At 45.8% G+C, this 72,089-nt stretch overlaps 1 protein-coding gene across 1 annotated transcript; it reads right to left on the reverse strand.

The window, feature by feature from the left end:
* Nucleotides 1–11,330: 11,330 nt before the first annotated feature.
* On the reverse strand, nucleotides 11,331–58,789 carry TMBIM6 (transmembrane BAX inhibitor motif containing 6). The gene is made up of 10 exons (XM_063952754.1): nucleotides 58,587–58,789; nucleotides 27,074–27,165; nucleotides 24,614–24,722; nucleotides 23,636–23,756; nucleotides 22,450–22,498; nucleotides 21,114–21,211; nucleotides 20,505–20,584; nucleotides 19,541–19,641; nucleotides 19,337–19,412; nucleotides 11,331–12,886 (listed from the first exon to the last, which is right to left on the reverse strand). The coding sequence occupies exons 2-10, from the start codon at nucleotides 27,127–27,129 to the stop codon at nucleotides 12,863–12,865; spliced, it is 714 nt and encodes a 237-aa protein (XP_063808824.1). The 5' UTR covers nucleotides 27,130–27,165; nucleotides 58,587–58,789; the 3' UTR covers nucleotides 11,331–12,862.
* Nucleotides 58,790–72,089: the final 13,300 nt, after the last annotated feature.

A 72,089-nucleotide genomic window follows, 5' to 3' on the forward strand; every position in this document is an offset into this window, starting at 1 on the left:
ACTGTGTGCTGTGTATCGCTTTTTTCAGGCAGAGAACGGATTATAAATAAAAGTGGTGGTCACTGGTCACTATCAGCAAAACGCTGCACTGTACACTACTGAGTACTCCTAATGCTCCCCAAAATTAGTAAATCAAGTGTCTCTCTAATCTATTCTAATTCTAAACGGAGAGGACGCCAGCCACGTCCTCTCCCTATCAATCTCAATGCACGTGTGAAAATGGCGGCGACGCGCGGCTCCTTATATAGAATCCGAGTCTCGCGATAGAATCCGAGCCTCGCGAGAATCCGACAGCGTCATGATGACGTTCGGGCGCGCTCGGGTTAACCGAGCAAGGCGGGAAGATCCGAGTCGCTCGGACCCGTGAAAAAAAACATGAAGTTCTGGCGGGTTCGGATTCAGAGAAACCGAACCCGCTCATCTCTAGTATAAATGATTGTCGCTTTAAATAAAAAGCAGAAAACTCTCATAAAATTTCTCACTTTCTGATTCTCACACCATATTACATGCCCTCCTATGTGTTGTGGTCACAGCAAAAAAAATAAAAAAGCCCAGAAAGCGCTTGCACGTGGCCAATTAAATAAGAACTCACTGTTTTCCTTTGAATAGTGTTGCCGTTTTAAATTTCCTGCTTAACCACACTGAGAAGATGCTTGTTTTGAAAGCCGACGCTGATTAAATGTAGCCTTGGCCCATGAACCCAATAACATGAAACGTTTGACCACAGGCATTAAAAGTACCAACATGCAACACAAGCCGCACTCTTGCCCAGGAACAAATCTTCCCATCTGATATGATGTGACAGACAACGTGGTGTTGTTACATATTGCGTTGTGGATCATGCAGTGTGTACGGCAATGTGATATATCATCAAATCGCATCACCCCGTCGCTGGGCTGGCAGAACACTTGATTTAAAGTCCAATTATTTTTCCTGCTTGCAGACACATGAATCCATGCAATAGCCCTACAGAAACTGGCATTAGCATAAGAGGGTAAATCTGTCTTCCGCACCTATCCGCAAACACCGCCACTTTGCGTCTGACTACGAATCACCCATACTGTATGTTATCCACAATAAAGAGTTACACAGGAACTTGTTTTGATCCAGAGTAATGAAACAATTCAGCTCCTTTTTGATGGGCTCGATAATCATGAAAACAAAGAACAGGTATAAAAAGTGTTTGACTTCACATTATAGGTGCCAGAATGGATATGATGTGCCGACAGTCACAACTGTCATCATATTGTCAGCCACATAATGTTGAGCGCAACATGCCGACTTGGTTATGTTAGGTAAAGAATAGTAACAGTGTTGCACTATAACTTGAAACCAGATGGTAAAGCATCATGTGCGGGATGTAATAAAGTCCCAGATTGCCGAAGGTGCGGGATGTCAGCCGATCTTGGACATTTTTTTAAAGGGCCAATAACTTACAAGGCAATGTTTTACCTTGTAAGTGACTGGCCCTTTAAAAAAAAGTTGGAGATTGGCCGGTATCCCGCACCTTCGGCAACCTGGGTTAAACATTATATTATAATATTTAATATTTAATATTAAATCATAGAATAGAAAACACACAGGGATGACTGTTGAATTACTCAAAAGGATACTCAAAAAATGCATCATCTAATTGATAATGTCGATATTATCTTAAACCATAAAGCTATACCTCTTAATACACTTTTACCATGGAGCCGCTGCGGCCGCTAGACTTAATACACACGCTACGTACCTTGTACGGACTTAGCGTACAAACGCCGCGCTGAGGGTACAAAGTACACACAGCGCGCACACACTCTTGATATATTTTAAACCTTATTAGAAATGCGATGCAATGATATTATTACACTCTAAACCTTATGCAGCAAAGCACTGCAGTGATGTTACACTTTAAACCTTATGCAGCGCTGACGTACACACCTTATCAATATACTCTTAAACCTTATACAGTTAGGTAATGTAATATGCTTTAAACCCTAGCAGGGAAAAGAGGACACAACACCGATTTGTAGTTTAAACACTGGGCTCCGACACCTCAGCGTATATATCTGGAAGGGGATAACAATACAACTTATACACTACAAAATACAACAGAGTAAATGGCTACAGTCAATGTACATACGTGAGAATATTCGCTTGCGCAACCTGGTCCAGTCCTCCGCTCATCAGGTAGATAGCGTTAAGAGTCTTCTGACCGGCCAGGCAGCAACAGGCTTTTTATACACTACTTCCATAAACAATACAATGGATACTGTAATCCCTTTGTCCATTGGACACAGAGATGCATCTTTACATTACAGGAGAGGTCATAGGTTGATTTGAAAAGGTGGGCGATGTCTTTCCCAACTGCTCTTGTGGGTGGTCTCCTCTGGATTCCCGCCGCATACATAATATGCAGTAAATACAGTTTATATCTATATTCTACTTCTGCACATAACTATACGCAGGAACATGCGATCTTCCTCTAACCAACACCAGAATGTTACCCTTAAAATACCCTACAGCTGGATACTAGACATCACCTTATAACCTTAGTCTGTCCCTTCCTATCATGCAAAGGCGAATCCCTTAGTCCTGGAATCATTTAAACTGTCGATACTTGCTGAAGTGGTGCAGGGGAGCTATGTGTAAAATGTGCACTATTTGGGTTAAATATGTAATGTTCTGATAACCCTCTATGCGCTCACAAACTCCGCTGTAAATACTCACACTGCGCGCAGGACCGCGGGAGCGATCATACGCAAATTGCGGATATGTGCACGCACAGCGGAACAAGTGCACGCGCAGCGGGCATGTGTGGTTAGTACGTGCTGTGTGTACTACAATATTTTTCGACTTTGACATAATACACCAACTTCACCAATTGCAAAGTATACAAAAAACATGCTTAGTAAACAGGACTTAAATGGATTTGTGACAGTGAGATGGGAATTAAATATTTTTATACCAGGCTTGAAGAGAGAAGACCTTAGGCTACCTGAACCAGAAAAATTCTGAGAAGGGAGATAAGGCAGACAAGCCATTGGCCCATAAACATAGGAGTATACTTTCTATTAAGATAATAGAGGAGCTATTATACATAAGCCAGCAAAAGTAACATTGCTATAAAAGTTTTAAAAAATGAAGGAAAAAAAATGACACAATTCTCCTAATACCTCAAACCCCATCTTAACATTAAATAAAATAATTCAATAGATTCCAGTTGGGAGTGGCTCAGGCCTATGCTAGTTCGGTCCATGGTAGAGCATTTGGGTAGGCAGAGATCTTCTGAAAAAGTAGATGATGCAATACAAGAGCAGGAAAAAGCTCAGGCACAGGTGGAATCACAGTTCCCAATTACAGCATAAAACTGTTAAATTATTATTATCCTTTATTTATATGGCGCCACAAGGGATCTGCAGCGCCCATTACACAGTACATAATAAAATGAGCAAACAAGAAAACAGCTCAAAAATGCATCCTGCTTCCCCATTTCTATAATTTATTTAACATAATGAAAGGTAAGCCGCTGTTGCCTCAAGCTCTACAGCCGTGTTTTCCTACGTCGGTGCTCAAGGCACACTAACAGTCCGAGCAATAGTATTATTTATGTTTGAGCACAGACAGTTAAATCAAAATAACTGAGGTACTTATTAAGTCACCTGTTCTCAAGGTATGCCTTTCCTTCAAACCTCGACTGTTAATGTGCCTTTAAGACCATGGTTGAGAAACACTGCTCTAAAGGCTAGAATTACAAGGATTGGTAAGAATCCAGATTTATGTACCATTTATAGTAGATTAATAATAATAAAGGTCAATAACAAATCAGTATTTATATTTTATCCTTCATATAAGGGCTGGGCGGACATGGGAACCTAAAAAAAATCATCACTTGCCACTCACACAATGCAAATCATGGAATTATTTATTTTACAGAGCCAGGATTGGCAGCCAAACTAGGTTTATTTTTACCACTGTCCCACTAAGTGAAGCTAAGCAGTTCTAAAATGATTTCTAAATAATGCAAAGCACATAAGCAAATGTCAACATCCATAACTTTATAGGTTAAAGAGCTTATAAGAACTGGTTCTATTTTAAATGAAGTTGGCTGTGGACAGAAATTAACCCTGCACTTTATTATGCAACCTTATCTATTTGTGAAAAACCAATGACATTGTGAGACAACTGCCTCAAATCCTGATTTATATTCATTATGTATTAGTCATACTTAATTCTTGGGAGGCTCTCCTGGAATCTCAGGAGAGAGCCAGCCTCCTGCATGCAGCCCACTTCCTAAGTTAAATGGGCACCTAGGGTTTGAAAATATATTGAATCACATCTCTGTGGCCTCAACCCCCACTGTCCAATGCTGCAGCTTTGAACAGCAGAGGGCAGGGGTTACACCCCTCTCCCCAAGCCATAGTCTCCCAGAGTTGTTGTAAAAATGGCAATAAAATTAAATGAAAGCCAGGTGTATTTTGCATTAATCTTGTCATTTTAAATCATGTGGCTAGAACAGAAAACTATTTTAATCAATATCGCTCATTTTCCCCCTTCTGAGCGATAGTGACTAAAATATTGCACAGTGTGTATGCTGCAAACAGCGGCTGATACGCCTTCCCTGGGATAGTTAACGACCCCCTTCTGTCAGCCGTACATGCAGGTCAATTTTGGCTATGTCGGCCAACACTGCATGTACGGGCTGGCCGCGGCGTGACATCACTGAGCGGTATCGCTCAGTATGTATATACGTCAGGTGGCCCGGGAACACACTGTAAGATATCGCTCATGGAGCGTATCGCACAGTGTGTACCCACCTTTAGTAAATATAGCCCCAATTCTAATTCTTTAGTGTTCTCTCTAGGATACTTCTTTATGCTTAGATGATTTGTAGAAACGTTAAACATTATATATATGGTCCATATTTCCCAAACTCTGTGCTTAAAACACTCTAAAAGTCCTGTTTTAAAATGACATCCATACTTAATCACAGGTGATGTAAGGAACGTCCAATATTAGATTGAAATGGACATGATTCAAATTTGTATTATTCTGATTGATGTACCAATGTATTATACCAGTTAAATGTCTTTGCATGTCAAACGGTAGAAAGTTAATTGATCTGCTGTTATTTCATTATAGCCACAGAACTCCAGACAAGATGCTAATCGGCTCTAAGATCCAGAGTATGGGACAGGAATATGTGAATAAATACCGCAGGGGTCCACCCTGCGACCTACTAGACACACACTGGAAATCCAGGTGTGATACTTTCGCCTTTCTTAATGTAAGAACGATTCAGGATATTTAAACTAGAGATGAGCGCCTGAAATTTTTCGGGTTTTGTGTTTTGGTTTTGGGTTCGGTTCCGCGGCCGTGTTTTGGGTTCGAACGCGTTTTGGCAAAACCTCACCGAATTTTTTTTGTCGGATTCGGGTGTGTTTTGGATTCGGGTGTTTTTTTCAAAAAACACTAAAAAACAGCTTAAATCATAGAATTTGGGGGTCATTTTGATCCCAAAGTATTATTAACCTCAAAAACCATAATTTACACTCATTTTCAGTCTATTCTGAATACCTCACACCTCACAATATTATTTTTAGTCCTAAAATTTGCACCGAGGTCGCTGTGTGAGTAAGATAAGCGACCCTAGTGGCCGACACAAACACCGGGCCCATCTAGGAGTGGCACTGCAGTGTCACGCAGGATGTCCCTTCCAAAAAACCCTCCCCAAACAGCACATGACGCAAAGAAAAAAAGAGGCGCAATGAGGTAGCTGTGTGAGTAAGATTAGCGACCCTAGTGGCCGACACAAACACCGGGCCCATCTAGGAGTGGCACTGCAGTGTCACGCAGGATGGCCCTTCCAAAAAACCCTCCCCAAACAGCACATGACGCAAAGAAAAAAAGAGGCGCAATGAGGTAGCTGTGTGAGTAAGATTAGCGACCCTAGTGGCCGACACAAACACCGGGCCCATCTAGGAGTGGCACTGCAGTGTCACGCAGGATGTCCCTTCCAAAAAACCCTCCCCAAACAGCACATGACGCAAAGAAAAAAAAAGGCGCAATGAGGTAGCCGACTGTGTGAGTAAGATTAGCGACCCTAGTGGCCGACACAAACACCGGGCCCATTTAGGAGTGGCACTGCAGTGTCACGCAGGATGTCCCTTCCAAAAAACCCTCTCCAATCAGCACATGATGCAAAGAAAAAGGTTAGGTGGTATACAATTATGGACGGACTGCCTGCCGAGTGCAGACACAGAGGTAGCCACAGCCGTGAACTACCGTACTGTACTGTGTCTGCTGCTAATATAGACTGGTTGATAAAGAGATGTCTATGTAACTATGTATGTATAAAGAAGAAAGAAAAAAAAACCACGGTTAGGTGGTATACAATTATGGACGGACTGCCTGCCGAGTGCAGACACAGAGGTAGCCACAGCCGTGAACTACCGTACTGTACTGTGTCTGCTGCTAATATAGACTGGTTGATAAAGAGATGTCTATGTAACTATGTATGTATAAAGAAGAAAGAAAAAAAAAACCACGGTTAGGTGGTATACAATTATGGACGGACTGCCTGCCGAGTGCAGACACAGAGGTAGCCACAGCCGTGAACTACCGTACTGTACTGTGTCTGCTGCTAATATAGACTGGTTGATAAAGAGATGTCTATGTAACTATGTATGTATAAAGAAGAAAGAAAAAAAAACCACGGTTAGGTGGTATACAATTATGGACGGACTGCCTGCCGAGTGCAGACACAGAGGTAGCCACAGCCGTGAACTACCGTACTGTACTGTGTCTGCTGCTAATATAGACTGGTTGATAAAGAGATGTCGTAGTAGTATGTATGTATAAAGAAGAAAAAAAAACCACGGTTAGGTGGTATACAATTATGGACGAGTGCAGACACAGAGGTAGCCACAGCCGTGAACTACCGTACTGTGTCTGCTGCGACTGGATGATAAATGATATAAAAAATATATATATATCACTACTGCAGCCGGACAGGTATATATTATATATTATATAATGACGGACCTGCTGGACACTGTCTGTTAGCAGAATGAGTTTTATTTTTATAGAATAAAAAAAACAACAACACACAAGTGAAGTCACACGACGAGTGTTTAACTTTTTCAGGCAATCACAATATAAGTATACTACTAACTATACTGGTGGTCAGTGTGGTCAGGTCACTGGTCAGTCACACTGGCAGTGGCACTCCTGCAGCAAAAGTGTGCACTGTTTAATTTTAATATAATATTATGTACTCCTGGCTCCTGCTATAACCTATAACTGACTGGCACTGCAGTGCTCCCCAGTCTCCCCCACAATTATAAGCTGTGTGAGCTGAGCAGTCAGACAGATATATAATATATATAGATGATGCAGCACACTGGGCTGAGCCTGAGCAGTGCACACAGATATGGTATGTGACTGAGTCACTGTGTGTATCGCTTTTTTCAGGCAGAGAACGGATATATTAAATAAACTGCACTGTCTGGTGGTCACTCACTAGTAAACTCTCTGCACTCTCTACACTTCTACAGTACTCCTCCTAGTCCTAAGCTCCAGTAAATCTCTCTCTCTTATAATCTAAATGGAGAGGACGCCAGCCACGTCCTCTCCCTATCAATCTCAATGCACGTGTGAAAATGGCGGCGACGCGCGGCTCCTTATATAGAATCCGAGTCTCGCGAGAATCCGACAGCGTCATGACGTTCGGGCGCGCTCGGGTTAACCGAGCAAGGCGGGAAGATCCGAGTCGCTCGGACCCGTGAAAAAAAACATGAAGTTCGGGCGGGTTCGGATTCAGAGAAACCGAACCCGCTCATCTCTAATTTAAACAGGCCTCATACTACAGTTGTAAACCTTAGCCCAGAGCTTCAAACAATTAAAAGATAAAGCTATCCGCCCCTGCTAAGAAACCCCACAGTGCAATCTGAGACTTTTTACACTTTGGTTGGATTAAAGTACTCCCAAGAGGGTGGGGGCTGGGTGGAGCTGCAGCATATGTTTAAATATGAGAAACTCTAGCTGCAAAACGTTCATTGGGGGTCATTCAGAGTTGATCGCTCGCTAGCTGCTTTGAGCAGCAATGCAAACACTAGGCCGCTGCCCTCTGGGAGTGTATCTTTGCTTAGCAGAATTGCTCAAAAATCTTTTCCTGCAGTTTCTGAGTAGCTCCAGACCTACTCCTAGATTGCGATCACTGCAGACTGTTTAGTACCTGCTTTGACGTCACAAACACTCTCTGCGTTTCTCCAGCCACTCCTGCGTTTTTTAGCACACTCCCGGAAAATGGTCAGTTTCCACCCAGAAACACCCACTTCCTGTCAATCACTCACCGATCAGCAGAGCGACTGAAAAACTTTGCTCGCCCGTGTAAAATTGCTTAGTCTTGTGTGAAATTACTTGGCACGTGTGCCCTGCGGCCCATACGCATGCGCAGAATAGCCGATTTTTATCCTGATCGCTATGCTGCGAAAAACGTCAGCAAGCGATCAACTCGGAATGACCCCCATTATCGTGAATGGGTCTAGATGATCATAATGAAACATACCTACCAGAAGAGACTTCACCTCAATCAGCGTTCAGCCCTGCCTAGGTGATAAGAATTTTGTACCTTTTTTCCCCTATTTTAATTTCTTGAGATTGTGATTACGTGTGTGACTATTTAAACTATTATATTCTTGTAACTTTCTTTTTTTCTGTAACAATAAACTTTGAAGTTTTGACTTGGATTAAATATCGAATCCTAGTTCTTGCTGTCTGTATTTTTACACCCAAACCTTAAGAAGCTGATGTTACCTTATTTTTACGTATTAATAAATTTGTGTACAAGGGGAGAGCAGAAGCTTGCACAAGGCGTGGTCCCTCAAAAGTAATTTAGCCGGACTGGCACAGCGACTGGTACTTCTGCTGGAGGCAGTTCGTGTCGATTTACCACACGCGCTAAAGTAATCTGTAAAGTGTCACGGGCAGCGTTCTCAGATTGGAATATCTGAAGAATCACTGCGCCAGAATCGTGACAGGTGACTTCATTAGTACCTTAATAATTATGATTTAACCATATGTGCTAAAGCATGGTTATACTTAAAACCTGGACTATTAGGGTGCCTTGAAGATCGACCTTTTAGTCGACCATAGGCAAAAATCCGGCACTCCAGCTGCTGTGGAACTACACATCCCATTACTGTTAGGGCATGCTGGGATGTATAGTTTCATAGCAGCTTTGGTGCCAAACATTGCTCTGATACACCCATATGTATCAGAGCAAAAATGGATTATAGCAGAACTCACAGATTACAATCCTGCATGTAAACTTTTTCCATACACAGCTGTATTTAGGCGTTTTATTTCACGGAAAGTGAAAAAAAAACACCAGTGCTTCCATGATAAAAAGAACACTTCTTCACATAGTGCACTCTCCTTTAAAACATGTAAAACAAATAGGGAATTATGCTGCTGACACAATGGCATTTGGGGTAATATAGCAGCTGATGGCCTGAAAAATAATAGCAATATCAATTTAGAATCTGGAAAGTGGAACATTCTTGGGCATGTTAGTACTGTAAATGGGGTGTAGTATGGTATGCCGGCGGCCGGGCTCCCGGCATACCGGCGCCGGGAGCCCGACCGCCAGCATACTGACAGCATGGCGAGCACAAATGAGCCCCTTGCGGGCACGGATATTTTATTCTCCCTCCAGGGAATAGTGTACCCACACGAGGGAGAAAAAGTGTCGGTATGTCGGGAGTCCAGCGCCGGTATACTGTGCGCCGGGATCCCGACAGTCGGCATACTGAAGACCACCCCTGTAAATGCAGTCCAAGGACGATCATTGTCAGTCAGTGTTAGTGGTAATTATCTGTATTAACAGGCCCCAGTTATGTTGGAAGTGAGCTACATGTAAGGCCATATTGGGCAAAGATTATGTTGCAAGCACCAATGTATATTTTATGTATGCAGTACAAGGTCAACACATTTGTGTTTACTTTTCAATAATAAACTAAATACTTAATGCAAAAAAATTTGCCTAAATAACTAAGCCTGCCCCAGCCTCTGGCATACATAGGTGTGCGATAGATAATTAAGCCCCAGCTGTGTTGGTATATATTTGCCTTTATGTAACGGAAGTCCAGATTTGCTCACAACAATACTCCCATTACTGACCCCGATTCAGCAGTAAGGCTGAACAGCATATCAAATATGGAGTTCCACTGCTAAAATAGCATTGCTCTAACCCAGTGGAATAAATTAAAGTGTTATTTTTGTTTCTAGCTGTTAACGCAAACATAGGTGTCCTTGAAATTGTGACGATACAGAACACTAATTCACACCAGTAATTCTCAGGGTTCACCTCCAGACACTCATGAGACAGACCTTGAGGGAGGTGAATCAGAGAAATATATAGTCAAGGGCTGTCAGGTTACATATTCCGATACGACATTAACATGTGACACTTCTAAAAAAAATAAAAAAAAAATACCGTTACCTGGAAGAATTAACTGCTTAAAATATACTAAATTGAATTGTAGCAAGCACACAGGAACACCCGCCCCCCCTACATAGATCACAAATCATATTCTGAAGTACTGTACAGGGAATAGGCGATGATTCACAACAATCCATACCCCAGTGGGGCAGACAGTCTAAATTCCCTACAATACACACAAGCTATGGGACCATTTTGCTAGAAGTGAAAGCTCATGATTGCAGGGGACATTGATAATGAAAGTGTATGCATCAGCAGCTCAGTGCTTACTACTGTAAGTTCGGGATCCAGTCTGAAGATCGACAGTGTCTAGGTCGACAATGTTTAGGTCGACAGTCACTAGGTCGACATGGATAGAAGGTCGACAGGGTTTCTAGGTCGACAGGTCTAAAGGTCGACATGAGTTTTTCACATTTTTTTGGGGGGGGGATTTTTTTCATACTTAACGATCCACGTGGACTACGATTGGAATGGTAAAGTGTGCCGAGCGAAGCGAAGGCACCATGCCCGAAGAATGGCGAGCGAAGCGAGCCATGCGAGGGGACGCGGTGCACTAATTTGGGATCCCGGTCACTCTACGACCAAAACGACACCAAAAAAAAAAAAAAAATCCTCATGTCGACCTTTAGACCTAGCACATGTCGACCTAGAAACCCTGTCGACCTTCCATCCATGTCGACCTAGTGACTGTCGATCTATAGTGGTCGACCTAAACATTGTCGACCTAGATACTGTCGATAAAACGAACCACACCCGTAAGTTCATGTGTACCAGTATCAAATCCTCTGCTGAAAGCAACATGAGAGCTAGACATTGTAACAGTACTTTACTCAAACAGGACACAAACATTTTTGTCATTTTTATTTTTAGTACTTTAAGAACTTGTACAAAGTAATTCATATTTTTGTATTTCAATCAAAAAGTTTCACTGTGTTGACAGTCAATTATGTCTGGATTCAGAAAATCACTGCACAAAAATTAAAAGTTATGAAAAACATTTTATACATTTTAACATAGAATTTTCTTTTTTATCCTCAAGGTAATTCATCTTGGCACTGTTTCTAAAGCATCTTGCCGTATCCCTAAAAGCATGCAGGGGGAGGGTAAAGAGAAAGTAGGGACAGCAGAGGACATTAACACTTTAATCCAACCTCTTACGCAAAAGTCTTAGAAATTCAAACTGCTTATTAACAAGTTAGAAAAGACGGGGAAGTGGGATCAACCAGGTACTACTGAAAGCTAAGCAGGAAGGATCCGATTCATGGAAACAAAGAAGGATTTATTTTTTTTATTTTACTTTTTTTTTTTTTAAACTATAACTAGATTATAGACACAACAGGTGAAGAATTTACAGCTGCAGAAGACTTTACAATATATTTTTACTCTTATAAAGCAAAGAAATAGTCTTTATTCAAATGCGAAAAATAAGTCTATAAATAATTAAGTTTATCAATACTTTTTGTTCAGGGGTTTAATTCAGGTGTGGCTTCTCCCTCGTGAAGCATGTACACACATCTTCAGATCTTCAACATTAGGTACTTCCTCCTGGCAAACTGACAATGCCAGGGTGCAAATTACATCAAGGGGGCGAGGCTTTATAAGTCTATAGTGCTAACAGGTATCAAGTACAGGTACTTAATCACACTGCGCATTCCTTAATGGGAATGGCAACTGTATTATTGAGTAAACCCAAGACTTGGCAGAAAGCGGGGATATAGACAATGGTCTTAGGAGCCAGGTATGAGCAATTATGTTTTAATTAGGCACATACATAGGGAGACGAGTCCTTCATTTGTCCATTCATCTTTGAGGAAGCACCAAGTTCTCAGTTTAAGGAATGTTAGTGAGAGTGGTGATGCACAGCTAGTACAGCGACAGGTGTCAGATATTTCTCAGATAATAGACGACTCCTAAAATTCAAAATGGATTCCTTAAACATCTGTGGCACTGCTGGGAAAGTAATCTTATCTGCCTGAACTGGTAAAAGGTTTAGGATAATTGTAGTGGAGGAATAGAATCCCACTCTCTCCAACTCATGTGTACTCAGTATGCCAAAAGTTAGACTGAACTTTAGGTAAAGCAGTGATGCACAAATTCTGACACAAACCGCTTACATTTTCAGGGTAGGGACTTGTGCAGTCATGACGGATGATGTGAACATTTTAGAAGTTTGTGCATCACAGCAATAAAAAGGAAATGAAGCTATGAAACCCTTTCATGTAATCAGCAAACACTGGGATGAAGAGGAAAATATACAAAAAATAAAAAATAAATTCCCCAAGAGTTTAATCATACCATGGAACACAAAAGCCAATTAAAAGGGAGAGAAAAAAAGGGAAATTGGAAACAAATATCAACTCCTGGATGTGGTCTGCTTTACTTTCGCTCTTTTTTCTTATCCTAAAAAGATAAAATTAAAAAAAATGAATAAACAAACACACAAATCATCATACACAGGGTGCTTTATTTTGTCTAACAAAGAAACACGCTCTAAATACAAAAAATAGATTGTTAATGCGTTCCAAAATACTGGATTTAAGAGCATACCATATTTGACTTAAAAGGGGGAGGGGGTTATAGTATCATAATTTGTTATATACAATCTATAGCAGATTGTAGCCAACATTACCTATATCTAATGGATGTCGTTTAAAGTGCAATGGCACCGATTTAAGGAATATGATGTGGAGGTTGAAGCTGAATGTGGATAGAAGACAGTACATGATCCCCTTCTCACTGAAAGAGTATCTTGAAAGTTTTATTTACAAAAGTACACTAATAATGCCTAGGAGGCATTTTATATCAACCATTCGTCATAATGAAGGTTGCGTTTATTATTATGCCTAATCTAGAGACCTAGTCAGCACATAAGACAGAAGTTTATGACCTCAGCATGGCCATCACTGAAATTCCAATATTGTTACTATTAAAAATCTCACAAAAACAAAACCATCCTCCCCATTTGCAAGGAAGAAAAGGAGTCAAAATGGTTTCACAAGGTTTAGGGTACAGAACACTACTGCCATCCATTTTAATTGTTGCTTATGCAGACACACACACAAACACATTATATATAAATATACATACACAGGGTGTTAAAAAATAAGAATTTACTTACCGATAATTCTATTTCTCGGAGTCCGTAGTGGATGCTGGGGTTCCTGAAAGGACCATGGGGAATAGCGGCTCCGCAGGAGACAGGGCACAAAAAAGTAAAGCTTTTACCAGATCAGGTGGTGTGCACTGGCTCCTCCCCCTATGACCCTCCTCCAGACTCCAGTTAGGTACTGTGCCCGGACGAGCGTACACAATAAGGGAGGCAATTTGAATCCCGGGTAAGACTCATACCAGCCACACCAATCACACCGTACAACTTGTGATCTAAACCCAGTTAACAGTATGATAACAGAAAGAGCCTCTTAAAGATGGCTCCTTAACAATATAACCCGAATTTGTTAACAATAACTATGTACAGTATTGCAGATAATCCGCACTTGGGATGGGCGCCCAGCATCCACTACGGACTCCGAGAAATAGAATTATCGGTAAGTAAATTCTTATTTTCTCTATCGTCCTAAGTGGATGCTGGGGTTCCTGAAAGGACCATGGGGATTATACCAAAGCTCCCAAACGGGCGGGAGAGTGCGGATGACTCTGCAGCACCGAATGAGAGAATTCCAAGTCCTCTTTTGCCAGGGTATCAAATTTGTAGAATTTTACAAACGTGTTTTCCCCCGACCACGTAGCTGCTCGGCAGAATTGTAATGCCGAGACCCCTCGGGCAGCCGCCCAAGATGAGCCCACCTTCCTTGTGGAATGGGCCTTAACAGATTTAGGCTGTGGCAGGCCTGCCACAGAATGAGCAAGTTGAATTGTGTTACAAATCCAACGAGCAATCGTCTGCTTAGAAGCAGGGGCACCCAACTTGTTGGGTGCATATAGTATCAACAGCGAGTCAGATTTTCTGACTTCAGCCGTCCTTGAAATGTATATTTTTAAGGCTCTGACAACGTCCAACAACTTGGAGTCCTCCAAGTCGCCAGTGGCCGCAGGCACCACAATAGGTTGGTTCAGGTGAAACGCTGATACCACCTTAGGGAGAAAATGCGGACGAGTCCTCAGTTCTGCCCTATCCGAATGGAAGATTAGATAAGGGCTTTTATAAGATAAAGCCGCCAATTCAGATACTCTCCTGGCGGAAGCCAGGGCCAGTAACATAGTCACTTTCCATGTGAGATATTTAAAATCCACCTTTTTCAATGGTTCAAACCAATGGGATTTGAGGAAATCTAAAACTACTTTTAGATCCCACGGTGCCACCGGAGGCACCACAGGAGGCTGTATATGCAGTACTCCTTTAACAAAAGTCTGTACCTCAGGAACTGAGGCCAATTCTTTTTGGAAGAATATTGACAGGGCCGAAATTTGAACCTTAATAGATCTCAATTTGAGACCCATAGACAATCCTGATTGTAGGAAATGTAGGAAACGACCCAGTTGAAATTCCTCCGTCGGAACACTCCGATCCTCGCACCACGCGACATATTTTCGCCAAATGCGGTGATAATGTTTCGCGGTGACTTCCTTCCTTGCCTTAATCAAGGTAGGAATGACTTCTTCTGGAATGCCTTTCCCTTTTAGGATCTGGCGTTCAACCGCCATGCCGTCAAACGCAGCCGCGGTAAGTCTTGAAAGAGACAGGGACCCTGTTGTAGCAGGTCCCTTCTCCGAAGTAGAGGGCACGGGTCGTCCGTGACCAACTCTTGAAGTTCCGGGTACCAAGTCCTTCTTGGCCAATCCGGAGCCACTAGTATTGTTCTTACTCCTCCTCACCGTATAATCTTCAATACCTTTGGTATGAGAGGCAGAGGAGGAAACACATATACTGATTTGTACACCCAAGGTGTTACCAGTGCGTCCACAGCTATTGCCTGTGGATCTCTTGACCTGGCGCAATACTTGTCCAGTTTCTTGTTGAGGCGAGACGCCATCATGTCTACCATTGGTCTTTCCCAACAGTTTATTAGCATGTGGAAGACTTCTGGATGAAGACCCCCCTCTCCCGGGTGAATATCGTGTCTGCTGAGGAAGTCTGCTTCCCAGTTGTCCACGCCCGGGAAGAACACTGCTGACAGTGCTATTACGTGATTCTCCGCCCAGCGAAGAATCTTGGCAGCTTCTGCCATTGCACTCCTGCTTCTTGTGCCGCCCTGTCTGTTTACATGGGCGACCGCCGTGATGTTGTCCGACTGAATCAACACCGGTTTTCCTTGCAGGAGTGGTTCCGCCTGGCTTAGAGCATTTTAGATTGCTCTTAGTACCAGAATGTTTATGTGAAGAGACTTTTCCAGGTTCGTCCATACCCCCTGGAAGTTTCTTCCTTGTGTGACTGCTCCCCAACCTCTCAGGCTGGCGTCCGTGGTCACCAGGATCAAATCCTGTATGCCGAATCTGCGGCCCTCCAATAGATGAGCCTTTTGCAACCACCACAGAAGATATACCCTTGTCCTTGGCGACAGGGTTATTCGCAGGTGCATCTGAGGATGCGACCCTGACCATTTGTCCAACAGATCCCTTTGGAAAATTCTTGCATGGAATCTGCCGAATGGAATTGCTTCGTAAAAAGCCACCATTTTTCCCAGGACTCTTGTGCATTGATGTACAGACACCTTTCCTGGTTTTAGGAGGTTCCTGACAGGTCGGATAACTCCTTGGCTTTTTCCTCGGGAAGAAAAACCTTTTTCTGAACCGTGTCCAGAGTCATCCCTAGGAACAGCAGACGTATCGTCGGAAAACAGCTGCGATTCTTGGAATATTTAGAATCCAGTCGTGCCGTCGAAGAACTACTTTAGATAGTGCTCTTCCGACCTCCAACTGTTCTCTGGAACTTGCCCTTTTTAGGTCGTGCAAGTAAGGGATAATTTAGATGCCTTTTTTCTTTGAAGAAACATCTATTTCGGCCATTACCTTGGTAAAAAGGCCCGGGGTGCCGTGGATAATTCAAACGGCATCGTCTGAAACTGATATTGACAGTTCTGTACCACGAACCAGAGGTACCCTTGATGAGAAGGACAAAATTTGGACATGGAGGTAATCCTTGATGTCCAGGGACACCATATAGTCCCCTTTTTTCCGGTTCGCTATCACTGCTCTGAGTGACTTTATCTCGATTTGAACCTTTTATGTAAGTGTTCAAAACATTTTAGATTTAGACTATGTGTCACCAAGCCGTCTGGCTTCAGTACCACAATATAGTGTGGAAAAATAATACCCTTTTCCTTGTCGTAGGAGGGGTACTTTGATTATCACCTGCTGGATATACAGCTTGTGAATTGTTTCCAATGCTGCCTCCCTGTCGGAGGGAGCCGTTGGTAAAGCAGACTTCAGGAACCTGCGAGGAGAAGATGTCTCGACTCTCCAATCTTTACCCCTGGGATAATACTCGTACGATCTAGGGGTCAACTTGCGAGTGATCCCACTGCGCCCTGAGACTCTTGAGACTACCCCCCCACCTTGAGTCCGCTTGCACGGCCCCAGCGTCATGCTGAGGACTTGGCAGACGCGGTGGAGGGCTTCTTTTCCTGGGAAAGGGCTGCCTGCTGCAGTCTACTTCCCTTACCTCTATGTCTGGGCAGATATGACTGGCCTTTTGCCTGCATGCCCTCATGGGAAAGGAAAGATTGAGGCTGAAAAGACGGTGTCTTTTTTAGCTGAGATGTAACTTGGGGTAAAAAAGGTTGGATTTCCCAGCTGTTGCTGTGGTCCCCAGGTCCGATGGACCGACCCCCAAATAACTCCTTCCCTTTATACAGCAATACTTCCATCTGCCGTATGGGATCTGTATCACCTGACCACTGTCGTGTCCCTGACATCTTCTGGGAGATATGGACAACGCACTTATCTTGATGCCAGAGAGCAAATATCCCTCTGTGCATCTCACATACATATATATAGAATGCATCCTATTAAATGCTCTACATGAATAAAATATTTTCAGTCAGGGAATCCGACCAAGCCAACCCAGCACTGCATCTCCAGGCTGATGGCGATCGCTGGTCGCAGTATAACCACCGTATGTGTGTATATACTTTTTAGGATATTTTTCCAGCTTCCTATCAGCTGGCTCCTTGAGGGCGGCCGTATCTGGAGACGGTAACGCCACTTGATAAGCGTGTGAGCGCCTTATCACCCTAAGGGGTGTTTCCCAACGTACTCTAATTTCTGGCAGGAAAGGGTATAACGCCAATATTTGCTATCGGGGTAACCCTACGCATCATCACACACTTCATTTTATTTTATCTGATTCAGGAAAAACTACAGGTAGTTTTTTCACTCCCACATAATACCCTTTCTTGTGGTACTTGTAGTATCAGAAACACGTAACACCTCCTTCATTGCCCTTAACGTGTGGCCCTAATGAGAAATACGTTTGTTTATTCACCGTCGACACTGTATTCAGTGTCCGTGTCTGTGTCTGTGTCGACCGACTGAGGTAAATGGGCGTTTTTAAAACCCCTGACGGTGTTTCTGAGACGCCTGGACCGGTCCTAATAGATTGTCGGCCGTCTCATGTCGTCAACCGACCTTGCAGCGTGTTGACATTCTCACGTAATTCTCTAAATAAGCCATCCATTCCGGTGTCGACTCCCTAGAGAGTGACATCACCATTACAGGCAATTTCTCCGCCTCCTCACCAACATCGTCCTCATACATGTCGACACACACGTACCGACACACAGCACACACACCGGGAATGCTCTGACAGAGGACAGGACCCACTAGCCCTTTGGGGAGACAGAGGGAGAGTCTGCCAGCACACACCAAAAACGCTATAATTATATAGGGACAACCTTATATAAGTGTTTCTCCCTTATAGCATCTTTTATATATATACAATATCGCCAAAATCAGTGCCCCCCCTCTCTGTTTTAACCCTGTTTCTGTAGTGCAGTGCAGGGGAGAGCCTGGGAGCCTTCTCTCCAGCTTTTCTGTGAGAGAAAATGGCGCTGTGTGCTGAGGAGATAGGCCCCGCCCCTTTTTCGGCGGGCTCGTCTCCCGCTATTTTTGAAGTTAGGCAGGGGTTAAATATCTCCATATAGCCTCTGTGGGCTATATGTGAGGTATTTTTTGCCTCTAATAAGGTTTTTATTTGCCTCTCAGAGCGCCCCCCCCAGCGCTCTGCACCCTCAGTGACTGTTGTGTGAAGTGTGCTGAGAGGAAAATGGCGCACAGCTGCAGTGCTGTGCGCTACCTTTATGAAGACTCAGGAGTCTTCAGCCGCCGATTTTGGACCTCTTCTCTCTTCAGCGTCTGCAAGGGGGCCGGCGGCGCGGCTCCGGTGACCATCCAGGCTGTACCTGTGATCGTCCCTCTGGAGCTAGTGTCCAGTAGCCAAGCAGCAAATCCACTCTGCACGCAGGTGAGTTCACTACTTCTCCCCTAAGTCCCTCGTTGCAGTGATCCTGTTGCCAGCAGGACTCACTGTAAAGTAAAAAACCTAAGCTAAACTTTCTCTAAGCAGCTCTTTAGGAGAGCCACCTAGATTGCACCCTTCTCGTTCGGGCACAAAATCTAACTGGAGTCTGGAGGAGGGTCATAGGGGGAGGAGCCAGTGCACACCACCTGATCTGGTAAAAGCTTTACTTTTTTGTGCCCTGTCTCCTGCGGAGCCGCTATTCCCCATGGTCCTTTCAGGAACCCCAGCATCCACTTAGGACGATAGAGAAAGGTTGTTGTTTTTTTAACACCCCCCACACACATACACACTTAATAGAACAAAGGCATTCAAATACGTAAAAGTCATTTGAAAAGGTTTACACAAAAGCATTGTTGTATGTATATAAAATATACCTTCTCATTCATAGCCAAGATTATCATGAGCTTCCTAAAGATGGTGATGAAATCCAGAAACAGGTCTACACAATGCCTACAATAAGACACCAAAAAAAAAAGTTAAATCATTTTGAAAGGATAATCTAAACTACTTTAGGCACTATCACCTCTGCTAAAATGTATTTAGCAAAACTTTGGCCAAGAATAAGTCCCATAACTTACCACACATAATCCTTGTCCCCATTCTCAGCTTTTTCAATAATAAGCTGGGTGTCAAACAATACAAAGCCACACATGACCAGCAGGCCAAGGTACAGATTTGTCTGCAAGATAAATATAAGATTGTATTCAAAGTCAATGTCCAGACTGCATACTTTTCTAGTCATAGCGCACTGGATCTTGATTAAGAAAATGAAGACAGCAACATAACCTTTAATTGCATATAAGGAACAATTCACATAGACCCAAAAAAAAGTGCTACCTGTGAGATCAATAAGTGAGAAGATGTCCATCACTGAACGCAATGGTTTTTCCTTCTATACTGTACTCCCAATCATAACCGATGAATGCTTAGCCAGGCGCAGGATCTTGCTATTAAACCCCTTTCACATCTTCAATGCCGGGTCCCACCTGGGAATTGGAAATGGGTCCTTCCCGGGTGGGATCCGGCATTGGACCCTAAAAGCAAGCTTCTCGACCCGGCAATATGCCAGGTCGGGTTGGCATAGCGGCGGGAGGCGGAACCGGGGGGCAGTGCTGGTAAATAAGCTCATCTCCGCGCCGCCTCTCCCTATGTAGTGAACGGGTCACATCAACCCAGAAACCGGTTTACACTACCGACCCGGTATTCAACCCAGGAATAACCCTTCTTATAACCCGGGTTGAATTACGGAGTCAGGCGACCCAGGAATTCTCCATGGCCCCTTTCACATCGCACAGTGACCCGTGTCGACCTGGCAATATACTGGGTTATTTGTGCGATGTGAAAGGGGTATGATTCAGCTATGGACCTATACTGCTAAACCACTATTTATTTATTAAGTCTGTTTTATATAGTGCAGCAAATGCACTTTATAGTTGGAAACTACAATGATAAAACAAAACAGGGTGATAACGGTCAGAGGTAGGAAGGCCCTGCTCGCAAGCCTACGATCTATAGATATAATCTTTCACCACAGTAACTTACTTTAGAGAGAAATTCAGATCCAGCAAACATGTTTATCAGTGAAGAGAAAACAAGGACGCTCAGGACAGTTGACAGCAAACCTGTGGAAAAAACATAATATTTACAGGATAAATAAATAAATATATATATATATATATATATATATATATATATATATATATATATATATATATATATATATATATACACACACACACATACACAAACACAGCCAGCATATTACTGTGACACACTAATACTTAAATGTTTAATCATGTTCATCAGTCCCAAATATGGTGGTGCCATCAATGTCACATTCCTGTCTGTCATATACACACACACACACACACACACACACACACACACACACACACACACACACACACACACACACACACACACTAGGGGCAGTTAGTGTAAATAAGAAGCCATTTACATACCAGGTAGCTTACAGACTATAGAACAATATTAGCCAACAAGAGGAAACCAGCTCAAATATAGGGAGATGCAAACCTATCAGCAGGTAAGACTCAAGCCTAAGTCCCCAGCACTACATGACAGCAATGTTAACTAGTGTGTCCCCCTGTAAAGATTATGACGTAGTGACACAGAGTTATGGATAGCACTCACCTCCCAGGAGAAGGAAACTACGTCTTTGTGCATAAAGGGCACTGAGCGAGAAGCAGGCGAAGATCAATGCTGTACCCAGGAAAGCAGTAGGGATGATGCTGTGTGGAAGTCAGCGGAAGATTCATCAGATACAATTGGGAGATACAGTTGAAGTTTAAATAAGAAAATGAGCCTAGAACATATAGCTGACAGACAGATTATTAGGAGAGTTTCCCAACCACGGTCCTCAAGGTACAATAATACGGCTTTCAGATCGCAAATGCCGGATCCCACCCGGTAAGAGAAACGTGTCCTTACCGGGTAGGATCCGGCTTTTGCTCTGCTTTGCTGGCTTTCCGACCCGGCAATATACCGGGTCGGTTGCCATAGCAGCAGGGGGGCGCAGCAGCAGAAGGGGTGGAGGCGGCGCTGGGAGATAAGCTCATCTCTTGCGCCGCCTCTCCCTATGCTGTGAATGGGAGCCATGTCGCATCGAAACGGCTCCTATTCACACTGTGCCTGACCCGGTATTCAACCCGATAATAACCCTTCTTTTTAACCGGGTTGAATTACTGGGTCAGGCAACCCGCTAATTCGGCCAAAGTGCTTTCACATCGCACACTGACCCGTTTCGACACGGCAATATGCAGTGTCGATACCGGGTTATTTGTGCGACGTGAAAGGGGTATAACAGTCAAAAGTTTTAAGTGGAACCGCACTAGTGCACAGGTGATTTAGGGCCTTATTCAGGTTTGTTAGCAAACCAAAAAAAGCACACAACTGGGCAAAATCATGTGCAGTGCAGGTGGGGCAGATGTAACATGTGCAGAGAGATTAGATTAGGGTGGAGTGTTTTCAAACTTAAATCTAAATTGCAGTGTAAAAATAAAGCAGACAGTATTTACCTTGCACAGAAACAAAATAATCCACCCAAATCTAAATCTCTCTGCACATGTTACATCTGCCCCACCTGCAGTGCACATGGTTTTGCCCATTAGCTTGCTTTTTTGGTTTGCTAACAAACATGAATAACTCCCTTAATTAGTATTTCAGTGATTTAGCTTTAACAATCTGTGCTCAAGCATGGATGTCACTGAAACCTGCAATGTTAGGTGTCCCTTGAGGATGGAGGTTAGGAAACACTGCTTTGGGATATTTTTTTTTATTTTTTTTAATTTAGCACCTGCTCTTCTCCATCATCTTCTTTATGCGATATTATGTACGTTAGTTTATTCTGGTTTCCAGCATTTGCAACTATGTTATTTTCTGGACAATTATTTTGGAGCTCACACACTGTACAGCTATATACACATCGGCAGAGCTCTAGATAAAAAAAAAAAACTGGATATGCAAATACCTGGGGTTAACAGCAATGCAGAAATTCAAAGCAGGACCCAATCCAACACCTGGAGGACAAACAAAGTCGTATTATTTTTATTTTTTACATGTGAAGGTCATTGGAATGTAGTAAGTAAACATTCTTAAAATCACAAGCTACTGACAAATGCTAAAATATTGCAAGCAAAACTTTGCACTATATGGTTCTTGTTACGAAAAATCATTACTACTCTGTTATATTTATATAATACTTGTACTTCTTCAATGAAAATTAGATATCTGGATAAAGGTGAATGCACTGAACACACCTACATTCTTAGCAAATAGAATCTAAAACTTGTGCAGTAAGCCAGTAATAACTTACAGCTGCACTACAATGCAAGGCTTCCCCTACTATAGAAAAGCCGGGTTGGGTATGATTTTTTCGTGGTCGGAATGATGGCAGTCAGAATCCCAGCACTATTTGTAATGCCGACACCAGCATTCCAAATAGGGACTTCAGCCCAGGGTTTGCGCCATGTAGCTGTTTTTTTTCCCCTTGGCTTAATGATTTGTCAGGTGGAAATCCAGGCCTTTGGAAACTGTGAAGGTGGACGTGAGCGGGAAGACCAATGAAAAGCTGCAGCTAATGACAATGGGGTTTCTCATTGGTCCGCTCTTTCACATACCCAGCCTCAGTCATATTTAAGTGGTGAACAATGTTAAACACTTTAGTTTATAACACAGCTGTAAAAGCTACAATAATGGAGAACGCTATTTTGTGGGCTGAAATAATTTAATTGAGAATGCAATTTAAATGCTCACTAGGAGCATCAAATAGATCACTGATCTCTAATGAATAAATAGGATGCATTCTCAGGAGTAAAGCTTCAGCCTACATAATAGCCGTCTCTGTAATCCTCTAAGTACATAGTTTTATTTTGTGAGAGAGGATGTTTTAAATAATACAGAATTTGAGCTGTCATATCACAGTTTCCTACAAGGAAGTTACAGGTAAACTTACTACCTTTCTGTAAAGTAAAACTCAATACAGATTAACTATATGAATGTAGATATGAGAGCATTTCGTTTTCTCTCATTACTAAGAATAACAGATCCAGTTACCCAGTCTTATGTCACGGTGTTGAGCAGCAATCCAGTCCACAAGCTCTGGTGCTTCTACATCTTATAAATAATTGTGTTGGTTTAGATTTAAAAAAACTTACCACAGAAAAAGGCAAAACCAACCAAGATTCCCAGGCGCTTCTTTTCATTCTCATAGCTGTGAGGGGTGAACATGAGCCAGAGCATCATGGCCAGTGAGCCTAGAAAGGACAAGAAGCTGCCCTGTTTTGGAAGACACAGAGATTAATTGCAAAGACTGAATAATAGCACACAGATCGAAAGTGCGCAACTGTATTTATGGGGGGACATGTACTAAGCAGTGATAAAAGTGGAGAAGTGAGCCAGTGTAGAAGTTGCCCAGGGCAACCAATCAGCTGCTCTGTATACTTTTATAGTATGCAAATTATAAATGTTACCTCAATGGTGATTGGTTGCCATGGGCAACTTCTCCACTTTTATCACTGCTTAGTACATATCCACCTATATTCTGTAACATGATCATAAAACTTGGCAGCCACAAAGCATTATAAATATTGGTCTGCATGTAACCATAAGGAATTATACAGCTTAACTGACAAGTATATCATATCACCACCACGTTGCCATCCAGTATCAGAGGGATAATAAAGTACTGGTGGGTGGTTATGTCTTACTTCAGTAAAATTACACTTCCAAACACGTCACCTATGAGCCCTCCTCCCCCAGATGTGCAGGGCTTCAGTCAGATGCTGCTTCACTCACAGCCTGCCATGACAGCAGACTAGTGTATGATTACAGGACTCCATAAGCGGAGCTGCCTCCATTCTCCAACACCTATTCTACACCCTAGTAGTGGTGGATAGTTCAGATTGGCAGATGCTGATGGAGCTACATAGGTGAGCCAGAGACTGGTGGAAGATTGGAGAAGTGCTGCTCTGTGGGTAGGTCTGCTCAGCAAAGGGAGCGGTCATTTAAATAAAAGGACTATAAGTGAATGTTTGCTTGTTAATAATAATAATAATAATAATAATAATAATAATGACATCCAACTTGCACAACCCTGTATGTGATACATCCTAAACGTAATCAAAATGACTTACCTGCAGAAATTTAAGGGCCACATTAACATAAGCGCCAGCAGCAGCTACCAGCATACAGAAAGCAAAGCTGGTGTACACCCGTTTCAAGTGCTGCTGTGTGGATGGGGAACTGAAACATAAAAAGACACCAAATAAAATTACTATAGAGGAGATTACTGCCCACGGAGAATAAACTAAACAACTTGCCAAATGCAGGGGACCCCACTGTGATTAATCAGGGTTTGTTCAATCATTACATATAAACAAGGAAGGGGTGGTATGGGAGTTCATTCTCCATGATGTGTCACCGCAATGTCATATACATGACTTGGAAGTGTCTGCGCTGATGCCATTAGTGTAAAAAGGCCAATAATATAAGCCATAGATTACTCATATCTAGGAAAGACATAGCGGTCAATACAACTAGAAGTGACTGAAGCGAAATACACTCGCATCGAAATCACGCTCTTGATAGGTGATAGCTGAATGTAGATGGCCAGTGAGCCCCCCTCACCTCTACACGGGCCGGATCTGTAACCAACATACTGGGTGGAATTCATTTGTTTGAAAAGTCGGTTGGGTGTCTGTTTTTTCCTATCTAATAGACAGGAAAAAACAGACACCCAACCGACTTTTCAAACAATTGAATACCCCCCACTGAGACTAGAATGCGTATTTCTAATTACAAGCACTAAAGCATATAAAGTCCACTGTTTAAATATTGTTACCAAATAACCTTTAAATATATATTTGAGCACACATCTGTCAGTCCATTGATAAAATGTGATATGAATGTCCTTATGTCTGTGTCCAAGGGACCTTCCAATATCTAGCACTCATATTCATGACAGCAATGTCCTCCGCAGCTTTATACCTGTACTACGTTTGTACGGACCCTGTCATCCTTGGTATCAGCTTCTGTAAATGTTTCAATGTATACACTGCCTACACCAGCCAACCAGGGACATCCAAAATTACAGGTAATAAAGAATGATCATCAGTCACTAAAACCATGCTAGAAAAAAAATCACTTTACTGTTTGTAATCTACCATATTTGTACAATTAGGACAGCCTAAGACAGAAACATACTAAGAAAAACTTACTATGTGCGTATTTTATAGGAGGGGTGGGGAGAAAGAATATAAAACACATAAAATACTAGAAGGGCACATTATATTCTTAAAAGGATTCTCTTACAAGCACCAAAACTACTGGAATTTGGCAGCCGTTTTTCTTGTTTTTACGTAACAGCCTATAGCGAAGTGCGCAGCTATACAGTACAATGTAACAATGTGTCTCTCAAAAGCAGACTACAAATGGGCAAACAGTACCAGGGAACAGTGTGTTTTAAACAGTACCAGGGAACAGTGTGTTTTAAACAGTACCAGGGAACAGTGTGTTTTAATTTATTCTGTCACTTTACAGTGTAAAAAAAAAAAAAAATATCCAAATGACCACAATCTGCTAGCAAGGAGAAAAACTAAAACAAACTAGCTGGCAGATGGCTTCCATTACATGGGTAGAAGGCCATTGTCCGATGTCCTGAACAGCCAATCCCTCCACAGAAATCAGAGCACATCTTTACAACTTCTGCTCAAATACCAATCTAGACCACAATGATTCAATCTAATCGCAATGCGTTTCCAGATAGAATACTTTATATACTTACAACTGAACAGTAAAATAATAGATATAGGTCACTCTATAGAATTGTACACAGCTCAAATGTACTTTAGATAATATTTTCTAAATAAGGGCAAAGTGTAACACACAGTGGCCTGCCGTAAGTATAAGAATACAATGCATATCACAGCATATATCTGATAGCTAACCGGAAACTACTAACTATTGAGCATATTGGCAGATGCAGTTGTACTGTGAGTGCAGATAACACACTATCAATAGACGTGCACAGTCATCTCAGACACATTAACAGGCCACAGTAATAGCAATTTTTACAGTGTATAACAGGATTGTCTTCAGTTTCATCAGCTTTAAATCGTCCAGCAATAACCAGAGCTGACAGACGACAGGACTTCATACACTATTTACAAAACAATATTTACATCCCCCAACTAATGCAATACCCTTTACTGAAAGCTAAAAACCTACCGCTACCAATACCAGTCAATAATAAACTGAGACGTATCTATGTAGGAAGAAAATGAAAGTTCTCCAGAACAGAGTAACAGGCTGCATGTAACAGAGACAAACTGAAACCTTTGGAAACTCCACCCTTCTACCCCCCTACATATTTGGAATGTCACAAGACTAATAAATAAGATAAGCAATACACTATGCACACATCATGCTATTACACCCTGTAGTAAGAGGAATTATGAAATACCAAAAGTTTAATTTCCAATTCACGGATTTTTGTTAAATACCATGAAAGCTCTTTCTTGAGGAGCCACAATAAAATAAAACATGAATACAAAAACAAACCAACCAAGCAGCCACAAATGGTACAACATGCTTACATATGTGAAAACTTCAAAAGAGCATTGAAGTTGATATTCCGGTCAAGAAAATCCATGTCGGAAAGGTCTTTAGATGCCTTCTACACAAATACCTGCGGAGAAACAAAGAAACAAGCTCATAAACAAATTTCTACGCTTCAATGACAAAACAATGATTTAGCGTCACATGAAAAATGATCGGTGTGTTTTCTTAAACAAGACTGAAGGGAGAGCAGCTATTACACACCTGTCCTGATAAGGTTACTTCTTCGCAATAATCATGCTGAGGTTTCCACTCAGTGACTTACACACTTCAGGTACCCCTTGGGACCTCTTGGTCTAGATGGTGCAATTATTGCAGTCTGTTACAAGGAAATCGCAGGCTTGGGCCTTTTCCATAGAGAATGTAAACTGCTCGCTGTATGTAAAGTCCTGCCCCTCATTAATGGAGATAATGTTTTCCCTTGATTTCCAATGATTGCACTTACACATAGCTGAGGAATGAAATGGATATGAAAGAACCCCCCCCCCCCCCCCCCCCCCCCCTCCTCGTCTAGCACAGACATGCTAGATGTATTTACAAGCAGAGAAAAACAGTGATTGCTAAATGCACACCTCCCGACCCAGCTTAAAAATCTGGCAGCATAAAGTATTAGCTTGCTGTGGGGGTTCCTCTTTCTGTGATGTAATGAAGTCTCAGCTATGGAGCAGCCACAAATCACCATGCCCAGCCAGTATTCTGATGCAGTACATGCCATTTTCTAGTGCTGTCACATGAGCAGATGAAACAGGGTACAAGATTTTTATTTGTGGAGATTACCACATAAGGCACTATGTAAAGATCAATTCATCTAAAAAGTGAAAGGTCCTCCTTAAAACCCTGTATCAGACATCTTTGAAGGTCATCTCCTGTTACAATTAACAGAACGTCTTACTAGATGAGGTTTCCAGAGATGCTGAGGAATCAGAATAAAGTGGATACACCTGCACTGTAAAAGACCAACGCAGAAATTGTTTTTTTAATGTGCCACAAGAATAATGAAACTATCATGGAGACCTTTCAGACATGGGAGGAGAATGCAATAACCTAATAAGAAAAAGAAAATGAATCTAAGGGGGTTATTCAGGTCGCAACGCGCCACCCCCGCCGCAGGTAGGGGTGATTGACTGGTAGAGGTATTTGTGAGGCGGTGCGGGGGAAACTGGGAAGGGGGGGGGGGGGGGAAGAGAGAAGAGAGGTCGCAGCCACTGGGCAGGACATTCAGCATGCAGGGCGGACCCAAGCAAAAGAAAGGATAACTTTTTAGCAGAATCTGCAATCCAACCTGAACAACTCCCTAAGTGCCTAATTCATGTCTGTAAAGAACTGCATGCAGTTAAAAAGCAAATGCAGCAGGAGACATCTGTAGGAGATGGAGGTCTCTTGAATGCATTTGCGAGATCAGAGCGCTGCGTCACCATTGGTCATGATGTTTTCAGGCATCGGTCAGCCTGCGTAAGCTAAAGCTTACTCGGGCTGACCATTAGACCCAGACACCCAGATCCAGCAAGTCTGCATCCGATAACACATCCTGGACCAGTAATGCCTACAAAATAGGAATGATACGCTGCCCCTGCTCCGTCCCCCAAACGCTGCGGCTGACAGAGGGCTGTGAGGGATATCACAAGACCCGTTCTGCACATGCGCAGCTTCACAACTATAGGATTTGTACAGTACATACGGAAAGTATTCACAGCGCTTCACTTTTTTCACATTTTGTTATGTTACAGCCTTATTACAAAAATGGTTTACATTCATTTTTCCCCTGAAACGTCTACAAACAATACCCCATAATTACAACATTAACTTTATTTTATTTTTGCAAATGTATTAAAAAAAATAAGAATTTACTTACCGATAATTCTATTTCTCGGAGTCCGTAGTGGATGCTGGGGTTCCTGAAAGGACCATGGGGAATAGCGGCTCCGCAGGAGACAGGGCACAAAAGTAAAGCTTTTACAGGTCAGGTGGTGTGTACTGGCTCCTCCCCCTATGACCCTCCTCCAGACTCCAGTTAGGTACTGTGCCCGGACGAGCGTACACAATAAGGGAGGATTTTGAATCCCGGGTAAGACTCATACCAGCCACACCAATCACACCGTACAACTTGTGATCTAAACCCAGTTAACAGTATGATAACAGAGGAGCCTCTGAAAGATGGCTTCCTAAACAATAACCCGAATTAGTTAACAATAACTATGTACAAGTATTGCAGATAATCCGCACTTGGGATGGGCGCCCAGCATCCACTACGGACTCCGAGAAATAGAATTATCGGTAAGTAAATTCTTATTTTCTCTATCGTCCTAAGTGGATGCTGGGGTTCCTGAAAGGACCATGGGGATTATACCAAAGCTCCCAAACGGGCGGGAGAGTGCGGATGACTCTGCAGCACCGAATGAGAGAACTCCAGGTCCTCCTTTGCCAGGGTATCAAATTTGTAAAAATTTACAAACGTGTTCTCCCCTGACCACGTAGCTGCTCGGCAGAGTTGTAATGCCGAGACCCCTCGGGCAGCCGCCCAAGATGAGCCCACCTTCCTTGCGGAATGGGCCTTAACAGATTTAGGCTGTAGCAGGCCTGCCACAGAATGTACAAGTTGAATTTTGTTACAAATCCAACGAGCAATCGACTGCTTAGAAGCAGGTGCACCCAACTTGTTGGGTGCATACAGTATAAACAGCGAGTCAGATTTTCTGACTCCAGCCGTCCTTTAAATGTATATTTTTAAGGCTCTGACAACGTCCAACAACTTGGAGTCCTTCAAGTCGTCTGTAGCCGCAGGCACTACAATAGGCTGGTTCAGGTGAAACGCTGATACCACCTTAGGGAGAAAATGCGGACGCGTCCGCAGCTCTGCCCTATGTCGAATGGAAAATTAAATAAGGGCTTTTATAAGACAAAGCCGCCAGTTCAGATACTCTCCCGGCCGAAGCCAGGGCCAGTAACATAGTCACTTTCCATGTGAGATATTTCAAATCCACATTCTTTAGTGGTTCAAACCAATTGGATTTGAGGAAATCTAAAACTACATTTAGATCCCACGGTGCCACCTTAGGCACCACAGGAGGCTGTATATGCAGTACTCCTTTGATAAAAATCTGGACCTCAGGGACTGAGGCCAATTCTTTTTGGAAGAATATCGATAGGGCCGAAATTTGAACCTTAATAGATCCCAATTTGAGACCCATAGACAATCCTGATTGCAGGAAATGTAGGAAAACGACCCAGTTGAAATTCCTCCATCGGAGCACTCCGCTGCTCGCACCACGCAACATATTTTCGCCAAATACGGCGATAATGCTTCGCGGTGACTTCCTTCCTTGCCTTTATCAAGGTAGGAATGACTTCTTCTGGAATGCCTTTTCCTTTTAGGATCTGGCATTCAAACGCCATGCCGTCAAACGCAGCCGCGGTAAGTCTTGAAAAAGACAAGGACCCTGCTGAAGCAGGTCCCTTCTCAGAAGTAGAGGCCACGGATCGTCCGTGACCATCTCTTGAAGTTCCGGGTACCAAGTCCTTCTTGGCCAATCCGGAGCCACTAGTCTTACTCCTCTTTGCCGTATAATCCTCAATACCTTTGGTATGAGAGGCAGAGGAGGAAACACATATACCGACTGGTACACCCAAGGTGTTACCAGCGCGTCCACAGCTATTGCCTGCGGATCTCTTGACCTGGCGCAATACCTGTCCAGTGTTTTGTTGAGGCGAGACGCCATCATGTCCACCATTGGTTTTACCCAACGGTTTAATAGCATGTGGAAAACTTCTGGATGAAGTCCCCACTCTCCCGGGTGAAGGTCGTGTCTGCTGAGGAAGTCTGCTTCCCAGTTGTCCACGCCCGGGATGAATACTGCTGACAGTGCTATCACGTGATTCTCCGCCCAGCGAAGGATCCTGGCAGCTTCTGCCATTGCCCTCCTGCTTCTTGTGCCGCCCTGTCTGTTTACATGGGCGACTGCCGTGATGTTGTCCGACTGGATCAACACCGGTCTTCCTTGAAGCAGAGGTTCCGCCTGGCTTAGAGCATTGTAGATTGCTCTTAGTTCCAGAATGCTTATGTGAAGAGACTTTTTCAGGCTCGACCACACTCCCTGGAAATTTCTTCCCTGTGTGACTGCTCCCCAGCCTCTCAGGCTGGCATCCGTGGTCACCAGGATCCAATCCTGCATGCCGAATCTGCGGCCCTCCAATAGATGAGCCTCCTGCAACCACCACAGAAGGGATACCCTTGTCCTCGGCGACAGGGTTATCCGCAGGTGCATCTGAAGATGCGACCCTGACCATTTGTCCAACAGATCCCTTTGCATGGAATCTGCCGAAAGGGATTGCTTCGTAAGAAGCTACCATTTTTTCCCAGGACTCTTGTGCATTGATGTACAGACACCTTTCCTGGTTTTAGGAGGTTCCTGACCAGGTCAGATAACTCCTTGGCTTTTTCTTCGGGAAGAAAAACCTTTTTCTGAACTGTGTCCAGAATCATCCCCAGGAACAGCAGACGAGTTGTCGGCATTAATTGGGATTTTGGAATATTCAGAATCCATCCGTGCTGCTTTAGTACCTCTTGAGATAGTGCTAAACCCATCTCTAGCTGTTCTCTGGACCTTGCCCTTATTAGGAGATCGTCCAAGTATGGGATAATTAATACGCCTTTTCTTCGAAGAAGAAATATTATCTCGGCCATTACCTTTGTAAAGACCCGAGGTGCCGTGGACAAACCAAACGGCAGCGTCTGAAACTGATAGTGACAGTTTTGTACAACGAACCTGAGGTACCCCTGGTGTGAGGGGTAATTGGAACGTGGAGATACGCATCCTTGATGTCCAAGGATACCATAAAGTCCCCTTCTTCCAGGTTCGCTATCACTGCTCTGAGTGACTCCATCTTGAACTTGAACTTCTTTATGTACAGGTTCAAGGACTTCAGATTTAGAATAGGCCTTACCGAGCCATCCGGCTTCGGTACCACAAAAAGAGTGGAATAATACCCCTTCCCTTGTTGTAGAAGAGGTACCTTGACTATCACCTGCTGAGAATACAGCTTGTGAATGGCTTCCAAAACCGTCTCCCTTTCTGAGGGGGACGTTGGTAAAGCAGACTTCAGGAAACGGCGAGGTGGCTCTGTCTCTAATTTCAACCTGTACCCCTGAGATATTATCTGCAGGATCCAGGGATTTACCTGCGAGTGAGCCCACTGCGCGCTGTAATTCTTGAGACGACCGCCTACCGCCCCCGAGTCCGCTTGCGAAGCCCCAGCGTCATGCTGAGGCTTTTGTAGAAGCCGGGGAGGGCTTCTGTTCCTGGGAAGGAGCTGCCTGTTGCTGTCTCTTCCCTCGTCCTCTGCCTCGTGGCAGATATGAATAGCCCTTTGCTCTCTTATTTTTAAAGGAACGAAAGGGCTGCGGTTGAAAGGTCGGTGCCTTTTTCTGTTGGGGAGTGACTTGAGGTAGAAAGGTGGATTTCCCGGCCGTAGCCGTGGCCACCAAATCCGATAGACCGACCCCAAATAACTCCTCTACGCATCGCCTGTCCACTGTCGTGTCCATAAAGCTCTTCTGGCCGAAATGGACATAGCACTTACCCGTGATGCCAGTGTGCAGATATCTCTCTGTGCATCACGCATATAAAGAAATGCATCCTTTATTTGTTCTAACGACAGTAAAATATTGTCCCTGTCCAGGGTATCAATATTTTCGATCAGGGACTCTGACCAAACTACCCCAGCACTGCACATCCAGGCAGTCGCAATAGCTGGTCGTAGTATAACACCTGCATGTGTGTATATACCTTTTTGGATATTTTCCATCCTCCTATCTGATGGATCTTTAAGTGCGGCCGTCTCAGGAGAGGGTAACGCCACTTGTTTTGATAAGCGTGTTAGCGCTTTGTCCACCCTAGGAGGTGTTTCCCAGCGCTCCCTAACCTCTGGCGGGAAAGGGTATAAAGCCAATAACTTCTTTGAAATTAGCAGTTTTTTATCGGGGCACCCCACGCTTCATCACACACGTCATTTAATTCTTCTGATTCGGTAAAAACTACTGGTAGTTTTTTCACACCCCACATAATACCCTGTTTAGTGGTACCTGTAGTATCAGCTAAATGTAACATCTCCTTTATTGCCAAAATCATATAACGTGTGGCCCTACTGGAAAATACGGTTGATTCGTCACCTTCACCACCGGAATCAGTGCCTGTGTCTGGGTCTGTGTCGACCGACTGAGGCAAGGGGCGTTTTACAGCCCCTGACGGTGTTTGAGGCGCCTGGACAGGCACTAATTGAGTGTCCGGCCGCCTCATGTCGGCAAACGACTGCTTAAGCGAGTTGACGCTATCCCGTAATTCCACAAATAAAGGCATCCATTCTGGTGTCGACCCCCTAGGAGGTGACATCCTCATATTTGGCAATTGCTCCGCCTCCACACCAATAACGTCCTCATACATGTCGACACACACGTACCGACACACAGCAGACACACAGGGAATGCTCTATACGAAGACAGGACCCACTAGCCCTTTGGGGAGACAGAGGGAGAGTCTGCCAGCACACACCAAAAAGCGCTATATATGACAGGGATAGCCTTATGATTAAGTGCTCCCTTATAGCTGCTTTTATATTAATATATTGCCATTTATTTTGCCCCCCCTCTCTGTTATACCCTGTTTCTGTAGTGCAGTGCAGGGGAGAGACCTGGGAGCCTTCCTGACCAGCGGAGCTGTGACAGAAAATGGCGCCGTGTGCTGAGGAGATAGGCCCCGCCCCTTTTTCGGCGGGCTCGTCTCCCGCTATTTAGTACATTTAGGCAGGGGTAAATATCTCCATATAGCCTCTGGGGCTATATGTGAGGTATTTTTAGCCTTTTTAAAGGTTTTCATTTGCCTCCCAGGGCGCCCCCCCCCCAGCGCCCTGCACCCTCAGTGACTGCCGTGTGAAGTGTGCTGAGAGGAAAATGGCGCACAGCTGCAGTGCTGTGCGCTACCTTAAGAAGACTGCAGGAGTCTTCAGCCGCCGATTCTGGACCTCTTCTTGCTTCAGCATCTGTGAGGGGGCCGGCGGCGTGGCTCCGGTGACCATCCAGGCTGTACCTGTGATCGTCCCTCTGGAGCTTCATGTCCAGTAGCCAAGAAGCCAATCCATCCTGCACGCAGGTGAGTTCACTTCTTCTCCCCTCTGTCCCTCGTTGCAGTGATCCTGTTGCCAGCAGGAATCACTGTAAAATAAAAAACCTAAGCTAAACTCTCTAAGCAGCTCTTTATGAGAGCCACCTAGAATTGCACCCTTCTCGGCCGGGCACAAAAATCTAACTGGAGTCTGGAGGAGGGTCATAGGGGGAGGAGCCAGTACACACCACCTGACCTGTAAAAGCTTTACTTTTGTGCCCTGTCTCCTGCGGAGCCGCTATTCCCCATGGTCCTTTCAGGAACCCCAGCATCCACTTAGGACGATAGAGAAATAATCACATGTACATAAGTATTCACAGCCTTTGCTCAATACTTCGTTGATGCACCTTTGGCAGCAATTACAGCCTCTAGTCTTTTTGAATATGATGCCACAAGCTTGGCACACCTCTCTTTGGGCAGTTTCACCCATTCCTCTTTACAGCACCTCTCAAGCTCCATCAGGTTGGATGGGAAGCATCGGTGCACAACCATTTTCAGATCACTCCAGAGATGTTCAATCGGATTCAAGTCTGGGCTCTGGCTGAGCCACTCAAGGACATTCACACAGTTGTCCTGAAGCCACTCCTTTGATATCTTGGCTGTGTGCTTAGGGTCATTGTCCTGCTGAAAAATGAACAGTCACCCAAGTCTGGGGTCAAGTGCGCTCTGGAGCAGGTTTTCATCCAGGATGTCTCTGTACACTGCTGCATTAATCTTTGCCTCTATCCTGACTAGTCTCCCAGTTCCTGCTGCTGAAAAACATCCCCACAACATGACGCTGCCACCACCATGCTTCACTGTAGGGATGGTATTGGCATGGTGATGAGCGGTGCCTGGTTTCCTCTAAAAAGGACGCCTGGCATTCACGCCAAAAAGTTCAATCTTTGTCTCATCACACCAGAGAATTTTGTTTCTCGTGGTCTGAGAGTCTGCATTTTGGCAAACTCTAGGCGGGCTGCCATATGCTTTTTTACTAAGAAGTGGCCACTCTACCATACAGGCCTGATAGGTGGATTGCTGCAGAGATGGTTGTCCTTCTGGAAGGTTCTCCTCTCTCCACAGAGGAATGCTGTAGCTCTGAAAGAGAGACCATTGGGTTCTTGGTCACCTTCCTGACTAGGGCCCTTCTCCACAGATCACTCAGTTTAGACGGCCGGCCAGCTCTAGGAAGAGTCCTGGTGGTTCCGAACTTCTTCTATTTACGGATGATGGAGGCTACTGTGCTCATTGGGACCTTCAAACAGCAGACATTTTTCTGTACCCTTCCCCAGATTTGAGCCTCAAATCCTGTCTCGGAGGTCTACAGACAATTCCCTTTGACTTCATGCTTGGTTTGTGCTCAGACATGCACTGACAAGTGTGGGACCTTATATAGACAGGTGTGTGCCTTTCCAAATCATGTCCAATCAACTGAATTTACCACAGTTGGGCTCCAACTAAGCTGTAGGAACATCTCAAGGATGATCAGTGGAAACAGGATGCACCTGAGCTCAATTTTGAGCTTCATGGCAAAGGCTGTGAATACTTATGTACATGTGATTTTAGTTTTTTATTTTAATAAATTAACAAACAAAAAAACAATTTTTCACATTGTCATTATGAGGTATTGTGTGTAGAATTTTGAGGGGAAAGAAAAATGTATTTATGCCATTTTGGAAGAAGGCAGTAACATAAAATGTAGAAAAAGTGAAGCGCTGTGAATACTTTCCAGATGCACTGTATGTAAACCATTGGGTTTATGTACAAATCTCAATTAGGCCCTAAGTACAGTTACGTTTCCCGAATCCTATTTCAGTTTTGTTTATGACTACATATGTTATCAGTAAGCAGTAATACTTACTATATCATACCAATTGGTTTGATAAATCAGGTCAGAAGTAATTACAACATAATTATTGTGACAATTACTAATTATGTACTACCAGTCTACCAATGTAATGCAAAGTGCACAATGTGTACCCAAACCTTAGAACAGAAAAATAGTTCATAGGCTGCGTACACATCGTCACAATTCGACATTGTACCGATAAAGTGGCAAAAACAGCTAAGTTTACACACTAATACCGCTTTCACATCGCAAACCCTGCTTTTGAAACGGTTCTTTAAACGGTTCTTAAAACGGGTCTGAGCAGTTAAACCCCCTGCACATCGCATGTTGTAACCAGTACATTACCGTTTCATTACAGTTTTCGTACCTTTCACACAGAACCAGTTTCTCCCATAGAAAACAGTGGTTGTCATTTTAAATGGACTTTTCTGGCCCACACATTATTAATAATTATTTATTAATTATTAATAATTTGGCTAGTCGTACGATGGAACCCAGCAGCTTCAAGCATCTTTACCATGTTTTTGTAGATTACTGCATCCTTCACGGTCCCAGTGATTTGTCTAGCAATTTCTTCATCCCCTATCATCCTCAGCAGCTTCCTAACCTCCTCATCACTCCAATTTGTCATTTTAAACTGTATTCTGTATAATAAAATGCTTCTTCACTCTCATGTGTTTCCTCCAGTTTATTTCCTGCTTCTGACTGGTGACATCACGCATGGAGACAGCCTATCACCTTCTGTGGTTTGGAAATACCGTTTCTGAGCCTTTCACATTGCACAATGAAACGGGTCTGAACTGTGTAAGAGCCTGCTTTTTAACCGTTTTAAAATACCAGTAATCTGTAACCAGTAAATTCAAAGTGGCCCTTTCACACCCCAGCTAGAACCGTTTTGGAAGGCTTAAAAAACGGCAATTTACCGGGTTATAGCTGCGGTGTGAAAGGGGTATTACTGATCAGCTGCTTGATGTGTCGGTCAGGACACCCAGCTGGGCAGGTATTTGAATTTGTCCACCAAACTGTGATGTCAGCCCCCTGCGGCTTGGCGGACTGCCCATACACACAGCTAGATGCAGCAATAATATCTTCAGATATATATCAGCCATCGGCTGTGCTGCACACGGGATGTGATATCACTGAATGACATAGTTCACAGACATATTGGGTGTATACATTGGGATGTAATAAAAATGGCACCGGTGGAGGGTAGGCGACAAGCGGGGAGGGTCAGGGTTAGGCACCCACAAGGGATGATTAGGCACCCACAAAGGAAGGTTAGGGTTAGGCACCCACAAGGGAGGGTTAGAGTAGGGGGCAAAGGAGAGTTAGGGTACTTTTTGAGGTACTGTCGGGATTCTGATGGCCGGGATGCCACTGTCTGTATTCTGACCGCCGACATCCCATCCATCGGTATATCATACCGAATCCGTACAGCTGCCGACGGGCTTACATTCTATTGGCCGTTCGCTCAAAGTGTATTGATTTCATAATCATAGCACAACACTGGACTCCATCAGGTATGTATGATGAGATGTTTCTCGAAGGCTCCTAGTTTATTTTTACGTGCTAATCTGTGAATTGCTGTGAAAACTATGGTCCTGATTCATAGGCGGACGCTTCTGTTGACAGAGTCACAGGAGTGATGATATGCAAATGCAAGGTTCAGTCTAGCATTTCAGTCCCTTTATGATCTAGTGTGTGCCTGAATGTGTAAGTCCTAAGACACAAGCCTTCTCCATCTCTGCAGGCTGTAACATCGCCGGTGATCCTGGTCACACCACCATCGACACTTGCACCAGTCCTATGGTAGGTGCAATTACTCGGTCAAAACAGCACGTCTGTGGAAGCAGCTGTGACACTATCATCACACAACACCGTCTGGGTTTTCTGAACTTTTGCACAAGCACAATAGCAAATAATCGGTCAACTACTGAACATCGACATTACGTGCGGTTTACGTCCGAATCAGGCCCTCTGCCAATATCTGTTCTCACGGTACTACATACATCTGTATAGCATTTATATTGCAGAAGCAGTGAAAAAGGGAAAGCAGAGAGATGTCCTGCATCTATAGATGTGTTCAGTTATAACGTGCGATTATGTATGTAAGAAATGCGAGATACCTGATTATGTATGTAAGAAAATGGGAAGTTTGCTAAAACAGTTATGAATCACAAAGACTAGAGTAGGCAAGTACTAAAGGTGTGTACACATGGGGGTCGATTTAACTCACCGACTGTTGAATAGCGCCGGGAATTAGCTCCCGGCACTATTCAATACAGCGCCAAGTGACACTCAATTGTCGGGAAATCTTCTCTCACCCCCGGGGGATGAGAGAGAAAATCCGACAAAAGTGCTGCCGTGCAGCCGGCGCGAGGCTGATTCTGTCGGGAATCAGCATCGCGGCAGGGAGTTAAGTCGGAGAATGCCCATTCTCCCGACAGATCAACATGTTAAGTCCAGGAGAACGGGCATTCGCTGACTTAACTTGTGCTGAATTGAATAGCACCGGGAGCTAATTCCCGGCGCTATTCAACTGTCGGTGAATTGAATCGACCCCATTGTGAGATTCGGGCTAAACCCCGATTCTCATTATGCGACAGGGGCTAGGTCGGTATCGCAAGCATAGATGATTGTGCTCGCGATACTGGCTTTGTACGATTTTGGATAAGTGTCAATTTTGACTATCTTTTCTACGAGAGTCAAAATTGACTTGCCTGCACAGTCCATCTAGGCTTGCGATACCGACCGCGCATCAGTATCGCAAGGTGACTTTCACCTTGCGATCTGCACTAACTTTCCTTGCGATTTTGACTATAGTCAAAATCGTAAGAGAAAATCTTACAGTGTGTACACACCTCAATATCAATTCAGCATGTGAAATATTAGAACGACTAATATAAATACTGCGCAGTTTATAAAACTAAAACTGAAAGTGTGAGTAGGCATGCGGAAGACTTGCTGTGTACTGTAAGTACTTTAGTGTAGCGCAGACTCAATTGGGACGGTTCAAATTTTTTTTCGCGGCCGCCACTAAAAGGCGACCAACGCCAGCAATTCAAATTTTCTTCCCTTTGGCCGCCCGACAGAGGACACATTTCTCACAGCTTCCTGAGGTGCGAGAAAAAAAAATGTGTCCAAACCCGGGACTTTGGGCGCAAACCAGTAGTTTAGACCGGATTAGCCGTTGTACGCAGGTAAACCCCGTCTGTTTGGGCGTGACATGCATGGGCAGACAAACAATAAATGAATAGTGACAATTGTTTGGGCGTCTTAACAGTTCCGTTTAGAGGATTTTTAGACGCCCAAAACATTTGAATTCGCCCCAATAAGAGTACTTAAACTAAATTCAGCACATCACTTGTAAATATGAACTAACAATACTAGCTAGCACTAGTGTGAGGTTTTCAACTCCAATCTTCAAGTACCTCCCATGCAAGTCATGTTTTCAGGGCTTCTTTAATGATGTACAGGTGAGTTAACCTATTTTGATTGGTCAGTAATTATTAAACCTGTTTCCACAGACCGAAATCGTGAACACATGACCTGACAGGACTACATGAGGATTGGAGTTGAAAACCACGAGTACATTAATCCAGAGGTTCTAAAACATGTTCCTCCAGGCACCCTAACTGTCCACAGGTGACTTAATTAGTACCCCAGTCAATCTGATTTAACCATCTTTACCGAGCCATGGACATCGTTAAAACCTGGACCATCAGGGTGTTTTGATTACCGTGGTGTGTGAGAACCTCTGCAATAGTGTAATGTTATGGAGTAGCAGAACCGTAATTGACACCTTCCTACTATGACTCATCCATAATAATTTATTTATATATATATACATACATATCTATCAAAAGAACAAGATCCTGTGTTGCCCACAGTAAACATCCCCTTGATGAAGTCCTCATTCTAGGACAAAACGCGTTGGGACAGGGACTTGATGCTCACCCATGGTCTTCCCATAGCGGACAGATAAGCTGTTTATTAAACTGTATTTTTTTATTCAACCTACTATCTGAATGATTACTGGGACCAGCAGTGTTCCTAATTCTGAGCTTCTGTGAAAACAGTACGCACTATGTTGTTTTTATTTCTCTATTCACATGCTTTGCATCTAAGAGTCATCAGCCTGAAGATGTCTGTTTAAGCTAAGTTGCTACCCATATTACCACTGTGTCTACCTAATTCACAGGGTGTTTTCACTGAATTTAATATACTACACTGGTAGGTGCTCTTTACACACACATACATTATAATAAGAATTTACTTACCGATAATTCTATTTCTCATAGTCCGTAGTGGATGCTGGGAACTCCGTAAGGACCATGGGGAATAGCGGCTCCGCAGGAGACTGGGCACAAAAGTAAAGCTTTAGGACTACCTGGTGTGCACTGGCTCCTCCCCCCATGACCCTCCTCCAAGCCTCAGTTAGGATATTGTGCCCGGACGAGCGTACACAATAAGGAAGGATTTATGAATCCCGGGTAAGACTCATACCAGCCACACCGATCACACCGTACAACCTGTGATCTGAATCCAGTTAACAGCATGATAACAGAGGAGCCTCTGGAAAGATGGCTCACAACCACAATAACCCGATTTTTGTAACAATAACTATGTACAAGTATTGCAGACAATCCGCACTTGGGATGGGCGCCCAGCATCCACTACGGACTACGAGAAATAGAATTATCAGTAAGTAAATTCTTATTTTCTCTGACGTCCTAGTGGATGCTGGGAACTCCGTAAGGACCATGGGGATTATACCAAAGCTCCCAAACGGGCGGGAGAGTGCGGATGACTCTGCAGCACCGAATGAGAGAACTCCAGGTCCTCCTCAGCCAGGGTATCAAATTTGTAGAATTTAACAAACGTGTTTGCCCCTGACCAAGTAGCTGCTCGGCAAAGTTGTAAAGCCGAGACCCCTCGGGCAGTCGCCCAAGATGAGCCCACTTTCCGTGTGGAATGGGCTTTTACAGATTTTGGCTGTGGCAGGCCTGCCACAGAATGTGCAAGCTGAATTGTGCTACAAATCCAACGAGCAATTTGAGTGTGTGTGGCTTACGAACCTATTCATTGAGCGGTGGTGCCTTGTACTTGTTTGCAGAGAAGATGGATCTGGCTGGCTGCGGGCTGTAGCCTCTATTATGATCAAAACGACCCCTCATGGTTGGACTTAGGATAGTGTCATGGAATGTGCGGGGACTCAATGACAAAATTAAGAGATCTCTGGTACTTAGACAAATTAAGCAGTATGCCGCTGATGTGATATGTCTTATGGAGACCCACCTGGTGGGCAGCAAGACCCTAGCCATTAAGAGACCTTGGGTAGGATGGGCATTCCATTCTACACACACACTTCTGCCTCCCGGGGGGTCTCTATCCTTGTAAAGAAGACTGTTCCCTTTGTGATGGAGTCAGTACAAACGGACCCATGGGGGAGATATGTCTTTCTAAAGTGTAAGATCCACTGTACCCCTCTGCTTTTACTGTCCGTGTATGTGCCTCCTCCGTACTCCTCCGATGTCCTGAAAAGGGTTGCAGAGTTTATGGCCTTGTCACCCGTGGTTTGTGTGGGGGATTTCAACAATGTATTAGATAAAGCGATGGATAGATTCTCTACTAACCCCTCTGGTCCACATTCTGGTAGAAATGATTTTGCGGATGTTGTCTCGGGGCTGGGTCTGGTTGATCCCTGGAGACTGAGACATCCATCTGTTAAACAGTATTCATGCTTCTCACATTCCCACTCCTCGTTCTCTAGGATTGACCTGGCTCTTTTATCGAGCGATCTGATTCCTGGGGTCCGGGATAGCAAATATGAGACTAGGGGTATATCGGATCACTCCCCTTTAACACTGACCCTGGATTTTAATTGCTCTAGAGGCCAGGCAGTGTGGAAGTTTAATCCGTTTTGGCTGGTACATATGGGAGATGGCTCCGATTTGGTGACTGCATGGCGGGAATTTTTCGAGATAAACAAAGATGGGCAGTCTATCTCTAATTTATGGGATGCGTTCAAGGCCTTTTTGCGGGGAACCCTAATTAAACGAGTGGCTAACTTAAAAACCTTTTTCAGGCACCGGGAGTCCGAATTAGAGACCAAAAGTGTTGCTGCAGAGGCACAATATTTACAGGACTGCTTGAATAGTTCCAAATCTGCATGGTTGACGGCTCAGCGGGAGTGGAGGGAATGTCTAATGGATAAGACTCAGCATAGACTCCTCTTCTCCTCTCACGCCTTTTACGCCTCCGGGGATAGGCCGGGATCTTATTTAGCCTCCCTGGCACGGGGTGAGAGATCCGCTAACACCGTAGTTGAAATAGAGGCCTCAGACGGTACCATTGTGTCGCAGACCCCGCAGATTGCGTCGGAATTCGTGTCGTATTATAGGCGATTATATAGCTCTAAATTAGACTGCACCCCGATGCAACTAGACGAATATCTACAGAATATACAGCTCCCCTTGCTAACTTGTGAGGCGCATGACTTCCTCGAGGCACCTATTTCACCAGAGGAGATTGTGGATGCGATCAATGCTGCCCCCAATGGGAAGGCTTCAGGGCTCGATGGCATACCGTCTGAGCTATATAAACGCCATTTAGATTTTTTTGTCCCCCAATTACTTGAGCTATATAATCAGATATTCACACAGGAATCCCTCCCATTATCTATGGCGGAGGCATTGATTATTGTCCTTCCGAAGCCCGATAAGGACCATAGGAAGGTTGATTCTTATAGACCTATCTCCCTTCTACCGACCGATATTAAAATTCTGGCCAAAATCCTGGCGTGTAGATTAAATAAAGTCATTACGCAGATCATACACCCAGATCAGACGGGATTTATGCCTAATAAGTCAACATCCATTAATCTCAGACGATTATTTACCCATCTCCAGGTCCCCCGTGAGGCACCCTCATCCATAGTAGTATCATTGGACGCCGCTAAGGCATTTGACTCCGTGGAGTGGGAGTACTTGTGGAGTATCATGCACAAGTTTGGTATAGGCCCCAGCTTTATTAAATTCGTCCGCTTGATGTATTCCTCTCCCATGGCTAGAGTGGCGGTGAATGGCTTTGTGTCACATTCCTTTCCATTGTCTAGAGGTACTCGTCAGGGATGCCCATTGTCCCCTACTCTATTTGCTATAGCCATTGAACCCCTTGCATGTCTTCTGCGAGCGAACCCTGAAATTGTTGGATACACCGTGGGCACCAGGGAGGAGAAAATAGCTCTATATGCCGATGACATCCTGCTATTTGTGGATCGCTATGCTGAGTCTATGCCTAAGATTTTAGATATTATTAACAAGTTCGGCTGTTACTCCGGGCTCCTGATCAATTGGGAGAAATCCTCCATTATCCCGTTTCAGGGCGAGGTCCCTGATTCCCCATTGGCTGTTCTCCCGCTAAGATGGGTGAATTCCTTTAAATATCTGGGCATTTGGGTATCCAATGACCCTCATAAATTTACTTCCCTTAATATTACACCGCAAATATCTTATCTTCGCAATAAGGTGAAGGTTTGGGGGAAATTGCCCCTGACAGTTACAGGGAGGATTAACATGGTGAAAATGGTTTTTCAGCCCAAACTCCTGTACATACTACAACAATCCCCAATATATATCCCCCAGAAAACTTTCAAACAGATAGATGGTTTGATATCCTCTTTGGTATGGGCTAGTAAACGGGCACGGCTGAAACTTAATACTTTGACCAGGCACAAAACCTCAGGGGGGCTGGCTCTTCCCAACTTTCGTTTTTATTACTTGGCAGCACAATTAGCACATCTATGGGAATGGGTTAATGATTCTGACACTTCAAGTCTGCACTCACAGTTGGTATTGCAGGAGTATCCAGGAGGCTCCCCACTGAGACTGCTTCTCTGTGGAGGCGTCAAAATGTCGGCACTACCACTCATTAAACAATATCTTACTATTTGGAGGCTGGCGCATCAGATAATGCAGGGGCAGGGCATTGACCCTGACACTCCGCTGGACAATAAATATGGATTGCCGGAGTTGTGTCAGCTTCAAGTCAGGGAGGTGTGGGAACCATGGGGAGTAACTTCACTGGGGCACTTATACACCGACGGGTTTTTTAGATCCTTCCAGCAGATTCAACAGGAATTTAACGTCCCCTCTGCGTATTTTTTTCGCTTCCTTCAATTGCGACATGCTATGTCTGCCCAATTCCCCGATGGCCCACCGGCGCTTACTGATTCACCGGTCAAATTGCTGTTGCAGAAGGTGGGATCCGGTCATTTAGTCTCCAAAATATATGGCCGTTTACTTCAAATGCATCATATAGACCCCCTTAGTGCCCTCAAGACCAAATGGGAAACTGATCTAGGTCCAGTGTCGGATGATTTGTGGGAGGGTGCTCTGGGATCGTGCAGGCTTTCAACATCATCTGTCCGATATCAACAAATTCAGTTGTTCGTGCTACACAGGGTATATATGTCCCCCCTGAGACTATCACATATAGGGGGATCCCATAGTTCAAAGTGTCCCAAATGTGGCAGTCTGGGAGCAGACTTTTGGCATATGATATGGCTATGTCCCTTGGTGTCGATTTTTTGGGAGGAGGTTATACGTGCCATAGTTGGTACGGGTATCCCCTCTTCAGTACTTACACCTATCTCTTGTATATTAGCAACTATAGACGAGGAAGCTCTAGATCCGCCCAGTCGACGCTATGTTATAAACCTCTGTGCTCTGGCCAAGGTTTGCATAGCCAGACTTTGGATGGCTAATGAAGCCCCAGCGCTACAATCCTGGATTGCGCTGGTTAATACATCCGTCGCTCATGAAAAATTTGTATATCTGGCCAGGAATGCGGAAAAAAAGTTTATTGCTATTTGGGGAAAGTGGATGAGCTCTCGCTATTTTGCTTCACGGATGAATACTGCTGAACCCTAGATTTATTTAACTGTCTGATATGAGTGGTCTCTGTGTGGGATCTCTGGGATGAGTGGCCCGTGGTCGGCCGGATTCAAAGGCACGATAATGCCATGACAAAAGATAAACACACATTGTATTAATATAAATGAATAATAGGTCACCACTGCTTTATTGCTATTTATGACTATGAATGGATACCTAATACCACATCACACTAAGCTTCCTATGTAATACCGTAAGCATGTTGTTGATTTTATTGCACGCTATCTGTTTGAGAGTTTTAGTCCAGTAGATGTATGTACGTTATGTTTGCCTTTGGCAATGGTTAAATGTTAAAGCATTGAAAAAAACAATAAAAACTTATTGAATTTAAAAAAAATCCAACGAGCAATAGTCTGCTTAGAAGCAGGAGCACCCAGCTTGTTGGGTGCATACAGGATAAACAGCGAGTCAGATTTTCTGACTCCAGCCGTCCTGGAAACATATTTTCAGGGCCCTGACTACGTCCAGCAACTTGGAGTCCTCCAAGTCCCTAGTAGCCGCAGGTACCACAAAGGCTGGTTCACGTGAAACGCTGAAAACACCTTAGGGAGAAAATAAGAATTTACTTACCGATAATTCTATTTCTCGTAGTCCGTAGTGGATGCTGGGGACTCCGTAAGGACCATGGGGAATAGCGGCTCCGCAGGAGACTGGGCACATCTAAAGAAAGCTTTAGGACTATCTGGTGTGCACTGGCTCCTCCCCCTATGACCCTCCCAAGCCTCAGTTAGGATACTGTGCCCGGACGAGCGTACACAATAAGGAAGGATTTTGAATCCCGGGTAAGACTCATACCAGCCACACCAATCACACTGTACAACTTGTGATCTGAACCCAGTTAACAGCATGATAACAGAGGAGCCTCTAGAAAAGATGGCTCACTACAGCAATAACCCGATTTTTTGGTAACAATAACTATGTACCAGTATTGCAGACAATCCGCACTTGGGATGGGCGCCCAGCATCCACTACGGACTACGAGAAATAGAATTATCGGTAAGTAAATTCTTATTTTCTCTAACGTCCTAAGTGGATGCTGGGGACTCCGTAAGGACCATGGGGATTATACCAAAGCTCCCAAACGGGCGGGAGAGTGCGGATGACTCTGCAGCACCAATTGAGAGAACTCCAGGTCCTCCTCAGCCAGGGTATCAATTTTGTAGAATTTTACAAACGTATTTGCTCCTGACCAAGTAGCTGCTCGGCAAAGTTGTAAAGCCGAGACCCCTCGGGCAGCCGCCCAAGATGAGCCCACCTTCCTTGTGGAGTGGGCATTTACAGATTTTTGGCTGTGGCAGGCCTGCCACAGAATGTGCAAGCTGAATTGTACTACAAATCCAACGAGCAATAGTCTGCTTAGAAGCAGGAGCACCCAGCTTGTTGGGTGCATACAGGATAAACAGCGAGTCAGATTTTCTGACTCCAGCCGTCCTGGAAACATATTTTCAGGGCCCTGACAACGTCTAGCAACTTGGAGTCCTCCAAGTCCCTAGTAGCCGCAGGCACCACAATAGGTTGGTTCAGGTGAAACGCTGAAACCACCTTAGGGAGAAACTGAGGACGAGTCCTCAATTCCGCCCTGTCCGAATGGAAAATCAGATAAGGGCTTTTACAGGATAAAGCCGCCAATTCTGACACGCGCCTGGCCCAGGCCAGGGCCAACAGCATGACCACTTTCCATGTGAGATATTTTAACTCCACAGATTTAAGTGGTTCAAACCAATGTGACTTTTGGAACCCAAAAAACTACATTGAGATCCCAAAGTGCCACTGGAGGCACAAAAGGAGGCTGTATATGCAGTACCCCTTTTACAAACGTCTGAACTTCAGGGACTGAAGCTAGTTCTTTTTGGAAGAAAATTGACAGGGCCGAAATTTGAACCTTAATGGACCCCAATTTCAGGCCCATAGACACTCCTGTTTGCAGGAAATGTAGGAATCGACCCAGTTGAATTTCCTCCGTCGGGCCTTACTGGCCTCGCACCACGCAACATATTTTCGCCAAATGCGGTGATAATGTTTTGCGGTTACATCCTTCCTGGCTTTGATCAGGATAGGGATGACTTCATCCGGAATGCCTTTTTTCCTTCAGGATCCGGCGTTCAACCGCCATGCCGTCAAACGCAGCCGCGGTAAGTCTTGGAACAGACAGGGTCCTTGTTGGAGCAGGTCCCTTCTTAGAGGTAGAGGCCACGGATCCTCCGTGAGCATCTCTTGAAGTTCCGGTTATCAAGTCCTTCTTGGCCAATCCGGAGCCACGAATATAGTGCTTACTCCTCTCCATCTTATCAATCTCAGTACCTTGTGTATGAGAGGCAGAGGAGGGAACACATACACTGACTGGTACACCCACGGTGTTACCAGAGCGTCTACAGCTATTGCCCGAGGGTCCCTTGACCTGGCGCAATACCTGTCGAGTTTTTCCCAACGGTTTATAATCATGTGGAAGACTTCTGGGTGAAGTCCCCACTCTCCCGGGTGGAGGTCGTGCTGAGGAAGTCTGCTTCCCAGTTGTCCACTCCCGGAATGAATACTGCTGACAGTGCTATCACATGATTTTCCGCCCAGCGAAGAATCCTTGCAGCTTCTGCCATTGCCCTCCTGCTTCTTGTGCCACCCTGTCTGTTTACTTGGGTGACTGCCGTGATGTTGTCCGACTGGATCAACACCGGCTGACCTTGAAGCAGAGGTCTTGCTAAGCTTAGAGCATTGTAAATGGCCCTTAGCTTCAGGATATTTATGTGAAGTGATGTCTCCAGGCTTGACCCTAAGCCCTGGATATTCCTTCCCTGTGTGACTGCTCCCCAGCCTCGCAGGCTGGCATCCGTGGTCACCAGGACCCAGTCCTGAATGCCGAATCTGCGGCCCTCTAGAAGATGAGCACTCTGCAACCACCACAGGAGGGACACCCTTGTCCTTGGTGACAGGGTTATCCGCTGATGCATCTGAAGATGCGACCCGGACCATTTGTCCAGCAGGTCCCACTGGAAAGTTCTTGCGTGGAATCTGCCGAATGGGATTGCTTCGTAGGAAGCCACCATTTTACCCAGAACCCTTGTGCATTGATGCACTGAGACTTGGCTCGGTTTTAGGAGGTTCCTGACTAGCTCGGATAACTCCCTGTCTTTCCCCTCCGGGAGAAACACCTTTTTCTGGACTGTGTCCAGGATCATCCCTAGGAACCGAAGACAAGTCGTCGGAACCAGCTGCGATTTTGGAATATTGAGAATCCAATCGTGCTGCCGCAACACTACCTGAGATAGTGCTACACCGACCTCCAACTGTTCCCTGGATCTTACCCTTATCAGGGAATCGTCCAAGTAAGGGATAACTAAAATTCCCTTCCTTCGAAGGAATATCATCATTTCGGCCATTACCTTGGTAAAGACCCGGGGTGCCGTGGACCATCCATACGGCAGCGTCTGAACTGATAGTGACAGTTCTGTACCATAAACCTGAGGTACCCTTGGTGAGAAGGGTAAATTTTGACATGAAGGTAAGCATCCTTGATGTCCCGAGACATCATGTAGTCCCCTTCTTCCAGGTTCGCAATCACTGCTCTGAGTGACTCAATCTTGAATTTGAACCTCTGTATGTAAGTGTTCAAAGATTTTAGATTTAGAATCGGTCTCACCGAGCCGTCCGGCTTCGGTACCACAACAGTGTGGAATAATACCCCGTTCCCTGTTGCAGGAGGGGTACCTTGATTATCACCTGCTGGGAATACAGCTTGTGAATGGCTTCCAAAACTGTCTCCCTGTCAGAAGGAGACATCGGTAAAGCCGACTTTAGGAAACGGCGAGGGGGAGACGTCTCGAATTCTAATTTGTACCCCTGAGATATCACCTGAAGGATCCAGGGGTCTACTTGCGAGTGAGCCCACTGCGCGCTGAAATTCATTGAGACGGGCCCCCCACCGTGCCCGATTCTGCTTGTAAAGCCCCAGCGTCATACTGAGGGCTTGGCAGAGGCGGGAGAGGGTTTCTGTTCCTGGGAACTGGCTGATTTCTGCAGCCTTTTTCCTCTCCCTCTGTCACGGGGCAGAAATGAGGAACATTTTGCCCGCTTGTCCACGAAAAGACTGCGCCTGATAATACGGCGTCTTCTCATGTTGAGAGGCGACCTGGGGTACAAACGTGGATTTCCCAGCTGTTGCCGTGGCCACCAGGTCTGAAAGACCGACCCCAAATAACTCCTCCCCTTATTAAGGCAATACTTCCAAATGCCGTTTGGAATACGCATCACCTGACCACTGACGTGTCCATAACCCTCTACTGGTAGAAATGGACAACGCACTTAGACTTGATGCCAGTCGGCAAATATTCCGCTGTGCATCACGCATATATAGAAATGCATCTTTTAAATGCTCTATAGGCAAAAATATACTGTCCCTATCTAGGGTATCAATATTTTCAGTCAGGGAATCCGACCACGCCAACCCAGCACTGCACATCCAGGCTGAGGCGATTGCTGGTCGCAGTATAACACCAGTATGTGTGTAAATACCTTTTAGGATACCCTCCTGCTTTCTATCAGCAGGATCCTTAAGGGCGGCCATCTCAGGAGAGGGTAGAGCCCTTATAAGCGTGTGAGCGCTTTATCCACCCTAGGGGGTTGTTTCCCAACGCACCCTAACCTCTGGCGGGAAAGGATATAATGCCAATAACATTTTAGAAATTATCAGTTGTTATCGAGGGAAAACCACGCATCATCACACACCTCATTTAATTTCTCAGATTCAGGAAAACTACAGGTAGTTTTTCCTCACCGAACATAATACCCCTTTTTGGTGGTACTCGTATTATCAGAAATGTGTAAAACATTTTTCATTGCCTCAATCATGTAACGTGTGGCCCTACTGGAAGTCACATTTGTCTCTTCACCGTCGACACTGGAGTCAGTATCCGTGTCGGCGTCTATATCTGCCATCTAAGGTAACGGGCGCTTTAGAGCCCCTGACGGCCTATGAGACGTCTGGACAGGCACAAGCTGAGTAGCCGGCTGTCTCATGTCAACCACTGTCTTTTATACAGAGCTGACACTGTCACGTAATTCCTTCCAACAGTTCATCCACTCAGGTGTCGACCCCCTAGGGGGTGACATCACTATTACAGGCAATCTGCTCCGTCTCCACATCATTTTTCTCCTCATACATGTCGACACAAACGTACTGACATACAGCACACACACAGGGAATGCTCTGATAGAGGACAGGACCCCACTAGCCCTTTGGGGAGACAGAGGGAGAGTTTGCCAGCACACACCAAAGCGCTATATATATATATATATATATACAGGGATAACCTTATATAAGTGTTTTTCCCCTTATAGCTGCTGTATTGTTAATACTGCGCCTAATTAGTGCCCCCCTCTCTTTTTTAACCCTTTCTGTAGTGTAGTGACTGCAGGGGAGAGCCAGGGGAGCTTCCCTCCAACTGAGCTGTGAGGGAAAATGGCGCCAGTGTGCTGAGGAGATAGGCTCCGCCCCTTTTTCGCGGACTTTTCTCCTGCTTTTTTATGGATTCTGGCAGGGGTTAAAATTCATCCATATAGCCCTGGGGGCTATATGTGATGTATTTTCGCCAGCCAAGGTGTTTTTATTGCTGCTCAGGGCGCCCCCCCCTAGCGCCCTGCACCCTCAGTGACCGAAGTGTGAAGTGTGCTGAGGAGCAATGGCGCACAGCTGCAGTGCTGTGCGCTACCTTGGTGAAGACAGGATGTCTTCTGCCGCCGATTTTCCGGACCTCTTCTGTCTTCTGGCTCTGTAAGGGGGCCGGCGGCGCGGCTCTGGGACCCATCCATGGCTGGGCCTGTGATCGTCCCTCTGGAGCTAATGTCCAGTAGCCTAAGAAGCCCAATCCACTCTGCACGCAGGTGAGTTCGCTTCTTCTCCCCTTAGTCCCTCGATGCAGTGAGCCTGTTGCCAGCAGGTCTCACTGAAAATAAAAAACCTAAACTAAAACTTTCACTAAGAAGCTCAGGAGAGCCCCTAGTGTGCACCCTTCTCGTTCGGGCACAGAGATCTAACTGAGGCTTGGAGGAGGGTCATAGGGGGAGGAGCCAGTGCACACCAGATAGTCCTAAAGCTTTCTTTAGATGTGCCCAGTCTCCTGCGGAGCCGCTATTCCCCATGGTCCTTACGGAGTCCCCAGCATCCACTTAGGACGTTAGAGAAATGGAGGATGAGTCCTCAATTCTGCCCTGTCTGGAAGATCAGATAAGGGCCTTTACAGGATAAAGCCCCCAATTTTGACACGCGCCTGGCCGAGGCCAGGGCCAACAACATGACCACTTTCCATGTGAGATATTTTAACTCCACAGATTCAAGTGGTTCAAACCAATGTGACTTTAGGAACCCCAAAACTACATTGAGATCCCAAGGTGCCACTGGAGGCACAAAAGGAGGCTGTATATGCAGTACCCCTTTTACAAAACGTCTGAACTTCAGGAACTGAAGTTAGTTCTTTCTGGAAGAAAATTGACAGGGCCGAAATTTGAACCTTAATGGACCCCAATTTTAGGCACAGACACACTCCTGTTTACAGGAAATGCAGGAATCGACCTAGTTGAAAATTCCTCCATCGGGGCCTTACTGGCCTCGCACCCCGCAACATATTTTCGCCAAATGCAGTGATAATGCTTTGCGGTTACATCCTTCCTGGCTTGATCAGGGTAGGGATGACTTCATCCGGAATGCCTTTTTCCTTCAGGATCCGGCGTTCAACCGCCCTGCCGTTAAACGCAGCTGCGGTAAGTCTTGGAATAGACAGGGTCCTTGCTGGAGCAGGTCCCTTCTTAGAGGTAGAGGCCACGGATCCTCCGTGAGCATCTCTTGAAGTTCCGGGTACCAAGTCCTTCTTGGCCAATCCGGAGCCACGAGTATAGTTCTTACTCCCCTCCGTCTTATAATTCTCAGTACTTTTGGTATGAGAGGAAGAGGAGGGAACACATACACTGACTGGTACACCCACGGTGTTACCAGAGCGTCCACAGCTATTGCCTGAGGGTCCCTCGACCTGGCGCAATACCTGTCCAATTTTTTGTTTAGGCGGGACGCCATCATGTCCACCTTTGGTTTTTCCCAATGGTTTTCAATCATGTGGAAGACTTCTGGGTGAAGTCCCCACTCTCCCGGGTGGAGGCCGTGCCTGCTGAGGAAGTCTGCTTCCCATTTGTCCACTCCCGGAATGAATACTGCTGACAGTGCTATCCCATGATTTTCCGCCCAGCGAAGAATCCTTGCAGCTTCTGCCATTGACTGCTTCTTGTGCCACCCTGTCTGTTTACGTGGGTGACTGCCGTGATGTTGTCCGACTGGATCAACACCGGCTGACCTTGAAGCAGAGGTCTTGCTAAGCTGAGAGCATTGTAAATGGCCCTTAGCTCCAGGTTATTTATGTGAAATGATGTCTCCAGGCTTGACCATAAGCCCTGGAAATTTCTTCCCTGTGTGTGCTCCCCAGCCTCGCAGGCTGGCATCCGTGGTCACCAGGACCCAGTCCTGAATGCCGACTCTGCGGCCCTCTAGAAGATGAGCACTCTGCAACCACCACAGGAGGGACACCCTTGTCCTTGGTGACCGGGTTATCCGCTGATGCATCTTAAGATGCGACCCGGACCATTTGTCCAGCAGGTCCCACTGGAAAGTTCTTGCGTGGAATCTGCCGAATGGCTTTTCTTCGTAGGAAGCTACCATTTTTCCCAGAACCCTTGTGCATTGATGCACTGAGACTTGGCTCGGTTTTAGGAGGTTCCTGACTAGCTCGGATAACTCCCTGGCTCTCTCCTCCGGGAGAAACACCTTTTTCTGAACTGTGTCCAGAATCATCCCTAGGAACAGAAGACGAGTCGTCGGAACCAGCTGCGATTTTGGAATATTGAGAATCCAATCGTGCTGTCGCAACACTACCTGAGACCTCCAACTGTTCCCAGGATCTTACCCTTACCAGGAGATCGTCCAAGTAAGAAATAACTAAAACTCCCTTCCTTCGAAGGAGTATCATCATTTCGGCCATTACCTTGGTAAAGACCCGGGGTGCCGTGGACCATCCAAACGGCAGCGTCTGAAACTGATAGTGACAGTTCTGTACCACAAACCTGAGGTACCCTTGTTGAGAAGGGTAAATTTGGACATGAAGGTAAGCATCCTTGATGTGCAGAGACACCATGTAGTCCCCTTCTCTTGAATTTGAACCTCTGTATGTAAGTGTTCAAAAATTTTAGATTTAAAATCGGTCTCACCGAGCCGTCTGGCTTCGGTACCACCACAGTGTGGAGTAATACCCCTTTCCCTGTTGCAGGAGGGGTACCTTAATTATCACCTGCTGGGAATACAGCTTGTGAATGGCTTCCAACACTGCCTCCCTGTCTGCTTGTAAAGCCCCAGCGTCATGCTGAGGGCTTGGCAGAGGCGGGAGAGGGCTTCTGTTCCTGGGAACTGGCTGATTTCTGCAGCCGTTTCCCTCTCCCTCTGTCACGGGGCAGAAATGAGGAACCTTTTGCCCACGTGCCCTTATGGGAACGAAAGGACTGCGCCTGATAATACGGCGTCTTCTTATGTTGAGAGGCGACCTGGGGTAAAAACGTGGATTTCCCAGCTGTTGCCGTGGCCACCAGGTCTGAAAGACCGAACCCAAATAACTCCTCCCCTTTATAAGGCAATACTTCCATATGCCATTTGGAATCCGCATCACCTGACCACTGTCGTGTCCATAACCCTCTTCTGGCAGAAATGGACAGCGCACTTACTCTTGATGCCAGTCGGCAAATATCCCGCTGTGCATCACACATATATAGAAATGCATCTTTTAAATGCTCTACAGGCAATAATATACTGTCCCTATCTAGGGTATCAATATTTTCAGTCAGGGAATCCGACCACGCCAACCCAGCACTGCACATCCAGGCTGAGGCGATTGCTGGTCGCAGTATAACACCAGTATGTGTGTAAATACATTTTAGGATACCCTCCTGCTTTCTATCAGCAGGATCCTTAAGGGCGGCCATCTCAGGAGAGGGTAGAGCCCTTGTTTTGACAAGCGTGTGAGCGCTTTATCCCCCCTAGGGGGTGTTTCCCAACGCACCCTAACCTCTGGCGGGAAAGGATATATGCCAATAACTTTTTAGAAATTATCAGTTTTTTATCGGGGGAAACCCACGCTTCATCACACACCTCATTTAATTTCTCAGATTCAGGAAAACTACAGGTAGTTTTTCCTCACTGAACATAATACCCCTATTGGTGGTACTCGTATTATCCGAAATGTGTAAAACATTTTCCATTGCCTCAATCATGTAACGTGTGGCCCTACTGGAAGTCATATTTGTCTCTTCACCGTCGACACTGGAGTCAGTATCCGTGTCGGCGTCTGTATTTGCCATCTGAGGTAACGGGCGCTTTAGAGCCCCTGACGGCCTATGAGACGTCTGGACAGGCACAAGCTGAGTAGCCGGCTGTCTCATGTCAATCACTGTCTTTTGTAAAGAGCTGACACTGTCATGTAATTCCTTCCAGCAGTTCATCCACTCAGGTGTCGACCCCCTAGGGGGTGACATCCCTATTACAGGCAATTTGTTCCGCCTCCACATCATTTTCCTCCTCATACATGTCGACACAAACGTACCGACACACAGCACACACAGGGAATGCTCTGATAGAGGACAGGACCCCACTAGCCCTTTGGGGAGACAGAGGGAGAGTTTGCCAGCACACACCAGAGCGCTATATATATACACAGGGATAACCTTATATAAGTGTTTTTCCCCTTATAGCTGCTGTATTGTTTATACTGCGCCTAATTAGTGCCCCCCTCTCTTTTTTAACCCTTTCTGTAGTGTAGTGACTGCAGGGGAGAGCCAGGGAGCTTCCCTCCAACGGAGCTGTGAGGGAAAATGGCGCCAGTGTGCTGAGGAGATAGGCTCCGCCCCTTTCTCGGCGGCCTTTTCTCCCGTTTTTCAGTGTAATCTGGCAGGGGTTAAAATTCATCCATATAGCCCTGGGGGCTATATGTGATGTATTTTCGCCAGCCAAGGTGCTTTTATTGCTGCTCAGGGCGCCCCCCCCTAGCGCCCTGCACCCTCAGTGACCGAAGTGTGAAGTGTGCTGAGGAGCAATGGCGCACAGCTGCAGTGCTGTGCGCTACCTTGGTGAAGACAGGATGTCTTCTGCCGCCGATTTTCCGGACCTCTTCTTGCTTCTGGCTCTGTAAGGGGGCCGGCGGCGCGGCTCTGGGACCGGACTCCATGGCTGGGCCTGTGTTCGATCCCTCTGGAGCTAATGGTGTCCAGTAGCCTAAGAAGCCCAATCCACTCTGCACGCAGGTGAGTTCGCTTCTTCTCCCCTTAGTCCCTCGATGCAGTGAGCCTGTTGCCAGCAGGTCTCACTGAAAATAAAAAACCTAAAACTAAACTTTTCACTAAGCAGCTCAGGAGAGCCCCTAGTGTGCACCCTTCTCGTTCGGGCACAAAAATCTAACTGAGGCTTGGAGGAGGGTCATGGGGGGAGGAGCCAGTGCACACCAGGTAGTCCTAAAGCTTTACTTTTGTGCCCAGTCTCCTGCGGAGCCGCTATTCCCCATGGTCCTTACGGAGTTCCCAGCATCCACTGGGACGTCAGAGAGAAAAAAAAAAGAATTTTTTTTATATATTATATTATATTATATATATATATATATATATATATATATATATATATATATATATATATATATATATATATATATATATATATATATATATATATCCCCCCATAGGTCCCGCACTTGCATGACTCCTCTGTCTGGACAGAGAGAAGTTTCTGGATTCATAAACTGGACACGGTAGCCCCCAGGGGAATGAACGAGTATAGTAGTTTTAATATCTTTCTTTGATTGCATTATGAAGGACCAATTTATATATACAGTCCAATATGATTAATATAGATTAGGGGCAATGTCCCCTCGATTTTTGAGTATGTAAACTTCAAGATCTATATATGGAATGGATTGGGGTTCTAATACTGGCTTTTTAATGTATGTATTTTGCGTGTATATTTATGTAAACGTGTGTAGTGTCTTATTGTGTTATTATTTCCTGTGGCGGGTTCCTTTTTTCGCCTGTAACTACATTTATTATTTACTATCGCCCCTTAACAGTATTGAGTGCGGTGGAATGCATCACACTTCCTATTGGTCCGAGGTGGAACGCAGGGTAACTCTGGAAACAAGGTGTATTGATGAGGTCATTAGCGGTGGAACGCACTGCGGGTCTGATTGGCCTTAGTTGAAATGCGTAACCAGTGTCACATCTGGTACAGGGAGGATGTGCATGGGAGTCAATTCCGGTAAGCAGACCAGTGGAACGCAGGCCACTTCCGATCACAGCAATGTTTTTTGTGATTATGCCCGCTGTATGTGGGAAGTTGTATGGTGCGTCGGGTATGTGTGGTGTTCCGCTGCTGGTGTGCCTTAATGGTAGAAGTGCAGTTGTTGTCTTTTAGGGGTAGTTGAGTGTATTAGGTTTTGTACGGCTATACTTCCTGTTTGATGAACACTTCCTGTTAAGTTGCCCTATAAATGACGGGTTGATACTCTCTCTTCCATGCTGCCAGCATGAATGGGGTGACTGATTACTGCATTGGTAATTGGGTAGACTTTATGCTGCGTGTCATGCTATTCAGTGTATGGTGTATATATAATGTATTGATATTTGTTTTGGCCATTTACAGTTTGTGTTTGAAGAACTGATGTTGTTCCTTGTATGAACATATATCAAGTTACTCTGGTGGCTAATAATCATCCCTGAGTGGCTTTTTCCTTAATGGTTGCACTGAATTTTTCATCTGCGCACACTTGTACAATACAGTGATATAGTTGTTTAAAGACGTGCTGGCAGACTGGTCTATATCCATGTTGTTACCGTCCCTTGTTGGGCACGCATGGACACTATACTGAGTGAGTTATGTTTGATGGATTTAATCACTTCGAGTGTAGTATTATATGGTCACCTCAAACGGTGGAGGTATTTAGCTGTACACATACCTTAAACTTAAACTTAGTGATGGCCTGGCAGGCGGGGTCTTATTTTCTTATTTGTTTTACTTTGTGTAGATGCTGAGTTTTTATTTGCATCATAAGCATTGAACTCTTTCTAATGATGGAATTGTGTGAGCCTTTTCCTGATGAAGATTCATGTTGTTGAATCGAAACATCGAGATACTATGAGGCTAATTTGAATAAACCGATGACAACTATAATGAACCAATCGTGATCATCATTGGAGAGTGCACCCCCTACCATATGGTAGAACTGTGTGTAATTATATATTATTTTTTTTAATTTAACTTGTACAGTATGGTCTCTACAGTATGTCTGACACATCTTCAGCCCGACAAACCATCTTCACCTATTCTGCAGAATATTATTGTTCTTTTACAAATAAATAAATAAATACATTAAAAAAAAAACAAAAAAACACAGCACAAATGGCGTTATTCCCCTGCAGGACAAGTACTTAAATGACCATGACAAGGAGAAAAGATACATTGTAACATACATGATTAGCCAATAAAGACACATAAATAAATAAGAGAACCCCCCCCCAAAAAATGACAATTGGCATCAATGGGGTGAGGCAGTGATATAAAAGGAATGGCATGGTGAGGAAAATTAAACTTAAGAAACCCTTTAGAACTAGCTATCGGCATTGCAACACTCAATAGTTTTACCAAACAATAGATGAACATTGAGCTCTTTTAGTTAATTCGAGAAAATGCATTGAGAGAATATGCTGAAAAATAAGTGCATACTTACATAGCCTATCATAAGAATGCAATCAACAACTGCCAGATGTTACGACTTGCCATTAATATAAGCATCAAGAATAGTTGTAACAAAGAACGTACATGATCTGCACTTTGATCGTGCATAAGTATTTTTCACTCAGTTTGGGAATTATTTGTTGGCACTGTTTCTCCAACAGGCCTTAAATTAACAAAAACAGTTAAAAACAAATTGTGAGCATAATAATCCTAAATAAAGTTACTTTATAATTTTTGTTACGCTGTGTGTAGCTGGCAGACAGTGCTAATATACTAGTGGTGTGCTCTATATCCTGGGCACCAGTTCAAGCAGACTGGCCATGAACTCTCCAGGCCAGTATAATTGTTGTTTGGCTCCTAATGGGACAGAGCCGGTATATACAGAAAGGCATTACCCATATACTGTACATGGCAGCTGCAGTCAGGGAGCCTCACTGCTGACATCCTGTACCGCTCTATGTGCACATAGGTCACCGAGCTGTACTGTGTGTACACACACGGAAGGCGAAGAGCTGTACTGTGTGTACACACGGTATACGATCAGCGCTGTGTATATACACACGGCAGGAGAGCTGTACAGTGCGCTGTAATGCGGATGTGCGCGGCAGGCCTGTTCCCAGGGGACGGGCTGTGTGTGGAAACAGACTGGGCCGTTTGTGCGATTATGGCGGCGGCTACTGCCCAGTGTACGACTTAGCATAGTCACCTACCTACCTACCGTGCACCTCCCGTACCCACACTGCCGTCACCGCTTACCTGTCCTTACTCCACACCACAGCCGACGATACCACTGCCTGTAGTACTCCGTTTGTCCCTTCGCTTCCGCCGTACGTGTCACACCACCCGATAGCAGCGTCAGGGAACCCGCCCCCTTACACCGTCATTGCGCTGCTGCTGCTGCTGCTGCTGCTGCTGCTGGGCGGTGGAAGGAGCTTCGCGTGACTTCCCAAGGGAAGAGGCGGGGCTCTGCTGCAGCTAGCCCTTCTGCTTGCGGCTTCACATGGCGACGGTTGGGTCGTGAATACGTCACTTAATACGTCACTTTGTTGTTACTTGCACAAACTATCGGAATGTTGTTGTTTTTTTTTAAACCAAATTGTTTGTATGCGGTGGTTAGCTAAAATCGTGTTGAAAGATTTGGTGGTGGATGGCCATACATCATTTGATGGTGCTCTTCAAGCAAGGGAGAGATGTACTAAGCCTTGGAGAGAGATAAAGTGTTGCATTAATTGAGCTTTTAGCAATTTTCGTAGCTTAATGTAACATTTTGTGTATTACAATTCTAGTATACCCATACCCTCCAACTGTACCTTTTTAATAGGTACAGTACCTTTTTTTCATGGTCTGTACCGATTTTTGGCTCTCCTAACTTCCATTGAAAGTATAGGAAAAAGGGTGTGGTCACGCCCCCTTTACCCGTGGCCACGCCCCTTTTTCGGGTTTGTACCGATTTTTCTGTGTAAAATGTTGGAGGGTATGGTATACCGTTTTATATTGTTGTGTTGGGATTTTTATAGCGTTAGGGATCCCAAATATATACAGAGAGGCCTTGACGCTGCTTGGGGGCTTATACATACATTTGCGCAGATATATGTAACCAAGATCTCTGAATTCTAAGATATTGGGGTAAATTTACTAAGATGGGAGTTCTATTTAAGATGGAATGTTGCCCATAGCAACCAATCACATTCCAGGTATTATCTTCTAGAACAGGGGTGGCCAACCAGTCAGAGACAAAGAGCCAACAAATCTTGTTAGGTACGTCAAAGAGCCGACATCAAGCCGAAGGAGCGTGTGCAAAAATGGGGTGTGGCCTTGTGCCTGCTAGGCCACACCCCTGGTATAAAATACAATGAAAATGTCAGATCCACTTAAACATTTTAAAGCCAGAATCAACATAAAATACATTGAAAAAGACACTTCCACATAAAATAATGTAAAAATCCAGATCCACATAAAATATATTGAAAAAGCCATATTCACACAATACACGTCAGCTCCTCCATGTGTCACTCCAGCCAGTTCCCCTATGTGTCAATGTGTCACTCCAGCCAGCACCCTCCTGTGTCACTCTGGTCAGCTCCCCATTGTGTCTCTCCTGCCAGGATTCTCCTTTGTCACTCCAGCCAGCTCCCCATTGTGTCACTCCAGCCCACCCTCATATGTCACTACAGCCCAGTATCTGGCCAGCACCCTCCTGTGTCACTCCAGCCAGCACCCTCCTGTGTCACTCCAGCCAGCACCCTCCTGTATCACTCCAGTCATCTCCCCCATTATATCTCTCCTGCCAGGATCCTTCTATGTCACTCCAGCTAGCTCCCTCTTGTGTCACGCCAGCCCACCCTCATATGTCACTACAGCCCAGTATCTGGCTCCCTCAGTTTTTAATTGCCGTAGTGCTGCTGTGTGTCTGGCTGGAGTGCACCAGTTTCCAGAATCTGTTGTGGTCAGGTGACTGAGTGTCGGGAGCCACATTTGAATAAAGAAAGAGCCGCATGTGGCTCAAGAGCCACAGGTTGGCCACGGCTGTTCTAGAAGGTGCCAGATAAATGAGAAGCAGAATCGGATTGGTTGCTATGGGCAACATCCCATCTTAAATAGTACTTCCATTTTAGTAAATTTACCCCATTGTATGGGATTTAAATCTGGTTACTGCTATTATTCAGGGTGTTGGGGGAAACTAAATGTGTTTTTTTTCCTGATTTGAAAAACCCCTCCCTTTCAAGCACCTGAATGATATCACTAAGCTAACTGAGCATCTGCCACTATATATGCATGTTCAGAATTTTGTCAGCTTTAACCTATGTCACTATGTTTATCTCCTATATAATAGCCTTGTGACTCTGTGCCTGGTGTTCTAACGCTGGGCGGAGTCACAGATCTGGGTGGCTGGATGCAGGCCAGGAAAAGTCCCCTCCCTCGGTCCGCCCATCCCCACCCAGTCCCCTCCCCATCTCCGCCAAGTCCCCTCTTTCCCTCCTCCCTGTACACTCCCTGCACCCTGGTGACACTGCAGCCGGGCAGCCTTGCGGCTGCCGCACAGTCCGGAGAAGAATGCCGTGGACGACCTCTGACTTCCGCAACCGCCCCCCTCCCACCCGTGACACCCGCAGCCTTCCCAACATCCGCCCGCAACACACACCCCGCACCCTCCCACCCGCGGCACCCACACCTGCAGTGTAAAAATAAAGCAGCCAGTATTTACCCTGCACAGAAACAAAATAACCCACCCAAATCCAACTCTCTCTGCAAATGTTATATCTGCCCCACCTGCAGTGCACATGGTTTTGCCCAACTGCTAAAAAAATTCCTGCTGCGATCAACTTGGAATTACCCCCTATGTTATTCATTGTGCCCTGCGGCCACTCTTCACGCACTCACAAAGGGCTACGTCCCCTTGACAATCGCACGCCCTTCCCCCTTGCAATATTTGCCCACTAGCATAAAAATTTTTGCAGGTAATACTCCATCCAATAACAATTATAGCACAGCTGCAGCCCGTGCAGGGGTTAACGGGTCGTAGTCTCTTGCAACTGTATTTTCTCTCTTAACACCTTGCCTCTCTTTGGGGGTGATTCCGAGTTGTTCGCTCGCTAGCTGCTTTTAGCAGCATTGCACACGCTAAGCCGCCGCCCTCTGGGAGTGTATCTTAGTTTAGCAGAAGTGCGAACGAAAGATTAGCAGAATTGCGAATAGAAATTTCTTAGCAGTTTCTGAGTAGCTCCAGACTTACTCAGCCATTGCGACCAGCTCAGTCCTTTTCGTTCCTAGTTTGCCGTCACAAGCACACCCAGCGTTTGCCCAATCACTCCCCCATTTCTCCAGCCACTCCTGCGTTTTGCAACTAGAACGCCTGCGTTTTTCCGCACACTCCCATAAAACGGCCAGTTTCCGCCCAGAAACACCCACGTCCTGTCAATCACACTACGATCAGCACAGCGATGAAAAAGCTTCGTTATGCCGTGAGTAAAATACCTAACTTTTGTGTAAAATAACTACGCGCATGCGCTCTGCGAACCTTGCGCATGCGCAGTAAGCAACTAATCGCAGCATAGCGAAAATCGGCAACGAGCGAACAACTCGGAATGACCCCCTTTATCCTCTCCCTACCACCCTGCCTCTCCCTATCCTTTACCGATCGCACAGCGTTTCTGTACATTCCCTTTCTCCCCCCCTACGCCTCTCTATCTTTTCTCAACCGGACCCCATTTCTGTATGCCCTCTATACTGCCCTGCATTTCTGTTATCTAACGGCCTGCGTATGTTCAAAGACCTGTAGGGGTTAACGGGACGTAGCCCCTAGCGACGGTGTGAAGAGCGCTCGTAGGGCGCGATGAATCACCTAGTATATAATAAATATTATATTATAAATTTCTCTAACGTCCTAGTGGATGCTGGGGACTCCGTAAGGACCATGGGGAATAGACGGGCTCCGCAGGAGACATGGGCACCTCAAGAAAGAATTTGGATTCTGGTGTGCTTTGGCTCCTCCCTCTATGTCCCTCCCCCAGACCCCAGACAGTTTGAATCTGTGCCCGGACGAGCTGGGTGCTGTTTAGTGAGCTCTCCTGAGCTTGCTATAAGAAAGTATTTTGTTAGGTTTTTTTATTTTCAGGGAGTTCTGCTGGCAACAGACTCTCTGCATCGTGGGACTGAGGGGAGAGAAGCAGCCCTACTCTCTGCAGATAGGTCCTGCTTCTTAGGCTACTGGACACCATTAGCTCCAGAGGGATCGTACATCTCACCCTTTGTCGTCCGATCCCGGAGCCGCGCCGTCGGCCCCCTCGCAGAGCCGGAAGGCAGTAGCCGGGTGAAAGAAGCAAGAAGACTTCGAAATCGGCGGCAGAAGACTCCAGTCTTCACTGAGGTAGCGCACAGCACTGCAGCTGTGCGCCATTGCTCCCACACTACACCCACATACTCCGGTCACTGTAAGGGTGCAGGGCGCAGAGGGGGGGGGGCGCCCCCCTGGGCAGCAATTAGAACCTCTTGGCAAAAGTTGGACATATATACAGTTGGGCACTGTATATATGTATGAGCCCCCGCCATAATATTGTACATAAACGAGGGACAGAAGCCCGCCGCTGAGGGGGCGGGGCTTCTTCATCAGCACTCACCAGCGCCATTTTTTCTCCACAGCTCCGCTGAGAGGAAGCTCCCCAGGCTCTCCCCTGCAGATACACGGTAGAAGAGGGTAAAAAAGAGAGGGGGGGGCACATAATTAGGCGCAAAAATCATTATTACAGCGACTACTGGGTTAACACTAAGTTACTGTGTGATTCCTGGGTTATATAGCGCTGGGGTGTGTGCTGGCATACTCTCTCTCTGTCTCTCCAAAGGGCATTGTGGGGGAACTGTCTTCAAAAAGAGCATTCCCTGTGTGTGTGGTGTGTCGGTACGCTTGTGTCGACATGTTTGACGAGGAAGGCTATGTGGAAACAGAGCGGGAGCAAATGAATGTGGTGTCTCTGCCGACGGCGCCGACACCTGATTGGATGGATATGTGGAAGGTTTTAAATGATAATGTTAATTCCTTGCATAAAAGGTTGGATAAAGCTGAAACCTTAGGACAGTCAGGGTTCTTAGCCCATGCCTGATCCTATGTCGCAGAGGCCGTCAGGGTCTCAGAAGCGCCCACTATCCCAAATTGTTGACACAGATACCGACATGGACTCTGACTCCAGTGTCGATTACGATGATGCAAAGTTACAGCCAAAATTGTCTAAATCCATCCGTTATATGATTATAGCAATTAAAGATGTGTTGCACATCACAGAGGAAACCCCAGTCCCAGACAAGAGGGATCATATGTATGGGGAAAAAAGGCAGGTGGTGACCTTTCCCCCTTCACACGAGCTAAATGAGTTATGTGAAAAGGCTTGGGAATCTCCAGATAAAAAACTTCAGATTTCCAAACGGATGCTTATGGCGTATCCTTTCCCGCCAACGGACAGGTTACGCTGGGAATCGTCCCCTAGGGTGGACAAAGCTCTAACACGCTTATCCAAGAGGGTAGCCCTGCCGTCACAGGATACGGCCACCCTGAAAGATGCTGCGGATAGAAAGCAAGAGGGTACCCTGAAGTCCATTTATACACATTCAGGTACCTTACTAAGGCCGGCAATTGCGTCGGCCTGGGTGTGTAGCGCTGTAGCAGCATGGACGGATACCTTATCTGAGGAACTGGATACCTTAGACAAGGATACTATATTAATGACCCTGGGGCATATAAAAGACGCTGTCCTATATATGAGAGATGCTCAAAGAGACATTAGCCTACTGGGCTCTAGAATAAATGCAATGTCGATTTCTGCCAGAAGGGTCCTATGGACTCGGCAATGGACAGGTGATGCCGACTCAAAAAGGCATATGGAGGTTTTACCTTACAAGGGTGTGGAATTGTTTGGGGAGGGTCTCTCGGACCTAGTCTCCACAGCTACTGCTGGAAAGTCAAATTTTTTGCCATATGTTTCCTCACAACCTAAGAAAGCACCGTATTACCAAATGCAGTCCTTTCGATCACAAAAAGGCAAGAAAGTCCGAGGTGCGTCCTTTCTTGCCAGAGGCAGGGGCAGAGGAAAGAAGCTGCACAACACAGCTAGTTCCCAGGAACAGAAGTCCTCCCCGGCTTCCACTAAATCCACCGCATGACGCTGGGGCTCCACAGGCGGAGCTAGGCCCGGTGGGGGCGCGTCTCCGAAATTTCAGCCACAAGTGGGTTCACTCCCAGTTGGATCCCTGGGCGATAGAGATTGTGTCTCAGGAAAACAAGCTGGAATTCGAAGAGATGCCCCCTCACCGATACCTCAAATCGGCCTTGCTAGCTTCCCCCTTAGAGAGGGAAATAGTGTTAGCTGCAATTCACAAATTGTATCTTCAGCAGGTGGTGGTCAAGGTTCCCCTCCTTCAACAAGGAAGGGGTTATTATTCGACCATGTTTGTGGTACCGAAACTGGACGGTTCGGTCAGACCCATATTGAATTTAAAATCCCTGAACGTATACCTGAAAAGGTTCAAGTTCAAGATGGAATCGCTCAAAGCGGTCATCGCAAGCCTGGAAGGGGGGGATTTTATGGTGTCTCTGGACATAAAGGATGCATACCTTCATGTCCCCATTTATCCACCTCATCAGGCGTACCTCAGATTTGTGGTACAGGATTGTCATTACCAATTTCAGACGTTGCCATTTGGTCTCTCCACGGCACCGAGAATATTTACCAAGGTAATGGCGGAAATTATGTTACTCCTGCGGAAGCAAGGGGTAACAATTATCCCATACTTGGACGATCTCCTCATAAAGGCGAGGTCCAGAGAGCAGTTGCTGATCAGCGTAGCACGCTCTCGGGAAGTGTTACAACAGCACAGCTGGATTCTAAATATTCCAAAGTCGCAGTTGATTCCTACGACTCGTCTGCCTTTCCTGGGCATGATTCTGGACACAGACCAGAAGAGGGTTTATCTCCCGATGGAGAGGGCTCAGGAGCTCATGACACTGGTCAGAGACCTATTAAAACCAAAACAGGTGTCGGTGCATCACTGCACGCGAGTCCTGGGAAAGATGGTGACATCATACGAGGCCATTCCCTTCGGCAGGTTCCATGCGAGGACCTTTTAATGGGATCTGTTGGACAGTTGGTCCGGATAACATCTTCAGATGCATCGGTTGATCACCCTATCCCCCAGGGCCAGGGTGTCTCTCTTGTGGTGGCTACAGAGTGCTCACCTTCTCGAAGGTCGCAGATTCGGCATTCAGGACTGGGTCCTGGTGACCACGGATGCAAGCCTCCGAGGGTGGGGGGCAGTCACACAGGGAAGAAATTTCCAAGGGCTGTGGTCAAGTCAGGAGACTTGCCTTCACATCAACATCCTGGAACTAAGGGCCATATACAATGCCCTACGTCAAGCGGAGTCCCTGCTTCACGACCAACCGGTTCTGATTCAGTCAGACAACATCACCGCAGTGGCTCATGTAAACCGCCAAGGCGGCATAAGGAGCAGGGTGGCGATGGTAGAAGCCACCAGAATTCTTCACTGGGCGGAGAATCACGTAAGCGCACTGTCAGCAGTGTTCATTCCGGGAGTGGACAACTGGGAAGCAGACTTCCTCAGCAGGCACGACCTCCACCCGGGAGAGTGGGGACTTCATCAAGAAGTCTTCACGCAGATTGCAAGTCGGTGGGAACTGCCACAGGTGGACATGATGGCATCCCGCCTCAACAAAAAGATACAGAGATATTGCGCCAGGTCAAGAGACCCTCAGGCGATAGCTGTGGACGCACTGGTGACACCGTGGGTGTTCCAGTCGGTCTATGTATTTCCTCCTCTTCCTCTCATACACAGGGTGCTGAGAATCATAAGAAAAAGAGGAGTGAGAACAATACTCGTTGTTCCGGATTGGCCAAGAAGGACTTGGTATCCAGATCTGCAAGAGATGCTCACAGAGGACCCGTGGCCTCTGCCTCTAAGACAGGACTTGTTGCAACAGGGGCCCTGTCTGTTCCAAGACTTACCGCGGCTGCGTTTGACGGCATGGCGGTTGAACGCCGGATCCTAGCAGAAAAAGGTATTCCGGTTGAAGTTATTCCTACGCTGATAAAGGCTAGGAAGGACGTGACGGCTCAACATTATCACCGTATATGGCGAAAATATGTGGCTTGGTGTGAGGCCAGGAATGCCCCTACGGAGGAATTCCAGCTGGGCCGTTTCCTTCACTTCCTACAGTCGGGAGTGACTTTGGGCCTTAAATTGGGTTCCATTAAGGTTCAGATTTCGGCCTTATCCATCTTCTTTCAAAAAGAACTGGCTTCTCTGCCTGAAGTTCAGACGTGTGTAAAGGGAGTGCTGCATATTCAGCCCCCTTTTGTGCCTCCAGTGGCACCTTGGGATCTTAACGTGGTGTTGAGTTTCCTGAAATCACACTGGTTTGAACTAGTGATGTGCACCGGACATTTTTCGGGTTTTGTGTTTTGGTTTTGGATTCGGTTCCGCGGCAGTGTTTTGGATTCGGACGCGTTTTGGCAAAACCTCCCTGAAAATTTTTTGTCGGATTCGGGTGTGTTTTGGATTCGGGTGTTTTTTTTTACAAAAAACCCTCAAAAACAGCTTAAATCATAGAATTTAGGGGTCATTTTGATCCCATAGTATTATTAACCTCAATAACCATAATTTACACTCATTTTCAGTCTATTCTGAACACCTCACACCTCACAATATTATTTTTAGTCTTAAAATTTGCACCGAGGTCGCTGGATGGCTAAGCTAAGCGACCCAAGTGGCCGACACAAACACCTGGCCCATCTAGGAGTGGCACTGCAGTGTCAGGCAGGATGGCACTTCAAAAAAATTGTCCCCAAACAGCACATGATGCAAAAAAAAAAAGAGGCGCACCAAGGTCGCTGTGTGAATAAGCTAAGTGACCCAAGTGGCCGACACAAACACCTGGCCCATCTAGGAGTGGCACTGCAGTGTCAGGCAGGATGGCACTTCAAAAAAATTGTCCCCAAACAGCACATGATGCAAAGAAAAAAAGAGGCGCACCAAGGTCGCTGTGTGACTAAGCTAAGCGACCCAAGTGGCCGACACAAACACCTGGCCCATCTAGGAGTGGCACTGCAGTGTCAGGCAGGATGGCACTTCAAAAAAATTGTCCCCAAACAGCACATGATGCAAAGAAAAATGAAAGAAAAAAGAGGTGCAAGATGGAATTGTCCTTGGGCCCTCCCACCCACCCTTATGTTGTATAAACAGGACATGCACACTTTAACGAACCCATCATTTCAGCGACAGGGTCTGCCACACGACTATGACTGAAATGACTGGTTGGTTTGGGCCCCCACCAAAAAAAGAAGCAATCAATCTCTCCTTGCACAAACTGGCTCTACAGAGGCAAGATGTCCACCTCATCATCATCCTCCGATTCCTCACCCCTTTCACTGTGTACATCCCCCTCCTCACAGATTATTAATTCGTCCCCACTGGAATCCACCATCTCAGGTCCCTGTGTACTTTCTGGAGGCAATTGCTGCTGGTGAATGTCTCCACGGAGGAATTGATTATAATTCATTTTGATGAACATCATCTTCTCCACATTTTCTGGAAGTAACCTCGTACGCCGATTGCTGACAAGGTGAGCGGCTGCACTAAACACTCTTTCGGAGTACACACTGGAGGGAGGGCAACTTAGGTAGAATAAAGCCAGTTTGTGCAAGGGCCTCCAAATTGCCTCTTTTTCCTGCCAGTATACGTACGGACTGTCTGACGTGCCTACTTGGATGCAGTCACTCATATAATCCTCCACCATTCTTTCAATGGTGAGAGAATCATATGCAGTGACAGTAGGCGACATGTCAGTAATCGTTGGCAGGTCCTTCAGTCCGGACCAGATGTCAGCACTCGCTCCAGACTGCCCTGCATCACCGCCAGCGGGTGGGCTCGGAATTCTTAGCCTTTTCCTCGCACCCCCAGTTGCGAGAGAATGTGAAGGAGGAGATGTTGACGGGTCACGTTCCGCTTGACTTGACAATTTTCTCACCAGCAGGTCTTTGAACCTCTGCAGACTTGTGTCTGCCGGAAAGAGAGATACAACGTAGGTTTTAAATCTAGGATCGAGCACGGTGGCCAAAATGTAGTGCTCTGATTTCAACAGATTGACCACCCGTGAATCCTGGTTAAGCGAATTAAGGGCTCCATCCACAAGTCCCACATGCCTAGCGGAATCGCTCCGTTTTAGCTCCTCCTTCAATGTCTCCAGCTTCTGCAAAAGCCCGATGAGGGGAATGACCTGACTCAGGCTGGCAGTGTCTGAACTGACTTCACGTGTGGCAAGTTCAAAGGGTTGCAGAACCTTGCACAACGTTGAAATCATTCTCCACTGCGCTTGAGTCAGGTGCATTCCCCCTCCTTTGCCTATATCGTGGGCAGATGTATAGGCTTGAATGGCCTTTTGCTGCTCCTCCATCCTCTGAAGCATATAGAGGGTTGAATTCCACCTCGTTACCACCTCTTCCTTCAGATGATGGCAGGGCAGGTTCAGGACTGTTTGCTGGTGCTCCAGTCTTCGGCACGCGGTGGCTGAATGCCGAAAGTGGCCCGCAATTCTTCGGGCCACCGACAGCATCTCTTGCACGCCCCTGTCGTTTTTTAAATTATTCTGCACCACCAAATTCAATGTACGTGCAAAACATGGGACGTGCTGGAATTTGCCCACATGTAATGCACGCACAATATTGGTGGCGTTGTCTGATGTCACAAATCCCCAGGAGAGTCCAATTGGGGTAAGCCATTCTGCGATGATGTTCCTCAGTTTCCGTAAGAGGTTGTCAGCTGTGTGCCTCTTATGGAAAGCGGTGATACAAAGCGTAGCCTGCCTAGGAACGAGTTGGCGGTTTTCTGAGATGCTGCTACTGGTGCTGCCGCTGCTGTTCTTGCTGCGGGAGGCAATACATCTACCCAGTGGGCTGTCACAGTCATATAGTCCTGAGTCTGCCCTGCTCCACTTGTCCACATGTCCGTGGTTAAGTGGACATTGGGTACAACTGCATTTTTTAGGACACAGGTGACTCTTTCTGAGGTCTGTGTACATTTTCGGTATCGCCTGCCTAGAGAAATGGAACCTAGATGGTATTTGGTACCGGGGACACAGTACCTCAATCAAGTCTCTAGTTGCCTCTGAATTAACGGTGGATACCGGAACCACGTTTCTCACCGCCCAGGCTGCCAAGGCCTCAGTTATCCGCTTTGCAGCAGGATGACTGCTGTGATATTTCATCTTCCTCGCAAAGGACTGTTGGACAGTCAATTGCTTACTGGAAGTAGTACAAGTGGTCTTCCGACTTCCCCTCTGGGATGACGATCGACTCCCAGCAGCAACAACAGCAGCGCCAGCAGCAGTAGGCGTTACACTCGAGGATGCATCGGAGGAATCCCAGGCAGGAGAGGACTCGTCAGACTTGCCAGTGACATGGCCTGCAGGACTATTGGCTTTCCTGTGTAAGGAGGAAATTGACACTGAGGGAGTTGGTGGTGTGGTTTGCAGGAGCTTGGTTACAAGAGGAAGGGATTTAGTTGTCAGTGGACTTCTTCCGCTGTCACCCAAAGTTTTTGAACTTGTCACTGACTTCTGATGAATGCGGTCCAGGTGACGTATAAGGGAGGATGTTCCTAGGTGGTTAACGTCCTTACCCCTACTTATTACAGCTTGACAAAGGCAACACACGGCTTGACACCTGTTGTCCGCATTTGTGTTGAAATAATTCCACACCGAAGAGCTGATTGTTTTTGTATTTTGACCAGGCATGTCAATGGCCATATTCGTCCCACGGACAACAGGTGTCTCGCCGGGTGCCTGACTTCAGGGCCGTAACTACGTGTGTGCCAAGTGGGCTTGGCACACAGCGCAGTTGCCCTGAGGGCGCACGGCCAGCGGCATGTAATGAGTCAAATTGACTCATTACATGCCGCCTCTGCTGTGTGCGCCGCGCTGTGGAGGGAGAAGAGGACCAGCGCCGGGCAGCGGAGAAGGAGGAGCAGGGAGCCGCAGCAGCGCTATGTCATTGGTAGAAAGCGCCGCTGCAGCATCCCCCTCTCCTTCTGTATTGGCTGCCCGGCGCTGCTGTGGATGCTGGGATGCGGTTTCTCCATCCCAGCATCCACAGCAGCGCCGGGCAGCCAATACGGAAGGAGAGGGGGATGCTGCAGCGGCGCTTACTACCAATGACATAGCGCTGCTGCGGCTCCCTGCTCCCCCTCCCTCCTCCTCCTTCTCACCTCACTGCCTGCACCGAGGGAGCTGCACGAGGAGCCTGACTGCCAGCAGGGAGATGGTAAGTATATCTCTCTTTCTCTCTCTCTCTCTCTCTCTCAGGTAGTCACCGTCTGCCGCAATGTGTAAAAAGGGGGATGGCTGCCGCAATGTGTAAAAAGGGGGACTGGCTGTAAAAAGGGGGCCTGGCTGCCGCAATGTGTAAAAAGGGGGCCTGGCTTCCGCAATGTGTAAAAAGGGGGACTGGCTGCCGCAATGTGTAAAAAGGGGGCCTGGCTGCCGCAATGTGTAAAAAGGGGGACAAAAGGGGGCCTGGCTGCCGCAATGTGTAAAAAGGGGGACTGGCTGCCGCAATGTGTAAAAAGGGGGCCTGGCTGCCGCAATGTGTAAAAAGGGGGCCTGGCTGCCGCAATGTGTAAAAAGGGGGCCTGGCTGCCGCAATGTGTAAAAAGGAGGACTGGCTGCCGCAATGTGTAAAAAGGGGGACTGGCTGCCGCAATGTGTAAAAAGGGGGACTGGCTGCCGCAATGTGTAAAAAGGGGGCCTGGCTGCCGCAATGTGTAAAAAGGGGGCTGGCTGCCGCAATGTGTAAAAAGGGGGACTGTCTGCTGTAATGTGTAAAAAGGGGGACGCTGTCTGCTGTAATGTATAAAAGGGGCTCTACCTGGTGTAGTGGCGCTACTGTGCAGCGTAATTTGAATAATGTAGACTACTGTGCACCGTAGTATGAATTGCTATTATTTTGTGGCCACGCCCCTTCCCGTGAAGCCACGCCCCTATAAATTTTTCGCACGCCTACGGTGCGCACTGCCCCTATCTTACATGGGGGGGGGGCGCCACTATCGTTTCTTGCACACAGCGCTAAAATGCCTAGTTATGGCACTGCCTGACTTAAACAAACCACCTCACCATCAGAATCCTCCTTGTCAATTTCCTCCCCAGCACCAGCAACACCCATATCCTCATCCTGGTGTACTTCAACAGTGACATCTTCAATTTGACTATCAGGAACTGGACTGCGGGTGCTCCTTCCAGCATGTGCAGGGGGCGTGCAAATGGTGGAAGGTGCAAACTCTTCCCGTCCAGTGTTGGGAAGGTCAGGCATCGCAACCGACACAATTGGACTCTCCTTGGGGATTTGTGATTTAGAAGAACGCACAGTTCTTTGCTGTGCTTTTGCCAGCTTAAGTCTTTTCATTTTTCTAGCGAGAGGATGAGTGCTTCCATCCTCATGTGAAGCTGAACCACTAGCCATGAACATAGGCCAGGGCCTCAGTCGTTCCTTGCCACTCCGTGTCGTAAATGGCATATTGGCAAGTTTACGCTTCTCCTCAGACGCTTTCAATTTAGATATTTGGGTCATTTTACTGAGCTTTTGTTTTTTGGATTTTACATGCTCTCTACTATGACATTGGGCATCGGCCTTGGCAGACGACGTTGATGGCATTTCATCGTCTCGGCCATGACTAGTGGCAGCAGCTTCAGAACGAGGTGGAAGT

Source organism: Pseudophryne corroboree, chromosome 2 (assembly GCF_028390025.1).
Source record: "Pseudophryne corroboree isolate aPseCor3 chromosome 2, aPseCor3.hap2, whole genome shotgun sequence".
NCBI lineage: Eukaryota > Metazoa > Chordata > Amphibia > Anura > Myobatrachidae > Pseudophryne > Pseudophryne corroboree.

Coding starts and splice junctions, on each gene's coding strand:
- TMBIM6 (XM_063952754.1), bottom strand. CDS start 27,129: ATGGATTTTCTTGACCGGAATATCAACTTCAATGCTCTTTTGAAGTTT. Junction 23,757..24,613: donor TGGCCCTTAAATTTCTGCAG/GTAAGTCATTTT, acceptor CTTCCAAAACAG/GGCAGCTTCTTGTCCTTTCT. Junction 20,585..21,113: donor TAGTTTCCTTCTCCTGGGAG/GTGAGTGCTATC, acceptor TTTTTTCCACAG/GTTTGCTGTCAACTGTCCTG.